The following is a 56376-nucleotide window of genomic DNA, read 5'->3' as shown; positions in this document are numbered from 1 at the left end:
AGCAAGTCGGGTATATATCACTTACTAATCGAGCGGGTTTCTACAAAATCGAGCTCCATTTCGGATCGAGCTAAACCAAGCAGGTTGTCGAATTAATTGATTTATTTACGTCCTTAGTTCTTCCTCTCTTTTTTATCAATGAACTTTGGGGTAATTATTTTTCTCCCCCATTAACTACCGGCCATAGTTAATATGCCGCCATGAACTGATGCCATCACCGGAATAGAGTATTGAACTACCATTTACATACCAAAGCTCCCATTCTGTAAGTCAACTTCGTTAAAATACTTAAATACCCAAACTTTATAATCAAAATTACATATATAATACCTTAAAATTAAACAATTAAAACAAAAATTGTGGGGAAAATAAAGGAGGTGGTTGCTGGTGGCAGCCACCCCCTTAGGGGAGGATGGGTGGCCGAGCCCCATCCTCCGCCTATGGGGTGGCCTACGAGCCATCCTAGATGTATTCCAGGGGTGGCGCGGACCAACCCCAAGTTCGAGGTGGCTCGCAATCAACCCCTTTTCCCTAAGGGGATGACTGCCATCAACAACTACCCCCTCTATTTTCCCATTTTATATATATATATATATATATATATATATATATATATATATATATATATATAAGTTTAATATTTTTTTATTAAATAACCATTTGATATTATTTATGTCTTTAAACAAAAATTAACGTCTAAAAATATAATATTTCGTTCGATTTAATGAGATTCCCTAATAGAATTGAGATTTTGGTATGTAAATGATAGTTAAATGCTATTTTCTAGTGAGAGCGTCAGTTCATAATAGTATATTAACAATGACCGATAGTTCATGAAAAAAATGTAATTACCCCATGAACTTTCTATAAAAGACTATAAAGGTAAGTTGAATAATAGAAATGTGGTGGAAAAAGAAGTTTGATGGGCTTCTTCTTCTTTTTTTCTACGCTTGTTGGGCTATTTTTAATGAGGCACAATATCAATGCCTGAACTTTCCCTCGAGCCTCTGCCATTTCTTATTTCAAACCCAAGATATGTTATTTATACTAAAACCTTATACTCACCTTATAGCATTTACAGTAAATACCTTAGCCATTTCTATTCCATAAATATAAGGAAAATGTCAAAAAAAAAAAATCATAAAAACTCTCCTACAACAGCTTCTTCGTACGTTCCTTAAACATTAGAAACACTTCAATGCTACTCAATGCATTGAGTAACACAATAGCATCCCCATATATTATTATGTCATAAAACTTGATATTCTCTCTCCTATAACCTCTGTTCTTTTTCTTCTACTACTTGCACCATTGCACGCACTTCTTTCCCTACCCTTCTTCTTCTTCTTTGTTCAAACCATTCCCCTTCCCCAGTTCCCCTTCGGTTCCTACGGAGAGAGATTGCACCAGATGAGGCGAGGCCGGAGGCAAAAATCTCATTGTGGAGTCAATGACAGAGATCAGAGAAAGCCCAAAATATATCTGGCTTGTTCTCCATAAATTATTCAACGCGCACAACCCAGTGTTCTCAGCAAACTTCAATCACACAAAATCTCCAAGATACCCTCCATTCCTATCAGCACTAACACATCCCTCTCTCACGCTCTCATCCACTCTTTCATTTCTCTTTCTCTCTCTCTATCGACCATGGCTGGTGAAGGAATGAAACGGAAGGGCTCGAGAAAATAGAAAAGCTTTACTGCATCTTGCTTTGAGTCATGTTCAGAAGGGGGAAATAGAAAGAATCGATAGGGGCCTCTTTTTTTTTTTTTAAGTAATTTGATTTGATTTTAATTAAAGCTTATATGTTGTCACCGAACTAAGTAGTATGAATAACCATTCCATTTTACTATATTTTATTCTCAATAATATTATCATTTTTTCAATAAAATATTCATTCCGCAAATCAAAAGAGGCTTAAAAGCTTAAGATGATACGTGATAAGAAAATGTGAATTTATGGTACGTTTGGGTGTTCAATTTTTTGAAATATAAATTCAACTATAATTTACTGCACCAATTCAAAGACAAAATAAAGTTGAAAAAAATATTTAGATGGTTTGACTTTTTGAAATAAAATTAGAAAAAGTTTGATAAAATATGATTTGTTTTTAAAAAATTACAAATATCAATAAAACTCCTGAACACCGTAGAAAGTAGAATTTATTTTTATTTGCATCCAAACATGCCATAATCATTTAATTAATATTGTAACAAAATGTATACTATAGTTTTCAAGTTGGTAAAATTACACATATATTATGAAGTTTTTATTTTATTTTTAAAAAAACCTACCAATATTTGTTAGTAATTGGCCATAATTTTGTTGTTATTGAATTATTTCAAAAGAAAAATAAATTTATGAATCACTGATAATTTTTTGTTTGGTTTTTATAAGTACAAACATTAAAATTAATTTTATTATTTGCAGATTTCAGAACTATTTGTGGGAGACAATAACGAACAAAATAAATTGTAAATAGTAAAAGAAAAAAAGGGCTTCGCGCGAGCAATAATAAGCAGCAAACAATAAAATTGTAGTCTAGTAGCATTGGAATTATGGGATGGCGATGAGTAATGCTAATTTTTCACGCTTTATATTAGAGTGGGCAGCAATATATGTAATTGAGTTTGCTCACTGGTGTGAGACAGGAGTTCATGACTCCTACTTATTAGTTTAGCCGAAAAAGGGGAAAAAGGAAGCAAAAAGAAAAGAGGAAAACAAGGAGAGTAGAGAGAAATGTTTGTATTGTACAATCTACGGTGGATCTGTGTCCGAGAGAGCCTTCAACCCAAAACATCTCTGTACGAGAGAGCCTTCAACCCATAGCCCTAGCCCTACACCTGAGAGAGGCCCACAACATCTCCTCCCTATGAACTACTTCTCCATCCAATCGTATTCCAAAGCAATTAGTTGATTATTAATTGGTTTGGTTCGCTTAGGGTCGTCCTTAATCAATCGATCAGATAATCCAAGAAGAAGGAAATGGAGAATGGGTACGATGACGGAAGATTGGCTGAGAAATTCTCAGGCTTGGCCGTCGCCGGCGCCACCACCACTACCAACAACAACGACAGCTTGTTTCAGGTGATGAAAGCCGTGGAAGCCGCAGAGGCCACCATCAAACAACAGGTTGAAGAGAATACTCGCTTGAGGAACGAGCTTCACCAGAAAATTCTTGAACTCGACAGACAAGTATGCGCCACACATCTACCCTTGTAGTATTACCATTTTTCTTTTCTTTTCTGCAAATTTTTCCTAGTGTACTATTAAGAAAATAATCAGGTAGTGTCTAGTATTCCTAACATCACCTTCATCAAGAAAGAAAGAAAGGAAGGGAGAAATCAACTTCGAAAGACACATAAGATGATAAAGGTTCCTATATATATATATATAATTTGGCAGAATAAGCAAGTTTGTGGCCTATGATTAATTTTGACTTGGGGAATGCTTCTGGTCTTCCTGCATCAACTACTACTTGTTTCAAATTAATTTGGAACTCCTACTGGTTTACAATGTTTCACAAATTTCTTATGATTGTAGTGGGAAGCTCATTGACAGTCCCATTTCTGTGATTATCAGCTTGTGCTTTCTATTGTGTCCTGTGGATTACGTGCATGTTCTTTTAGTCCCCAGTGAGCGTATGGTTTGAATCGTTATTTTGTGGTTGTGTGATATTTGGCAAATACGGGCTTTTTGGCAGAAAGCAGAGGAGTCGGTGGCTCAAAGACCTCGTTCTTTTGATACATGGAATGAGCGCATTCATGGATCCTATGAAGCCCATCAATCAGTTCCCTCTATAGGCAATCAAGGAGATAGGCTTAAGAGCACAGGGAACACATCTGTAGCTGTTCCACCAGGTCCGCTAGTTCTCCATCTAGATTTGAAGCCAAACAGTGATGCTGCTATACAAAGTCCTGCAGAAAGCCACTCTGAGAGTGGCAAGATCAATGGGACATTGAAGGTGTTTCCTGGTGGCATGCCGCCTGCAGATAACACTGGCTTCTCTCAAATCCCTTCTCCATCTACAACATCCTTCTCTCCGGTCAGGTATTTCACCTCAAATAGAGATGATTATTGCCTCTTCATGCAGCTAATTTTATCTTCCAAAGCCATCTTGTAACTTATCAAATCAGGAAAGAATTGATGAAACAAATCAGAGCATATTTCACTTTATTTTATTTATGAAAAAAGTTACTTTGTATCGTTAATAAGAATTTACCCGATGTTATAAAAATATAATTTCAGAAAACATCACGTGTTTGTCTTAGGTATCAAATGGAAGGAGAATATGATCCACGGTTCAATATATCTGGTCAGGGGTTGATGCCAATGACTGAAGTAAATAATAGTAGCAGCCTTTGGAAGCAGGTATAATCATATACCTCTAAAATATGTGACTTTTTAAAGATAAATGTTTAATGGAACATTTGCTATATTTTTATAGGATCTCCTTGTTAAGATTCGGGAACATGAAGAAGAGATTATGCAATTACGGAAGCATCTTTCAGATTATTCTGTCAAGGTAAAATGGCAAGCTTGATTTTCTCACATTGCTTAGATGAATATTTCTTGTTTCTTTCTTCTTCTTCTTTTTTTTTTTTTTTAGACTATTATATGTTAATTGTAGTGACTAATATTAAATGTAATGATAGGAGGCGCATATACGCAACGAAAAATACGTCCTGGAAAAGCGCATTGCATATATGCGCCTGGTACGCAGTATATTGTTTACAGTTCATGTTACAATTCCGTTCTCTTATTTCTTAATGTAAAGACCTTTTTCGTTGTTTTGCCACCAGGCCTTTGATCAGCAGCAACAAGACCTTGTGGATGCTGCATCAAAAGCTCTCTCATACAGACAAGACATAATTGAGGAAAACATACGTCTCACATACGCGTTGCAGGTGGTTTTATGTTTTTCTTTTCTCTGTCTAAATCCCTGGTGTATATTGATTCTGAAATGTGTGTATTAGCTATATTGAAAACAAACCTTAAGTTTGCTCTCTTTACCCAAGTTTTACCCAAAAAAAAACCTTAAGTTATCTTTCTTAATTATGCCTTTTTTAATTAATGCGGAGTGTAGATAAATTATCTTAAATGGTTGTGAAATTTTGATTCCCCAATTGGTGTTATCAAAACATATTTAAGTTGTTAGTCATATTTCCTTCCTGATTTTCATAATTTAAACTTAGTATTATGGTTCTTCTATATCTGTCAGGACGCGCAGCAAGAAAGATCAACATTTGTTACATCCTTGCTGCCTCTTCTAGAAGAGTACTCACTGCAACCACCAGTTCCTGATGCACAGTCCATTGTTAGCAATGTCAAGGTCAGGCATAAATAACTCTGTTTTACCATTTCTGAAGTAGGCACGGCTGCTGTCCTATTCTAAATTCATTGAAGTAGACCATAAAATATTAGTATCTAGCATCTATAAGCTCTGACTAACTTTTAACTTGCAAATAAAGATTGGTATCTGGCATTCTACTACATATATGCAAATGGAAGGTTTTGGATGTTAATGGGTACCACTTATAAGCTATCATGTTGGCTAGATAATGAAAATGATGCAACACAATTGGGCTCTAAATCCTAGTTTTTTTTTTTTTTTTTTTTTTTTTTTTATAAGTAATAAACCAATCTCATTTGAAGCGTGAGGCGCCAATAAATACACAAGAAATATACAAAAGGAACAACCTAACTAGAAAGGTCAAAACAAAAAAGAAAGTCACTAAAACTACTCGACAGGGGAGAACATACACTGTCGTCTCAAATACAAAGTTTCAAAGAACATAGAAATAATATCTCCTAGACCTCGCCTTATCCTCAAAATTTCTATCATTCATTTTCTTCCATAAACACCAAAAGTGGCACGCACACACCATTTCCACATCGCAGTGCTCCTTGGCCTACTAGAGGACCACCAACAATCCTACAGATCAATGACACGTCTAGGCATAACCCAAGACATCCCAAAGCAATTGAAAAGAACACTCCAAATAGTGGAAGCCACATTACAATGAAGAAGAAGGTGGTCTACGGATTTTCCATTCCTATTGCACATGCAACATTTGTCCATCACGATGACGTGCCGCCTCTTTAGATTATCCAGTGTGAGGATCTTGCCTAGATCCGAATAAATCCTAGAAAATTCTAAGAATTATAGGGAATAGGGGAAAAAATCTCTCAAGATTGTTTCTTATTGATCTGAAGAATAACATCAACTAGACGGCTAAGCCATCCTTAGTAAATAGAAGTTAGGTACGTAGCACTAAAAGTAGAATTACAAAACTAACTTTAACTAAAATAATGGCAAACTTGTTCAAGCGAATGTCGAGCGAAATTTCTGTCCCACAATTAGTCGCAATCTTGATCAAGCCAAAATTGAGCGAAAATCCTACCGCAATCTCACTCGAGTGAAAGTCAAGCAAATTTGCGTAAGATTTTTAGACTTCTATTGATAGTCTGTTTTGACCTCATAAACATTGAAATTGAATTTTTTTTTTACGATATACAAAATTGTAGCCCTTTGAATCGGTTTTTCAACGTCACCAAGCCTGCCTTCATCTGATCTCATAATCAAAAGATATGACAATTTTTTTCCGACCGGTATGCTTGATTTCATTTTTAACCTGGACCTGAGTGGAACTTACCTGTTTGAAGCCAAATTCTAGTTTGTCATCATTAGGGGTGCACAGAATGTCACAGACCAAAGTACATTAGTTCCTTGGAGATTGGATAAGTGGATAATTGTTCTGTTCTTGAACTGATCCCAATCTTAAGAAAGGGCAGTTGTGAAGGCATCGAGTTATGATTATGGGCTTTTCGAGTAGTTGGTCGGTGGAATCCAAGGAGTTTGAATTGCGGGTGGTGAGAGGCGAAACAGGGGTTCGAATTCGTGAGTACTGCAAATGGAAGAAGAGGTCCATTCTTTTAGATAGGGATGAGTTAGCTTGGTTGGTGAGAATCTTTGAGGATCTGGTTAGAGTTGAAGACTCTCGGGTCTTTTGGAACCAATCTCTACAAGGGTTCCCTCTGGTTCTTGCGCAACGATGCTTCAACAGACATGGCGGTTTTCTGGTGGTTGAGGAATTCAATGGTGATAGAAGAAGTGATTCGATTATCGTCCTGGAAGGTAAAACTGGTAAAGGTTAGGAGCTTTTTGGCTCAGAGTTAAGGTGTGTTTTTGAATACTTAAGAGTTTGGTCGAGACCAGTGCCAGTAGACATTAAGGCCCAGGTGGGGAAGGAGAAGAGGAGAAGTTATGCAGAGGTGCTGGCGAGGACGGCACCACCGTTGGAAAAGCCTTTTGGTGTTGTTTCAGAGCCGGTAGCCAAGGTACCGAGGTGGGTCAAGGAACTTTCGGAGGGGAGGCACTGTGAGGGGATGCCCACGGCCAATTCTGGACAAGTTTCAGTGTTGAGCAAACGGCGGTTCATAGCTCCAGCTGCATTTTCGGCTCCGGTTAATTTTTCGGTGAAGCATACTTTTTCATACGGTGCTGGTCAGGATGCTGGAAAGGGGTGTGGGGTTTCTGACATTACTTTCCATCTTGGTGATAGAATCGATTTTCTCAGCCTAAGAGATACGTTACTGTAGCTAAAAGTAGACGTTGGCGCATGCTTGGAGAGGGTAGATGGGTTGCTGGGCAGTGTGGAAAATCAAGCAAGGTTGTCTTTGAAATCTTGTCCCACATGTCTGATGGATAATGCTTTGGGATCTCAGCATAAAAGTGTAGAAGCTTCCTTGGGTGGGAATGGTATAGGGGTTGGTGAGTTTTCTAGATTCATTGGGAGATCTAAGCCGAAGACCAAGCCCAAGCTCAAGGCAGTTTACAGGCAAAAAACGAAGTTGGACAGGGGCGTGGATCCTAAGGGCGTAGCACCAGCCCAGCCAAGTTCACTAGCCCATTCTAGCTCGGACCGGCCGTGGGTGAGGATGAACGTGGGCCAGTCCAGCGACCTAGGGGGTGTGGATCAGCAGGAGTAGGAATGTATTAAGCCCGATCCTAAAGGCAAAGCTATTGCCCAACCAAGTATTCTAGCCCTATCAAGCTCGGACCGGTTGCCGGTGAGGAGGGACGCAGGTCAGTCCAGCGATTTAGAGGCGGCGTCGTCTCCCGGTGTTCCTCCAGCTGTGCTGTGATCGTTGTTGCTCTCAGGTAATTCACTTTCGATGGGTGGATCAGTGGGTCCTGCGGATTCTCCGGATCCGGTGGATTTGATGTCTGTTGTGGCTATTGACGAGTCGATGGTAGTCATGTCATCGGCGAGGGTCCAACCGGAGCAGAACCGGGCGGTGAGCAAGAGCAGGGTCGTCGGTCATGCAAATCTTTTTCAAGTGCCAATAGAAATGCTGCGTGCGGTGACTGATCAGGAAGTGTCAGTGGAGGATCATTTGCTTGGCAAGGAAACTTTTCAAGGGAGCTGGTTGTCTCTAGGTTGAACGGGTGGGGGTTGCCGTTGAATCCCCTTCAGGATTATCTATTTTTGCAGGCAAAAGATGGTGTGGGGAACTCCAATAGCTAGCCAACTGGGTGCTCATATTTGGTTGTGTTTCAAGAGGGTGATCAGCCTATTGCAGTGGCAGAAAGTGGGAAGTTTCTCTGGGATGTGGATGTGATGGAAAGAGAAGCTAGGTTGGGAATGGTGTCTCCTCTTAATACCTATTATAATTCAGAGGGGGATCTCTCAGGTTACTTTGATTGGGTCATTTAGCGTGCGAATGCGATTTATCCCATTTTAGGGATATCGTTTGAGGGTCATAAGCTACAATTGTTGGATTTCTTGTCTTTTTTTGAAGAGGAACATCGTATTGAAGAGGAGGGAGCTCTGCCATGTGGGGGTAAGAAGGGAAAAAGGGAGGTAAAGAATTTGGAGTGCTCCATTAACTACGAAGCTAGAGGCTCATGCTCAAGCCGTGGGAAAAGGAAAACGAGGGGTCATCCAGTTGTGTTATGAAGCCAAGAATTCTATCTTGGAATGTGAGGGGGCTGAATAAGAGGAACAAACGCCTAAGGATTAGTAACTTGCTCAGAGATTATAAGGCAGATATTATTTGCTTCCAAGAAACAAAGGTTCATGGTATTTCAAGTAGCTTTGTGCGCAGTCTCTGGGGCTGCAATCATGTGGATTGGTGCTGTCTAGACTCCAATGGGGCCTCAGGGGGCATATTGATCATGTGGGATAAAAGGGTGGTGGAGAAAGTTGATGTTTGTTTGGGGGTTTTCACTCTCGCAGTTTCCTTTAGGAATGTAGTGGATCGATTCGTCTGGGCTTTTGCAGGTGTTTACGGTCTGAATTCTGATATTGATAAGAGTCTGCTCTAGGATGAGTTGGCTGGGATTCTTAGTTGGTGGAGCTTGCCGTGGTGTATATGAGGCGATTTCAATGTTGCTCGTTTCCTTAGTGAAAGGTCTGGTGAGGGTTGTAGGTCTGCTTTGAGAGATTTCTCTGATTTTATCTCTGAGTAGGGTCTCATGGACTTTCCTCTCGCTGGGGGTGCTTTTACCTGGTCATGCACTTTTGATCCCCCTGTTTGGTCTAGGATTGATCGTTTTCTAGTCTCCCCAGTTTGGGAAGCTCGGTTTCCTATGTCGTCTTAGGAGAGGCTTCCCTGCCTTTATTCAAACCATTTTTCGATTCTTCTTGATTGTTGTGACATCTCTAGGGGGAGCAAGCCTTTCAAATTTGAGAACATGTGGCTTAAAGCGGAAGGCTTTGTGGGGAAGGTGAAACAATGGTGGGATTCTTACTCGTTTCAAGGTACTCCTAGTTTTGCCTTAGCTTGTAAACTAAAGGCCTTGAAAAAGGATTTGAAGATTTGGAATGAAGAGGTTTTTGGTAAGGTAGAGAGGAAGTAGGGCTTTAGTTGAGGAGGAGCTTCGGAAGAAGACAGAGATAGTCAGAGGGATAGAGAGGTGTTCTCTTTTAGAGGAGGTGAGTTGGCGGCAGAAATCTAGGGTCTTGTACTAAAGAAGGGGACAAGTGTACGAAATTCTTCCACTCCATAGCAAATTCAAACAGAAAGTACAACTCTATTGACTCTTTATTGATTGGAGATACTCTTTCTTCTAATAAGATAGAAATTGGCGAACATGCGGTTGAGTTCTATCAAAAGCTCTTTCATGAGCCGAGTAGGTGGAGGCCTAGGGTGGATGGTATTTCTTTTGATTCTATTTTAGATTCTGATGCTAGCTGGCTGGAGAGAGCGTTCGAAGAGGAGGAGGTCAAGAAGGTAGTGTCAGATATGAATGGTGATAAGGCACCTGGTCCTGATGGCTTTTCTATGGCTTTCTTCTAAGCGTGCTGGGATGTCGTGAGAGTGGACATTATGAAGGTTTTTTTTTATGAATTTCAATCCAAAGGTTTGTTTGAGAAGAGCCTGAATGCTTCGTTTATTTCTCGTATTCCGAAGGTTCCAGCGGCTAACTCCATCAAATATTTTTGGCCTATTAGTCTGGTGGGAGGCATCTACAAGATTTTTTTTTTTTTTTTTGTTGATAAGAAATTGCAATTTATAAAAAAAACGCGCAAAGGGGCGCAACCCTTATACACGGGAAGTATACAAGAGAACCCCTAAAAGGGACGAACAGAGAATAAATTTAAAAAGTCTACATAAGTAAAAACACTCAAACTATGATGGGGCGCTATCCAAATATATAACGTATTGAGCAACCGCTTCCGTAGCTCCACCATAGGTGTCTCTACATCTTCAAACAGCTGCGCATTCCGCTCCCTCCAAATACACTACATCAAGCACAGATGAGCTAACCGTCAAGCCTCTTTAGCATGACCACACCCAATCGTCGCCCCCCAACTTTTCAACAATTCCAACACCGTTCGTGGCATCTACAAGATTATTGCTAAAGTTCTAGCAAACAGATTGAAGTCAGTCTTGGAGAAGGTCATATCCAAATCTCAGAGCGCCTTCATCAAAGGGAGGCAGATTCTTGATTCGATACTTATTGCTAATGAATGCATTGATAGTAGGCTTAGATCGGGGGTGCCAGGCGTCATTTGTAAAATGGACTTGGAGAAAGCATACGATCATGTTAACTGAGATTTTCTTTTGTATATGTTGAGGTGGTGTGGCTTTGGGGAAAAGTGGTGTACGTGGGTAGCTCATTGTGTTTCGTCTGTGCGGTTTTCGGTGTTAATCAATGGCTCCCCTTATAGTTTTTTCAGTAGCTCTCGAGGTCTGAGACAAGGGGATCCTTTGTCACCCCTTTTGTTTGTATTTGTGATGGAAGCCTTGAGCCGCATGATCTCAGCTGCAGTTTGTGGGGGTTTGTTGGAAGGTTTTAAAGTAGGTGACGCAGATTTTTCGCATCTTCTGTTTGCAGATGATGCTCTGATTTTTTGTAGTGCTCATTCTTCTCAGTTGCGTAATTTGCAGAGTCTCTTCCTCCTGTTTGAAGCAGCTTCGGGTTTGAAGGTTAATTTGGCAAGGGCAAATATAATTCCTATGGGGCATGTTGATCAAGTGGAAAGGCTAGCCGACATTTTAGGGTGTGGGTTTGCCACTTTGCCGGTGAAGTATCTTGATCTTGCTTTGGGGGCTTCCTATAAGTCCACTCATATTTGGGACGGGGTTGTTGAGAAGACTGAGCATCGTTTGGCTAGTTGGAAAAGGATGTATCTCTCTAAGGGTGGTAGAGTAGCCCTTGTTAAGAGTACCCTTGCCAATGTGCTTACTTACTTTTTGTCTTTGTTCCATCTCCCGAGGAGTGTTGCTGCTCGCTTAGAGAAGCTACAACGGGATTTTCTTTGGGGTGGATTAGGTGAAGAGTCTAAATTTCACTTGGTGAGGTGGTCGAAGGTCTGTTCCCCAATTTCAGAAGGGGGGTTGGGTATTCGGAATTTGTTGATGTTCAACCATACGTTGTTAGGTAAATGGTTGTGGCGGTACGGAGTAGAGAGAGAAGCTTGGTGGAGAGTTGCGGTGAAGTCCAAGTATGGTAGTTTGTGGGGTGGGTGGTGCTCCCGCAAGTCTGTAGGTGCCTATGGGGTGGGGCTGTGGAAGAATAGTTGGGGGGCGGCGCTTGGGGGTGGTCATGCTATAGAGGCTTGACGGTTAGCTCCTGTATGCTTGCTATGGTGTATTTGGAGGGAGCGGAATGCTAGGCTGTTTGAAGATGTAGAGACATCCATGGTGGAGCTACGGAAGCGGTTGCTCAATACTTTATATTTTTGGATAGCGCCCCATAATTGTTTGAGCTCTTTTACTTATGTTGAATTTTTAAATTTATTCTCTGTTCGTCCCTGTTAGGGGTTCTCTTGTATACTTTCCATGTATAAGGGTTGCGCCCCTTTGCGCTTTTTTATATTATTGCAATTACTTATCAAAAAAAAAAAATGTATTGCCCTTCAAAAAAAAAAGAAAAAAGAGAATATTAGGAAAATGTGGGGAATTTTCTATGGTTTTTCTAGATTGGAGGTGGGGGATGGGGTTAGGACAAAATTTTGGCATGATCTGTGGTGCGGGGATATGGTGTTGAAGGAAGCCTTTCTTGTTCTTTTTGGTATTCCTCAGATGAAGGATGCTTCCGTTGCGGATAATATGGAGGTTTTGGGCAGCTCTATTCAGTGGAATGTGAGTTTTGTTAGAGAGGCGCATGACTGGGAAGTGGGTGTCTTTGCCTCCTTATTTCATGTGTTACATTTAGCCATGGTGAGTAGAGATCATGCAGATAGGCTTAGGTGAGTCCCTTCCAAGAAAGGTGTGTTCAAGGTTAGTTCATATTTCAGCTCCTTGGTGGGCTGTGAGGGTAGTAGTTTCTCTTGGAAGAGTGTGTGGCGGACTCAGACTCCTTCGAGGGTGGCTTTCTTTGCGTGGTCGGCAGCCCTAGGAAAAATTCTTATAGTGGATAATCTCAGGAAGTGAAAGATCATCATTGTGGATAGATGCTACTTGTGCAAAAGAGACGGGGAATCTGTGGACCACCTTCTTCTTCACTGTGATGTGGCTTCTACTTTGTAGAATCATGTCTTTTCTCGGTTTGGTATGTCTTGGGTTATGCCTAGAAAGTTGTCGATTTATTTGCATGTTGGTGGAAGGCGGGTAGGTCAAGGAGTGCTGCAGTTTGGAAGATGGTGCCTATTTGTATTCTTTGGTGTGTTTGGAAGGAGAGAAATCTTAGGTGTTTCGAAGACTTTGAGAATTCCATAGAGGATTTTGTAGCCTTGTTTTTTCATATGTTGTATCTTTGGACGGAGGCCTTTTTGTCACCCGTGTCAATTAGCTATTTTGATTTTCTTGTTCGTTTTTCTATGTCTTTTTAGGCGTTTCCTTGTGTATACTTCCAGTGTACTTAGAGGAGCGCCTTACGCTTTTTATAAAATTTCATTTACTTATCAAAAAAAAAATGAAGCCATGTGTATTTTTTTTTTTTTATAAAATTAATCAAATATGTTAAAGACATATCTACCCCTCAGCTAGATATGTCTTCTCAAGATACAGTTCCTAATTTTATGCGCTCTCAAGATGAAGATAAAACCTAGATTGTAGGAACTAGTGATAAGATAATATTTTGAATTCAAATACTTAGATCAGATTGTAGTGTTTCATTCCTATCAGAACTGTAGTCTCCTAAACTCATGTAACTATGTTCTAGTTTCTCTATATATACAAACAGCATCTACCAACATTTGGTAAGGCAGCACAAAGCATAAACACAAGATCCTCATATTTTATATGGTATCAGAGCATAAATCACCTTCAAAAGCCGAGAGGTGAGTGGAAGATGCCATTGGACAGTTGATTGGTTTGGCCTCAATCATTTTGGTCCTTTTGAGAATGTCCAAAATGTACTGATGCTGAGACAGGATAAAACCAGTGGAGCTTGGAAGAACTTCAATTCTTAGGAAAAAAATGGAGTTTCCCGAGGTCTTTGACAGCAAATTCCTGTTTCAATGTCTGTAAAAGTGTAGAAACTGTAGATGGTTTAGATGATGTGATTAGAATGTCATCTACATAAATGAGCACTAGAGTAGTGTAAGCAGCCGACTTATAGATGAAGAGAGATGTGTCTGATTTGGATCCATGAAAACCAAGCTCCAATAGTTTACCACTAAGTCTGGAGAACCAAGCTCTTGGGGCTTGTTTGAGGCCATATAAAGCTTTTTTGAGTTTACAAATATGATCTGGAAACTGAGGATGAGGAAAACCGGGAGGCTGAGACATGTATACCACTTCAGAAATATTTCCATGAAGGAAGGCATTTTGTATGTCAATTTGATGAATCGGCCAGCCATTGGACAGAGCAATTGATAGAACAATGCGCACCGTAGTAGGTTTGATCACAGGGCTGTAGGTTTCACCATAGTCAATGCCCGGTTGTTGATGAAATCCCTTAGCAACTAGCCTTGCTTTGTACCTTTCAATCGAGCCATTAGCCTTCCGTTTGATCCGAAAAACCCATTTGCAGCCAATTATATTAGAAGCTGATTTAGGAGGAACCGGGGTCCAAGTCTGGTTCTGTAGTAAAGCATCAAATTCGGTGTTCATGGCAGCTCTCCAATGTTTATCCTTCACGGTTGTAGAGTGACAAGTAGGCTCTATCTCAACAGCTGAGGACTTAGCAAGCAGGGCTCTCGGGAGGGGGTACCGAACTCAACCATCTGTAAACTCTCTAGGCTTGGAGATGTTATTTCTAGCACGAGTAACCATGGGATGTGAAGAAGCAGGTGGAACTAAAGGAGGAGTTGAAGAAGCTGAAAAATTAGCTGGAAGTGGGGACTCGGCAGAGCTGGAAGATGCTGAAGAGAGGGACTGCAGTGATGGAGAGTGCAGAGAGTGAGAGGAATTTGGAGAGGAGGGCTTTAGGACAGGTTGTGGGAGCTGTGCTGCTGACTGTGGTAGGAGAATGGGCAGGGAGAGCTGTTGCCGAGTATTGCAAGAGTTAGACTCAAGGGAGGATGAGGGAGGAGTATATGGAAAAGTAGATTCATTGAAAATAACATCTCGTGAGATGTAGAGGCGATTTGTGGGCAAGTGGAGGCATTTGTAGCCTTTGTGAAGAGGACTATAGCCGAGAAATAAACAAGGGACAGAACGTGGCTGAAACTTGTTTGAATTATATGGACGTAAGTTGGGCCAACATAGACAACCAAAAGTGCGTAAGAAGGTATAATTCGGAGAACATTTGAAAAGTGTTTCAAATGGAGAATGATTTTGTAGAACTGTGGTAGGCATGCGATTGATTAGATAGCATGCAGTGGAAAAAGCATCATCCCAAAATTTTAAGGGTAAATGAGCATGAGAGAGTAGTGCTAGACCGGTTTCGACAATGTGTCGATGTTTCCGTTCGATAGCACCATTTTGTTGGTGAGTATGTGGGCAAGACGCACGATGCTGAATGCCAAGATGCTTGAGGAGGTTGTTGACAAGGCAGTATTCACCACTCCAATCGGATTGAATTGCTTTAATTGTGGTATTAAAAAACCGTTCAACATAAGATTTAAAGGTGCAGAAAACTGAAAGAACATCACTCTTTAAGGAAATTGGATAAAGCCAAGTGCATTTGCTATAAGCATCAAGAAAAGAAACATAATACTTAGCACCAGACCTAGAGCTAACAGGGGCTGGTCCCCATACATCAGTATAGATTAAATCAAGAGGACAATTGGCAGATCCGGAAGCTGAAGAAAAAGTGAGTTGCTTGCTCTTTGCACTAAGGTAGGCAGTGCAAACACTGGAGTCTTTTGGAGAAACAACTGGAAGCTGAAAACGAGAAAGCACACGGCGGACAATCTTCAAGGTGGGACGGCCCAACTGTGAGTGCCATTGAAAAGTAGAAACACGTTCACCCACCATGGCATGACGTGGATGTTTATTTGCGGAAGGAAAAAATTGATAGAATCCATGTTTATTCGGCCAGTGGAGGAGGAGTTTCCCCGTGCGACGGTCCTTTAAGAAAAAATGGGATGGATGGAATTCAAAAAACGTATTAGTATCTTTGGTGAATTTCTAAACAGAGATGAGATTCTTGGATATTTGAGGAACATGCAGAATATCAAGGAGATCAAAATGAGAATTAGGAGTAGAGAGTCAAGTTTTTTTTTGATAAGTAATAGGAATTTCATTAAAAAAGCGTAAGGCGCCCCTTAGTACATAGGGAGTATACAAAGGAAGAACCCAGCTAGCCCATAAAGCAGGACCCAACAAGACCCTCATAAACCCCAAAACCCAACAACACCCAAAACCCTCAAGAGCCCCAAAACCCAAATCAGTAAAAGACCCCATTAAACACCCAAATAACAACAAAACCCTAATGAAACCCAAAACCCAGCTACATAAAAAGCCCCCAAAAAACACCCAAGCCACAAAAAAAAAAAAAAAACCCGCAGACACGGTGGCGCGTGGAGCAACGCGCGCCGCCGCCGATGTGAAATTTGCCGGAAAACCCACAGAAGTCGCGGAAAGCGCCGTTGGAGCCGCCGGAGGTGCGCGTGCACGGTGAAGAAGACCCAAACTCCGCAAATCTAACACTCAAGCTTCAGAAAACGCCCACGGCCACGCACTCCGGCACTGGCGCGTGGCAGTCACCCACAGCTGCTATGGCGGTGGGGAAAAGCTGGACCACGACGGAGAACCCTCCAGAGAAGCACGTGCACGTGGGTGAGGACCCAACCACTATAGATCTACTACCCAAGGAGCAAAAGAACCCATCAACCATACACAACGGCGCGACGACCATCTACAAAACAATGTATAAGACTGGAGCAGGCCGGCAGTTCTCTGGCGGGACGCGAGAGCACCGGAAAAACCCAACTACCGTCGAACTACACCCAAGAAGAAGAGAAACCCCAAGCTAAAAGACTAAAAAAAGAAAAGCACTAGGAGGAAGGGACCAGAAGAGGAGGAGGGAGGGAGGGTACCCTCCCTCCCTCAAGACGGTTTTCACTGGGAGGGAGACCTAAGGGTTTTTTCTGAGAGAGAGAGAGAGAGAGAGGGGATTTGGTGTTGGTCATTTTTGGGGAGTAGAGAGTCAAGTTGTACCAATGTGTTTGATTAAGAGCCCCCTACCGTTGCCAATACGGATTTGATTCGAGCCCAAGTAGTCTTCAGCCTTGATATTTAAATTGGCCAGATCAGATGTCAGATGGTGTGTAGCTCCAGAATCCGGGTACCAGTTTTGATCAGTGCTGCTGGATGGGGTAGAGAGATGGGCCTGAGCCTGAGAAGGCTGTTCTCGAGTGTAGGCCTCATTGAACCTATTGTAACAATCCAGGGCAATGTGACCATAGCGGTTGCATACCTGGCATAATGGGCGGTTGGAGGAGGATCCACGACCAGATGAGGGTCCTCGGCCTCTGCCACAAAATGGCCTGGAAGTGCCAGAGAAGCCACGGCCAGTAGAGTGATTACCGCGGGAACCACGCATGCCACAGTTTGAGTGTGGAGAAGAGGTGCCTCGGGAGGCAAAGTTTGCACCAGCAACAGAGAGATCAAGAGAGGCTTGATGCTACTCTAAGCGCATCTCGTGAAAGAGGAGATGGCCGTAGATTTCGTCCACAGAGAGTGGTTCGGCTCTGGTTGTAACAGAAGTTACAAATGGATCAAAGTCAGAGCCTAGGCCAGCTAGAAGAAAGGACACCTTCTCAAAGCCATTGAGAGGTTGGCCTACGACAGCAAGGGCATCACACAACGTCTGAAATGTGTGGTAGTAGTTGGCGATGGAGGAGGATCCTTTCTTGAGAGTCGCCAATTGATAATGCACCTGCATGGTGCGCGCCTTTGTCTGAGTCGTGAAAAGAGTCTCCAAGGTTGTCCATGCATCTCGGGAGGTGGCACAGCGAGTGACATGGGTCAGCATCTTTTCGGAAAGAGTTGAGTTAATAGCTCCGAGCAGCAATTGATCTTGCATGCTCCAATGGAGGAAGGCCGGATTGGGAGACGTGGTGGAAACACCATCTTTGGTGGATGTCACAGTGGGAGGAGGGGCAGGGTGTGGAACCATCAACATAACCAAATATGTTGCTGCCTTTGAGGTGTGGAACGATCTGAGGCAGCCAGACCGGGTAGTTAACGTTGGTGAGTTTGGTAGGATTAAAATTGGTGAAGGTCACCAACGGAGGTGTTTGGTAGTGGGTGGAGACAACAACAGGAGGAGAGTTGGTGTCGGGTGGTGGTTGTGAGGCTGTCATTAAAAGCGTAAGGCACCCCAAACATACAGGGATGAGGGAGTACACAAGAGAAGTCACCTAGAAACTAGGGGGCCACATGTAATATGGACTGCATCATTCTCCCTGGGTTGGAGAGAATTCGCCTTCGAATTCGAATCGTCTTTGCCTCAATCTTTCGGATGTTCAATCAACCTCTATCAAAAGATGAACCGCCATGCCACTCATTAACCTCCTTTCGCTCATAATAAACATGGTAGAGTGAACTTGAATGCACAATCTATGTGGCTATGATTGATACCAAAAGAGAAACAACTTGCAATTAAACATAACATGAATTTGAATAGTAGATCTGAAATTCTTCGCATCAACTTGAGATAAATTAATTTCCACGCACCCTTTATTTATTTTCATCAACTCACTCCGTAAAAACTTTCCAATAAGGATCAATTATTTCTCGACCATAGAGAATCAATTTTTCCTCTAACATGCCGAAGCCAACATCAAGATTTTGGTTAGGAAAAGTTGACAAAAAATTTTCAACCCCAAGAAAATTGACATAATTAATTTTGTCAAGACCCCACTGAGGTACTTCACCATTTGGACTTTCGTCAAATACATAGTGGGTATCAATCTCTTGAACAATTTTAATGGTATCAACACTACCCTCCTCCACTAGATCCTCTTCGTTAGGATAGATGTCGTAGATTAGTGGGGAGCTTCAATCTACTAAAGAATCTCCCTCAACAAGCTCATCTTCTACCTCCATACGAGATGGGTCCAGTAGATGGGTTTGAGGCTGGCTAGCAATGATCAAGGTGGCGAGTAGCTGGGCCAGCATATCAAGCCTCACCTTCGCCTGCCCGTTGAAATCGCGTCGCTGCTTCATTGCATTCATACACATCACCAATGGTTGCATGTCTTCCTCCACATGCTTGTCTTAGCACTATGGTAGGAAAGTAATTAGGCTCTGATACCAAGTGATGCAGTGCAACTGGGCTATGATTCCAATTGACGTAGTGGGAAGTTGAACTTGTACACACTAGACTTCACAACTCTTCTATATAGAAAATTCTATGAATTATAGGGAATAAGTGAAAAAGTCTTGAGTGTTTCTTATTGATAAAACTAACTACAACGTTAATTGGGTGGGCAAGCCGTCCTTATTGTACTTGAATAGAAGTTAGGGATGCAACCCTAGAAGAAAAATTACAAAGCTAGCCTTAATTCAAATAATCACAAACTTGCTTGAGTGAACGTCGCACGAGTGTTGAGCAAAATTTTTTTCCCACGATTAGTCGCAATCTCACTCGTGCCAATGTCATGCAAAAATCTTACTGCAAGCTCGCTCGAGCGAGAGTCGAGCGAAATTTTTTGCATAAGATTTACTTTTATTGACAACCCATTTTGACCTAGTAAACATTAGAATTGGAATTTTTTTGTGAAATACAAAAATGTATCCATTTGAATCAGTTCTCCAACCCTTCCCAACTTGCCTTTATCTGATACTAGAATCATAAGATATGATAGTTTTACTTTGATTAGCATGCTTGGTTTCATGATTATCAATTTGCTGGACTGCATGAAGCCACATGTGATTTGGACTGCATCAGAAAACCATAGGCATTGGCAAGGTAATCTATGACGTATCATCTCTCTCTCTCTCTCTCTCCACATTCAAAGTCACAAAATGTGTTTATTTAAGGGAGATAGATTTTGGATTCGGTTTTGATTGCTAACGAGCACATTGATAGTCGCCTCAGATCAAATGTACCATGCTTATTATGTAAACTGGATTTAGAAAAGGCTTACGATCATGTGAATTGAGAGTTTTTATTATATGTGTTGCAAAGAAGTGGTTTCAGGAGGAAATGGAGAGCCTAGATAGCCTTTTGTATTTCTACAGTTTGTTATTCTGTTTTGATTAATAGAGCCCCTTCTGGATTCTTTAGTAGCAATCGGGGATTACGACAAGGGGATCCGTTATCTCCTTTGCCTTTTGTGATTGTTATGGAGGCTCTGAGTAGGATGATGGTGGCCACAAAAGACAAGGGTCTTGTTGACTGGTTTTCAATGGGTTCAAAAATTAGGCAGGTATGGTTGTGTCACATTTGTTGTTTGCAGATGATACTTTGATCTTTTGTGGCGCAAATGGTGAACATATTCGTGATCTGCGATGTCTTTTTTTATGCTTTGAAATGGTATTGTCGAGAATATGGAGAGGAGGTTGGGGGGTTAGAAGAGGCTTTATTCATCGTAGGTTGGGAGGTTGACGTTGATTAAAAGTACCTTATCTAATTTACCCACATTATTTATCATTGTTTCCTATTCCTTTGGGTGTGGCGAACAAGATAGAGAAACTTGAAAGAGATTTCTTATGGAGTGGTCTAAGTGAGGAGTTTAAATTCCACTTAGTTAAATGGTTACAAATTTGTTCTCCTATGCAATTTGGTGGTTTGGGTATTCGGAATTTGTGTAAGTTTAATCAAGCACTGTTGGGTAAATGGTTATGGCGATTTGCTACAGAAAGGGAAGAGTTTTGGCATATGGTTGTGGAATCAAAATGTGGTTGTTTAAATGGAGGTTGGTGTACTAAGGAAGTTTAGGGGCCTTTTGGTGTTGGAGTGTGAAAACATCTTAGGAGAGGGGTGGGGAGTTTTCTTGAGATTTATTAGATTTGTAGTAGGAGACGATTCTCAAATTAGCTTCTAGCATGATGTTTGGTGTGGGGATCATTCTTTGAAGGAAGCCTTTCCGTAGTTATTTCGTATTGCACGATGTAAGGAGGCGAGGGTCATGGATAATATGTAGGTTTCGAATGGTGTTATTCAATGGAATTTACCTTTTTTTTTTTTTCGAGTTATACAAGATTGAGAGGTAGAGGTGGTGCTTGCCTTTTTTGTGATGTTGTATTCTCTTAGATTGAGACAAGGTGGGAGGATTGTATTTGGTGGATTCCTTCAGAGAGGAAGTTTGAGGTGCGGTCGTTCTTTTATGAGTTATCTATTTCGGGGGTTTCTTCTTTTCCTTCGAAGAGTATATGGAAAGTTAAAGTACCTCCGAGGGTGAGTTTCTTTGTGTGGACGCAACTCTTGGTATGATTCTGACCTTGGATAATTTGCGAAAGAGAGGAGTAGTAGTGGTGGAATGGCATTGCATGTGTAAGAGGAGTGGAGAATCTATAGATCATCTTCTTCTTCACTGCGAAATGGCACGAGACTTATGGAGTGCGCTCTTTACTCTTTTCGATGTTACTTGAGTTATGCTTGAAAGGGTGATAGCTATTAGTTTGTTGGAGAGGTCAGGTGGGTATTCGTCCAGTTATAGTTGTGTAGAGAACAACCCCATTGTGCTTAATGCGGACCATATGAAGAAGGTGAAATGCAAGATACTTTGAAGATCATGAAAAGTCGAAGGATGAGCTCAAAAACATTTTGGTCAAATCCCTCTTTAATTGGACAGGGGCTTTTAGTATTTCTTCTTTTTCTAACTTCTCTTAATTTGTGGAGTTTTGTTCTTCTTTTTGCCTTTAGTGGAGCCTTATACATCCTATGTAATAGGGTTGCACCCCTATGCGCTTTTCAATGAAATGAATTATTTATCAAAAAAAAAAAAGTTGGAATTCTCCCTCTATCCTTGATTAAGATTTTATGGGTAGCATCCACTTCTAAAGTACTTTACATTGTCACTCCTGTGACTTCTACCTGTCATAGACAAAATAAGTAGTCAAAGGTCCTTCTGTCACTGCAAGAAACAAAGAAACCACATTGAGCCAAGTGGTGGGAGCTTGGGTTGGGGGTGTTGATTAAACTTAGGTCATTAGTCCACCATGCTCAAGTGTCTAATTCTTTTGACTTTGTTACGGATGATTTATCAACCTATGGCTATCTTGTTTGTGCTTCATTGCCACCATGAAATGCAAGCCTATATTTGACTAGATTAAGATTTTTTTTTTCCTCCAGAGTTAGATATGAGTGACCTTTAGGATTGGGTGAGGGTTGATTTATACTTGGAGGAGATTAATTATTCTATTAATAGATTAGTACGCATTGCGAGTTGTAAAGAATATTATTTTTGTGGGGTTCTCCTCTGTTGTTTGTGGTGGTTATGGAGGCTTTGAGTCGGATGTTGACTGCCGCATTGGAGCAGGGTAATTTGACAGGGTTCTCAGTGGGTTCCAGGGATTCCGAGGCCTTAGTTGTAAATCACCTGCTGTTTGCTGATAACACATTGATCTTTTGTGGTGCTCAAGAAGAACAAATTTGACATCTGAGATGTATCTTCTTAGGCTTTGAGGCAGCTTCTGGTTTGAGAATTAATTTAGGAAAATCAGAAATTGTTCCAATTGGTGGAGTAGAGGATGTCGAATGGATGGCTAATCTTCTTGGATGTTGGGTTGCTTCTTTGCCTATGACTTTACTTGGGTTTGCCGTTGGGTGCTTCTTACAAGTCCACCTCTATTTGGAATGGTGTTATTGAAAAAATGGAAAGGAGGTTGGCGGTTTGGAAGCGGATGTATTTGTCGAAGGGTGCCCGGTTGACTCTTATTAATAGTACGCTCTCCAACATCCCCACATATTACTTATCTTTGTTTCCTATTCCAGTGAGGGTGGCTAATCGTCTTGATAAAATTCAAAAGGATTTTCTTTGGGGTGGCATTGGTGACGAGACCAAATTTCATCTAGTAAATTGGAACAAGATTTGTACTCCGTTGCATGCCGGTGGGTTGAGAGTTCACAATTTCATCCAGTTTAATCAAGCACTCTTGGGTAAGTGGTTGTGGAGATATGGTAGGGAGAGAGAGGCTTTATGACGTTTGGTGATTGATGCCAAATTTGAGAGTTTAAAGGGTGGGTGGTGCTCGAAAGAGGTATCGGGTTCTTTTGGAGTGGGTGTATGGAAACATATAAGGAGGGGGTGGGAGAAATTTCACAACTTTGTTCGTTTTGAAGTGGGGAATGGATCAAATATTAGTTTTTGGCAAGATTGGTGGTGTGGGGATAGATCCTTGAAGCAATGCTTTTCAGATCTCTTTAGTATAGTAAGGAACAAAGATGCAATGGTGGCGGATAATTTGGTGGTTCATAATGGTGTAATTCAGTGGAATGTTCTCTTCACGCGACAAATCCAGGATTGGGAGATGGATATGGTATTTTCTTTCTTCGATCGACTATACTCCACTTCGGCTCGACATGGAGAGGGTGACAGGTTAGTGTGGAATCCCTCTAAAAAAGGTGTATTTGAGGTGAGATCCTTCTACGAAGAGCTTATTAGGAAAGATGGTCCATGTGTTCCATATTTTCCTTGGAAGAATATTTGGCGTGTTAAGGCTCCAACAATGGTGGCTTTCTTCGTATGGTCAACTGCTTTGGGCAAAATATTGACGCATGATAACTTGCGTAAGAGGAATGTTATAGTAATTGAGTGGTGTTATTTATGTAAGAAGAGTGGGGAGTCTATTGATCACTTGTTGCTTCATTGCGAGGTCCCCCGGGATCTTTGGAGCTACGTTCTTATTTTATTTGGGGTTGAGTGGGTTATGCCACGAACGGTGTTGGAGTTGTTGAATAGTTGGGGGGCGATGATTGGGTGTGGTCATGCTAAAGAGGCTTGGCGGTTAGCTCCTCTGTGCTTGCTGTGGTGTATTTGGAGGGAGCGGAATGCTCGACTGTTTGATGATGTAGAGATATCTATGGTGGAGCTACGGAAGCGATTGCTCAATACATTATATTTTTGGATAGCACCCCATCATAGTTTGAGTGTTTTTACTTATATTGACTTTTTAAATTTATTCTCTGTTCGTCCCTTTTAGGGGCTCTCTTGTATACTTCCCGTGTATAAGGGTTGCGCCCCTTTGCTCTTTTTAATAAATTGCAATTACTTATCAAAAAAAAAAAAAATTTATTCTATATAAATCATTTTAGAAGCAACATCTGCAAAACATGAAGAAGTTACATGGCAAAAGCATGGACCTGGCATGCGGACTTAAAACAATATATATTTGCACCTTTTTTTTTATTCTTTATATTTGATTTTGGGCTTGGTTTCCTTTGGGCATCCCTCGAAGACATCCGTCAAATCGCTTTTTAGTTGGACTGTGGAGCATAATCTCTCAATTTTCTAACTTTTCTGAATTTGTGGATTGTTGTTTTTCTTTTAGCATGTAAGGGGGACTTTCTTTGTATATATCCTGTGTACTAGGGTTGTGCCCCTCTACCATTTTCAATGAAATGAATTATTTATTAAAAAAAAAAAAAAAAAAAATCTCCTTCGAGTTGTCATCCTTCTCATTGAGAGATTCAATGATTTTTTAGAGGATAATCTGTCTAGTTGCTACACATATATTAGATGGTCAAGAAGGCTTGATCAATTGAAGTTGGCCTTATTTTGAAAAGTGTCTCTAAAGCTTGTTTTGTATTCAAGAATTTGTATGCATGAAGTTTAATGCCTGGAACTTCTGCTTTGTTGCAGGTCCTGTTCAAACATTTGCAGGAGAAACTACTCCTTACTGAGGTATGTTCCCAAGATTTGAGTTTCTTCTTGGCTAATATGCAGATTTGAGTTTTATATTAACTTGTTGCATCTGGTTTAATTTAAGATATCTTGGATTTGTGAAGGTACTACAGGACTGGGAGCTTGAGTTTGTGTTAACTGTCAATGTTTTGTTATTTTTTTTTAGTGTTATGATTGGAGTGTTGACAAGATAGGATGGATTTTGTTGAGGAATATTAAGTTTGAAGTTAGTTCTCACTACCGGGCCTTGAGGTGATGCTTAGATGTTAATTTGTCTTGCAGAGGTATTTGGCTAGCTAAGTCCTGGCAAGAGTGGCTCTTTTTTTCTTTTTTGGTTTGGAAAGCAGCTCAGATAGTAATACAATCAGTGAACAATCTTAGAGAACCTAAGAAAATTATGGTTCCTTTAATAGACACCAAAATAAACTGCTATTAACTGTTGTCCCCTTATCTGCTTCTTGTAAAGAAAGATATTGTGGTATTTGGCCCCCCCCCCCCCCAAAAAAAAAAAAAAAACGTGAGGATATGAAGACACAGAAATTTCAGTGGATACTTTGAAGACAATGTTTTTAGGTCGCTCATTAATTGGGTGACAGCATTGATGGCTTCTCTTCTCTTTCTTATATGGAATTTTTGGATATGTTTACTTTTTTGAGGCCATTCTCTGATTGGATTTGTTCGCTTGTTGGATATGTTTACTTTTTCATAGGAGTCTCTTCTTTTTCTAGTAAAGCCTCTCTCCTCTCTTTCTTTTCTTACTCAACTTTTCTAGACTCTTTCACCCCAGCCATGGTCCGTGTAGGCGCGTCCCGCTAGGGTTCCTTTCTCTCGAGCTCACTAGGGGATGGCTTTGGAGAGGCGATTCTTCGTGGAGGCCAAAACCTTCCTCTTCTTAGTGGAGGAAGGTAAGCATGTGCTGAGATTGGAGGAAAGAAGGAAAGGCTTCTTAGGGGTTGTGCATTTGGGTTTGCAGTGTACTGCTTAGGTTATTGCAGTGGTGAAAGAGGCTTTGCAATCTCAGGGGTTCGAGGATTTTGTCAAATCCTTCCGGGAAGATTTGAAGGCTTGGATTGTTCAGAAAGACTGCAATAAGGATGGTTGTTTCTTGGAGCTGGTGGTTTTTGCAGTGGGTGGCCGGAGTGGGTTCATCTTGTTCCTGGAGGGACGTGGAGGGCGGGGATGGAATAGAGTGGTTGATGAATTGGGCAAGGTGTTGGTTTTCTTGGATTCCATGTCTGGGTCTCCTCCCATTGGTGCGCTATCTCCAGTGAAGAAGGATGGGAAGGAGGTTTTGGGTTTGAAGGCCTCCTTACCAAGCTCGGGTGGGGCTTGGCCCCCTTTGGGTGGGGCTATTCTGTCGTTCGAGGAGGTGGTGAGGTCTCAGGGCCCTGTCATGTTGCAGATTCCGCCGGTTGAGAGGCGTGAGCTTGATCTTCCCCCAGTAGTGAGACTGACAGCTCCGGAGGAGATGAGGTTGGCCATGGACTGCGCTATGTTGGAGAAGGAACCGCTAGGCAAAGGGCTGAATCTGTAGAGCTAGGGTCTTCCAGCACATCTTCCCTCTGCCCAAGGCACAACAGGATCAGCGAGAAAGCTGTTGCCTCGTTTGAAAATGCGGACATGGAGCAACCTTCTAGTGAGGTTGGTGGGTCGGGTCATTGGGTCGTTGATGGGTCGCTTGGTTGGTTTCGGGCTGGGTCTTAAACCCAATCTCAAATTTTGAGGCTTTCGTTTGGGCCGGGTTTTGTTGAAGCCCAAATCTAAGATTTGGATTGAGGGAATGGGTCAAGGGATCCCTTTGGATTCTGAAGCGGGTTTTGAGGTCTCCGTGGGTTGTGGGTCTTCATCGGGTCTTCTACGGTCGGAGGTGACGTCGGCAGTCGACTTGGGTGGCAGGTTGTCTGCTCCGACTATTTCTAAGTTCTCCTTTCCTCTTGTAGGCGTCGGTTCTTACTTGATGGACTCTAATCTTTCTGTTTTCGAGGGATCTGCAAACTTTGGGCTGGTTTCTTCTAATTCGGTGTTTGGATCTGCGTCTCCAGGTGTGTCACTGCCGGCGATCTCTTCCCCTTGTTTGGCGTTTTCTGGGTCCCTTGTGATTGCCTCTTCTTCCAATGTGAGTGCTCCCTTTGAGTGCTCAGTCCTGGATTCAAAGGGTTTCTCTGAGGGGTTTTCTCCGGCTCTTGAGTTCTCTGAAGTTGGGTCAGATTTCAGAGTCTCTTCTTTGGGGGCGACTGCATTGGGAGATTGGTTCCGCTTTTCTCTTTCAGTTATGTCAGAGAGTGGGGCTCCCATCTACTCGTCTGAATCCAAATCGGTTTTGAGATATCATCGAAGATCGAAGGAAAAAATTGCTAAGATGGATGCCTCTCTGTTTGACAAGGCTCATATAGCTCTCAGTGCTCCGGTGACACCGTTTTTGGGTGCTTCTTCTTAGGCCTTAGGTGGGACCGTAGTCCAATCTTGGCTGAAGCTAGGTGGGGGAGCGGGTAAGTCTCCTCCATCTAGCTTTCTTCAGAGAGGCTTCCTTCTTCTGAGTGTTCCCTGCCCTCTGAGTGGTTACGCTTCTCCTATTGCTGAAAAGGAGGTGAACTTCAGGTCGGATGGCTTGATCCAATTTAGCAGTGGCCAGTAGGTTTTGGTTCGTCTGGGGAGATTGTTGTGTGGAATTAGGGAGATGATGTTTGGGTTGGGGAGGAAGGAGACTCCCCTCACCCCTTGGGTATCTATCCTCCCGATGTGCCTTTGGATTGGGCGCCGAATGATGTTGAGGATGAAGATCGGTCCTTCGCGATTTTGGATGCCATTGAAGAGGATTTCATTCTGGTTAAAAAGGGTGTGCGTCTTAAGATTAAAGGGAGGAGAGATGTGCTGAATTTGGAAAGCTCCATTGACTACGGTGATGCAAGCATGCCCTCTAGGAGAAGGAAAGGAAAGGCTTTGGTGCTGTAGCGTTGAGTGCTCCTTGTGGGTTTTAGGTTTTAGGATAGGTCCTTGTGGGTTTGTTTGGGCTTTTCTTTTGTTGCTTTGAGTGCTCTTTGTGGGTTTTGTGCTTAAGGGCTTAGGTCCTTGTGGGTTTGTTTGGGTTTCTTTTTGTGGGCTAGTTCGGGTTTGAGGGCTTTAGGTTTGGTGGGTTTGGTGGGTTTCTTTCTTTTTTGGGGCTGTTTCTTTTTCGCTTTCTAGCAAGATGTTTTTTCTTGTATACTTCCGGTGTACTTAAGGGCGCTTTACGCTTTTAATTAAATCAGTTTATTACTTTTATATATATATATATATATATATATATATGTTTACTTCTATGTTTTTTTTAAGTCACACATTAGTAGGGAAAACTTCACATACCACTCATGATCTTTCATCACTTTTGCAATTATAGCTTTGAACTTTAAAAAGTGTCAATTTAGTATATCCATCTTTCAATTTTTTTCAATTTCAACGCTCCTGTCCAAATTCAACGTTAAATCAAACAGTTGACAAGTAAAATGTCCTACTTCTAATATGTTTATAAAATTACCAAAAATACTTAGATTTAATAATTAATTTTTTTTTTATTATTATTTTTTTAAAAAGTCTGACCCGCCGTGGGTCAAGCGGGTCACGAACCTGACCCACTGGTGGGTCACAAAGCCCACCTTGTGACCCTTGGTGGGTCACTTAGACCCACCGATGGGTCTTTGTGACCCCCAGTGGGTCACAAACATGACCCTTTGGGGGTAACAAATTGGGTCAGATTTTTTTTAATTTTTTTTAGAAATGAGTATTTTGGGAATTTTACCTTTTCTATTAGGATTTAACGTTGAATTTGGACGGAAGTGTTGAAATTGAAAAAAATGAAAGATGGATATACTAAATTGACACTTTTTAAAGTTTGAGGGTATGATTACCAAAGTTATGAAAGATCAGGGGTAGTAAGTAAAGTTTTCCCTATTTAGTATGTACTAGGGTTGCATCCTTTTATTATTTTTTTCTATCAAACTCTATTACTTGTCAAAAAAGATAGTTTGCAGTCTCCTAGAGCATTACTTATTTTTTCCTTTGCAAAAATTTGTTTCTTTTGATGGTCTCCTAGGGCATTACTTACTTTTTGCTTTGCAAAAAGTGGCTTCTTTTGATCATGTTCATTCTTTTGTCACAGTCAAAGCTAAAGGAGTCACAATATCAATTAGCACCTTGGCGATCAGACATGAACCACTCGAATTTTGCTCCACAGTCACCATCTCACCCCATTGGTGCAGCATTGACAACTTCAGTATGCCCATATGCCTTGCTATTCGTCTTTGCATGTTATAAATGTTTTGTTAATTCCTAAATTCTGTCAGAACAAAAATGGGCTTGAACTGGTCCCTCAACCACCATATTCCCATGGAAAGATGCCAGTTTCTTCTTCTGATGCTCAGACAGCCACAGACTGGGAGCTATTGAGTCGCCATCAGAGTGGTTTGGGTGGTGTTGCAGCAAGGAATCTGGAACCCGACAACTTGGGGAGGTATCCACCTCTTGCAAGCAGGTGAGCCTGGTCAAAATGGAGACTGCTACTGTGAACTGAATGTACAAATTACAACCATCTGCATATGTTGGTGGGTTCTGTTATCATTGAATTCTTATGTTGAATGGTCATGTATGCATGAATTGTTGTAAGAAATGCTTGTTAATGTGAGCTTTATTTCTGTACTGATATCTACACACCTACATATTTTTATGGATTCACTGACAATATTTTTTGTTTTGGAAACCAGTCGACTCCACTTACCCAAAAGGTGGGGGGTTTGACTCCACTAATATACATCTTCTCTTAAAACCTTTTTTCTCAACTATGAAGATGTCCCCAATCTGACTTTTATTTTCTAATTTACTAATACTATTATGGTCTTTTTTTTTTTTTTTTTCTATAGGTAATCAACAAATATTATAAAAAAGCGTAAGGCGCCCTTAAGTACATATGAAGTATACAAAATGATCACCAATAAAGAAAAAACAAAAGAACAAAGAAAACCCTGCAAAGGACACCCATAAAAACCCAAAAGAAAGGACTACAAAAATACCCTTAAGACCCACCCGAATTACAACAAGACACCCACAAGCAAACCCCCTCAAGAGCCCTGAACTATTATGATCTAATTTGAAACACACAAAGCTTAATCCCCATGAAATATATAATGATTTGCATTTTATGAATAAGAAGAGGCCTAGGATTCTAAGGTGTATGATTGCTGTTGCATGTTTATAAGATATCAGCTTATAACAAAAGATGGTTCCCCTGTGCCTAATGTGGTGTATTGGAGAAAATGCACTGCTCAAAATTTCAAATATTGTGAGAGAATGGTGATAGAGTTGAAAGCTATCATGTTCAAGTCTCTTTATGTTTGGATGGAAATTTTCTAGAATTTCTGGATTTGTGTTTTTCTTCTTCTACCTAGTTGGGTATATTCCTTGTGTACTTAGGTTATACCCTTCTGCTCTTCTAATAAGATTGAATTACTTATCAAAAATGAGGTATGAGTAGACTTTTATTTATACATTTTTTGCTTAACAATTAAGAGGAGAGGAGTGGACGAAGCTCATTAAGTGTAAGCCATAAGCATACCCCAAAAGAAGTATTTAACTCTAATGGTGGCTTAGGCACTGTGTAAGCCCACATCCTTGCTCTCTCCTTTCTTTTTTCAATAAGTATAAGAAACATAACTTTATAATCAAAATGCGGTGCGAGGAGAATGGAGCTATTTAACTGCTGTTATGTATATGTTTTTGAGAACGATTTCTCTTCTTCCCCTTTTTGTTCTTTTTTTCTTCATTTGTTCTAGTGAATGCTTGTCTTAGTTTTGTTTTAAAGGTTAAATGTTTTTATAGGCTGGAAGCCGTACATCATTAAATTTTTATAGTTTTGTCTAGCCTTTCAGTGACTATGGTGTTGTAATAAGTTGTAGGATGTTACAAGATCTCATAATTTTGGCTCATAGAATCTGGTAGATTTGATATGTTTTTTAAATTGTAGTAGCCTTTAGGGTTTTCGGCTCTCTTGTATACTTTTTGTGTACAAGGGTTTTGTCCTTTTCTTTCAATAAAATTATTAGTGTTTGAACTGTTCTGTTAAACATTGTTTAATTTTAGCGCCTTTGTGTTATGACCAGCATTGTTAGCTGAAGCATTTTGTCACTTGTGATGCAATTGGTGGATCAGTGGATATGCCGTAAAAACCCTAGGATTGGCACTACGCCAAATTGTAACATTCAGATTATAGATATCTAGGCTGGGATTCATGAATAAATAGAAGTGGAAGATTTTCTTGTAAAAACTTGTATTAAGTTGATGGTATTTTATGTATAGAAGTGATTAGACTTTTATTTAAATGTCAATTGGGTTGGATATGCATAATACTTATCTAGTTTTGGAATTTCTTTAGATAAGTTAACTTCTTGGAATTTACTTTCGTTGATTTCTTGTTGCCCTGCCATTATTGGTATGAGTTCAGTTATATTCTTTGGAGTGTAAAGGGCAGGAATTAGTCCTATATAAGGGCTCATGTTAAAGGCCTTATTAGGAGAATAATATGTGGTGAGAGCTTTGTGTGTTTTGACTTATCCCAGTTAAAGAAAAAAAAATAAAAAATAGCAGAGAGAGAGAGAGAGATTTCCCCCAAAAAAATCCTCCCCCCTCACCACCCCTTTTGGTGCTCTAGATCCAGTGTTTATCTTCTCAGCCTCACTGCTTCTCTTCCTGTAATGGTTTCTTTTCTCATTTCTTTAATGATACTAACCTTATCAGGTCTATGTAACGCAATGAATGTGTTTGTTTTTAATCTTCAGACAGCCAAAATATTAGGGTCTGTTGGGTAGAGTTTTGAGAAGTGCTTAGAGTTTTGGGTTTTGACAATTGTAAAAATTGAGAATATTTATGGTGAGGGCCACATTTGAAAAAAGTGTTGTATGTGGGATTGGTGAGGGCCACTTCTCAAATCGTTTTGGTAAAAATTTGAGAAGTAATTTCGAAAAAGAAAAAATTGAATAGTGTTCCCTCAAAATGGAAGATTTTTTTTAATGGGGCTCTTGAGGGTTTTGGGTGTTGTTGGGTTTTGGGGTTTATGAGGGTCTTGTTGGGTTCTGCTTTATGGGCTAGCTGGGTTCTTCCTTTGTATACTCCTTGTGTACTAAGGGGCGCCTTACACTTTTTTAATGAAATTCCTATTACTTATCAAAAAAAAGGATAAACTCCGGACCCGTGTAATGCACCTCCACCACACGGATCAAATAAATCTGGCTTTCGCCAGGGGTGTGGCCCGAAGGAGTTTTTTGCACTCAATGAGATTCAAACCTTAGATCTGATGGTTATGCCACCAAAGTCCAAGGCCTTCACCACTTGAGCCAACCCAAAAACTTTTGCAATTTACAGTCTACGGTGGTGGCTGCTTGGTGGCAACTACCGCGGTGTCCGTTCCAGACGATCTTGGTGGCCACTGTGGAGACACCAAAAGTTCACAGCACCCACCGCGGGGCTGTTGGATGTTCACAGCAGACGCCATGAGGCCACCTGATGTTCTTGGCGGCCACCACGAGATCGCTAGAAGCTCACGACGGCCCCGCGAGGCCGTCAAACATTTACGGCTGCCACCACGGGGCCATCGGAAGTTCACAACAGCCATCACGGGGCCGCTGGACGTACATAGTGGCCACCGCAAGGTTGCGGAATGTTCCTTGTGGCCACCATAGGGCCGCCGAAAGTTCCTGTCGCCCTTTGCGGGACCGCTGGACATTAATGGCGGCCATCGCAGGACTATCGAAAGTTCATGATAATTATTTTTTTAGAAATGTTTTATGAGGTGTTTTGTGTTTTGAGAAGAGTTTTGTGGTTTGTTTTGAAAAGTGTATAGTAGTGGGGCCACATCTAAAAATCGTTTTGGATAAGTAATATTTGAGAAGAGTCTTCAGCATTTGAGAAGTGAAAAGAGTTTTGCAAGACTCTACCAAATAGACCCTTAGTTTCTAGGACAGTGTTAGGAGTGACATTCCCCCCATACATTTTAGGAGATAAAATAATAATGCCTAAGGTTGCATTAGGTTTGTGACTGGGGAACATGGAACAAATTTTTGGAATGGGCTTTGAAAACTTTGTGCTAGACATAGTTGTATGTATGTGTTTTATTTGATTTTGTTTTCATTTTACTGGTAGGTTGTAACCCCAAGGGGTTGGTTCGAGTGTTAAGGGCCTTGATTTTGGTGGCATTTCCATCAGGTCTAAGGTTCGAATCCCTTTAGGTGTAAACAATGAATTGGTGCTAGCTCGCCGGCGAAGCCGGAGTTTTACCCCATCCGTATGGAGGAAGCGCTTTGCACGGGTCCAAGGTTTACCCATTAGAGGTGGGAACACGAAGTGGCCCCCCGCCTTGAAAGTAGGGAGTGGTTTGAAAGGTGACTGGTGGTAGTAGGGAGGGGAGATAAGTGCCAATCTGTTACCCAGGTTGTTCTCATTATCTAGGCATCATCCAAGGTATGCTGCAATTTAAAATTCTTTCCTGGGAGGACTTAGGTTGGTAAGATGTTTAAGAAGTGTATTCTTAGTTTGGGTGATGTCTTTGATTGATTGTACATGACCTAGTAAAGAGGGTTTAGATCTTTCTCTACAGACACCTGTGCTTAAAGATCTAATATCCAATTTATCATTTGCTTTTCTACTTCTGATTTGGCCGGAGACATTTGGTGCTCAAATATGGAGTTTTTGGAATTGCTGGGGTTTTCGCATAAGAAGATGATAGTTTCTCTTGTTTTGATATTGTGCAGTTCCTTTAGCCAGTGGTGGTTCGCTTGAGCCTGTGGTTTATTGCTACTTCTTTAAAACTTATTCACCATGATTGCGAGATAAAGTGGAAGGTGAAACGCTAAGGGGTAAAACTTATTGACCATAGGCCCCAAGGGGTTGGCTTAAGTGGTAAGGGCCTTGGTCTTGGTAGCATTTTCATCAATTCTTTGGGGCTAGCCTACCAGCGAATCCGAACTATTACCCGATATATGTGGATAGGGGCGTTTTGCACGGGCCTGAGGTTTACCCTACAGAGGTAGGTATACAAAGTGACCCTACCTTAGAGGGGTTCATTGTGGAAGGTGAAACGCTTTCTTAGCTTATTAGAGGGGGAATTTTTTCAGCACATAAGGACTCTTAGCTTGGGTGCTAGTTTTTTTTTTTTTTTTAATAAATCTCTATCTGGACAAGTAACTTAATTGAAGATGATTTAGATGATGGGTTGTGCTCTCCCTATCTCATTGTCCAGTCCCCTGTCGTGAATCCCTTCCCTTTGCTATCTTCAGCTATCAAAACTGAATTTTTGTTCACCATGGAAACATAAGTCTAAATTTCTTGGATTTGTTGTAAATTATGTTCTGATCATCAGTGCTTGATAATGATTGCATGGCAAGTGCTGCATATGTAGTTTTCTTTATCATATTAACGTGTTGTCCTGCTGAAGTGTCTCTATTGTTTACCAGGGATCCTGCAGCCCATGATATACCTGTGCAGTTTGCTGTCACTAGAAGTGATGTACATGCCCCACGTTATGGGGAAGAAACCACCAGTAAGCAGGTCACATTTCGTGAACCTGTCAGCAATACTGAGATGGATGATCCAGAATCAGAGGGAAACCAGAATGAAGGAGAATCTTCAGCAAATTGGACTTCAGGAAACCCACCTTACACAACCGCAATTGACGATCCCGGCTCCTCATATTCTCCTTTCCTACCACCAGTACTTGAAGAGCCTTCTTCTTCATTTTCTGAGGGTAACATCTATTATCTATTGGTTTTGCTGTTCAGTCTCAGCACTGCAGGTGGCTATTTTAGATTGATTAGATTCCAATATGCAGCTGCAGATGATGATCCATTACCAGCAGTAGAGAACCTTCAAATATCAGGTGAAGCTTTTCCAGGGCGGGAACTCCAGGCAAATGGATATTCTATTAATGGAACAACAAGTTGTAACTTTGAGGTGCATTTTTCAGGATCCATTCTTGAATCTGTCTCATTGTTTGGTGCTTTTAGTGACAGGAATCTCTTGGATCCACCATGAAACACATAATGCTGTGGAATATTTATTTTTGATACCAATACTAATATATAATCTTGTGATGTTTTTTCCACTGCTAGTGGGTACGGCACTTGGAAGATGGATCTGTTAATTACATCGATGGTATTTTTTTCCTTGAGCGCATCTTTTGTGTTTCATTTGTATCTTTATCTGGAAATGTGGGTCTTATGGAGTTTCTGATGACAGGAGCAAAGCAACCAAACTATCTTGTCACAGCCGATGATGTTGATACATACCTGGCTATTGAAGTGCAGCCTCTGGATAACAGGAAGCGCAAGGTATTGTCTCTCATACTGTATAGCCAGTCCAACGTATTTTAAAATACTAGGACTTTAGATGTGGTTATTTAACCTTTCCTTCTCTTTTTCGTGTTGCAAATTCCAAGTATGAGTTGAGGCTTGAAGATATGAGAAACAAGTTATTAAAATATATAATGTCTGAACTGCTTTTTAAATCATCCGTGCCTATAGAGGGTCTCCTAAATTTTTTTTTTTTTTAGACAGTAGGCTTTTTAAATCTGGGCATTTTGAATTGTTGCAAAGTTCTACTGCTTGATTATTTAATAACTTTTTTTCTTTGTGAATGCAGGGAGAGCTTGTAAAGGTTTTTGCCAATGAGCATAAAAAGATCAGTTGTGGTAAGTAATTATGTTCTGATGAATCAAGTTTGAATTTTTTAGATTTGGTCTTACATGTCTTTCATTTAAGTTATGGACGCTATTTCCCTTTTGCACTCATCTACCATGATTCTTTGTGTTGGGGTGATCTCAGTTCTAGTGCTATTTTGCCTGGTGTCCTAAATTTAGTAAGGGGGAAGGTGTTGTTTGGAGTATCGTGTGTTGTGTTATATTTTTTTTCATCAAGCTCTCTCTCTCTCTCTCTCTCTCTCTCTCTCTCTCTCTCTCTCTCTCTCTCTCTCTCTCTCTCTCTCTCTGGAGTATCGTGTGTTGTGTTATATTTTTTTTCATCAAGCTCTCTCTCTCTCTCTCTCTCTCTCTCTATATATATATATATATATATATATATATATATATATATATATATATATATATATAAAATCAAAGGGCGCACCCAAGTAAGTACACATGGAGTATATAAGAGAAACATTTAAATCCAAAAAAGAAAAGAGATAAGTCATGAAAACTATAAATGTGCAAAGAATCATAAGCAGCTATCCATCGAAAAGGGGTATGGAAAAATAAGGTCTTTAGCTTTGCCGCCATCCTCTCATTGTCTTCAAAGCTTCAGTCATTTCTTTCTCTCCACATGCATCACATCAAACTGTAAACTAAATACAAAACTAGGAAAAGGGCCTTAAGCACTTGATGCTTAGGGTTTTGTATTAATCTGTATTTATAAGGATTTACAAGTACATGAATGCCGTGTACACTGTCATTTACATAAGGTAATAATCATTCTATTCTAGGAAGGTAGATATGGTAATATAGCCGTTGAGGTACAATAGGAAAGTTGCAAGAGAATAATGCTAGCTGTAGGTTTTATATGGAGAGAGTATCCGAGTGTGTGATTGTTGGGGAAGATTGCCTTGATTCACGGCTGATTGATCTAGGATTTGTGTGGCGGCTGCTAGGGTTTGTGTGCTGTCCATGAGTGAACTTGAGATGGTAGATGCGGCTGTTGGCATGGGATGTGAGTTGACCATTATATCCTTAACACCCCCCCGCAAACTGAGGGGAGGGACGACCGGAAGTTTGTCACGCAAGAAGCAGAAGCGATCGGCCGGGAGGCCTTTAGTGAAGATGTCGGCAAGCTGGTCGATGGTGGAGAGGTAGCGGAGCTGAATGTCTTTGTTGAGAACCTTGTCCCGGATAAAGTGGACATCAACTTCGATGTGCTTGGTGCGGGCATGAGAGACTGGATTGGAGGCAATGGCAAGAGCGCCGGAGTTATCACACCAAATTGTGGGAGGAGATGGCAAGGGAAGCTGTAATTCTTTGAAGAGCATGCGGAGCCAATAGAGGTCAGCAGTAGTGATAGCCATGGCACGGTACTCGGCTTCGGTGCTGGATCTGGAGACGACAGTTTGTTTCTTAGCGGACCAGGAGATGAGGTTGGAACCAAAGAAGATGCCATAGCCAGTGGTGGAGCGGCGATCGTCAGGGTTGCCAGCCCAATTGGATTCACAGAAGCCGTGGAGGGTGAAGGAGCCTTTGGTATAATGGAGGCCAAAATCGAGGGTGCCTTTGAGGTAACGAAGAACTCTTTTAGCTGCTGTCCAGTGCACGGAGGTGGGAGCTTGCATGTGCTGGCAGAGTTGATTCACTGAATAGGCAATGTCCGGGCGCGTGAGAGTGGCATATTGGAGGGCCCCAACGAGTTGTCGATAATCAGAAGGGTTGGGAAGGGGTTCACCATCATTCTTGGACATCTTGGAACCAGAGAGGCAGGGGCTGCGGTATGGCTTGGAGTCAATCATGCCAGCACGGTGGAGAAGGTCCTGAATGTATTTGGATTGCCGGAGGTGTATGCCAGTAGAGTCCCGGGTGGTTTGAATGCCAAGGAAGTAGGAAAGAGAACCAAGGTCCTTCATGGCAAAGTCAAGTTGGAGTTTGCCTATAACTGATTGCATGGAGGCGTTATCGTTACCTGTGATAATAATATCATCGACATACACTAAGAGAAAGATGTGAGATCCGTTAGTGTGGAAAGTAAAAAGAGAAGGATCAACTTGAGAAGTAGAAAATCCAATTTCTAAGAGAGAAGTAAAGAGCCGGGTGAACCAAGCCCGGGGAGCTTGTTTGAGCCCATAGAGAGCTTTATGCAACTTGCACACATAAGTAGGGAACTGAGGGTTTAGGAACCCTTGAGGCTGTTCCATAAAGACATCTTCATCAAGGTAGCCGTGAAGGAAAGCATTGGAGACATCCAGTTGTGTGATGTTCCAATCAAACTGAACGGCTAAGGCAATGAGTAACCGAATGGTGGGAGGTTTTATGACTGGGCTAAAGGTGTCATGGTAGTCAATTCCAGAAAGTTGATCAAAGCCTTTGGCGACGAGACGGGCTTTGTAACGGTCAATGCTGCCATCTTGTTTCTGTTTGAGCTTGTAGACCCATTTGTTGCGGACAACATGTTGGTGGGAAGGGCGGGGACAAAGAGACCAAGTGTTGTTGGAGAGGAGTGCTTGGAATTCAGCAGTCATAGCAGCAACCCATTCAGGTTGGGATGCAGCTTGACGGTATGTGGAAGGTTCGGGTGGAAGGACGACAGAGGTATAGGTGAGGAGGGGATGTTTGAGATAGCATGAAAGGTGGTGAAGTTAGGATAAGTTCGAGGTTTGGAGGATCCGGTTTGGGATCGGGTGATAGGACGGTTGCTAGGGGCTACTAGGTGGGTAGGGAGAGGAGGAGGGAAGATAGGGGAGGGGAGAGGGGCGGGGGTGGGGGTGGGGGAGGAGAGGAGAGGAGAGGAGCAAGGGTGGGGGACGATGGTAGAGGTAGAGATGTATGGGATGCTGGGGATGGAGATGCGGAGGGAGACAGGGGAGTGGAAGTGTAGTTTGTAGGGGCAGGAGGTGAGGATGTAGGTGAAGGGAGAGACGGAAGTGGGGAAGAGGGTAGGGGGAAAAGAGCAGCAGGTTGGAAGAAGACGGGAGTATTGGGGGCTGTAGTGATTTTACAGGACCCGTGAGAGAGAGATGGTGTTTTGGCTGGAAATTTGGTTTCATCGAAGACAACATTGCGGGAAAGGTATATTTTGTGAGAGTGAGGATCAAGACACCGGTAGCCACGTTGGTTGGCACCATAGCCGATAAATATGCAGGGCTTGCTTCTGAAGGATAGCTTATGAGCAGCATAGGGACGAAGCAGGGGATAACAGAGGCAACCAAAGGCACGGAGCAGTGTGTAGTCAGGTTCTTTATTGAAAAGTTTGAAGAAAGGGGAAGTGTTGTTTGTGACTGGTGAGGGTAGACGATTGATAAGAAAAATGGAGGTAAGGAAGGAGTCTACCCAGTATTTAGAGGGTAAACCGGATTGAGCAAGGAGGGTCAAGCCGGTTTCAACTATGTGTCTATGTTTTTTCTCAGCAATACCATTTTGCTGAGAGGTGTGTGGACATGTGAGTCGGTGAAAAATGCCATTTTGGTCCAAGAATTGTTTGAAGGTGGTGGAGGTATATTCTCCACCATTATCAGTTTGAAAATATTTAATAGTAGTGGAGAATAGATTTTCAACAAGTAATTTAAATTTAATAAAGCACTGAAAAACTTCACTTTTATTCATAATAGGATACAACCAAGTAAACCAGCTGTATTCATCAATAAACAAAACATAAAATTTGCACCCACTCAGTGATGGAACTGGAGAGGTCCATACATCGGAGTGGATTACTTCTAAAGGACTCGAGGAACTTCTAATGGACTCTGAAAACGGAAGTTGTTTGGACTTGCCAAGTTGACAACATTCACACACAGTGGACTGATTGACTGAACCGAGAAGAGGAAGGTGCTGATGACGAAACAGATGCTGTAAAATAGAGAGAGAGGGGTGTCCCAATCGTTGATGCCAATCCATGTCAGTGGTTTTGACACCAAGGAGGGTAGTGAACCCGGATGCTTTATTCAAGGAGTGAGGGTGCAACCGGATGGGGTACAACCCATTTTCACTGGGTCCGTGGAGCAGAATTTTCCCTGTCAAATTGTCCTTCACAGTAAAATCAATATCAGTTAGAGCAAACCAGCATTTGTTGTCTTTACAGAATTTGTTAATAGAAAGTAAGTTGGCAGAAGCAGCCGGGCAATGTAAAATTTGTGAGAGAAGAAGTTTAGAGGATGCAGAATTAGGGGATTGAACAATAGAAGAACCGGTGTTGTGAATAAGCAAACCTGTGCCATTACCGACGCCAACAGTTTCGGAGCCATCAAACGGTTGAGATTCTGTGAGGAGAGATGAGTCGGCTGTGATATGTGTGTTGGCACCGGAGTCGGCAAGCCATTCTTGATTAGTGAACTCTTCATTAGTCTGAGCAGTCATGGCAGCAAGTTGCATTGGTGGGTGACGGCCTTGGTAGGCGTAGTCCATGCGATGATAATAGTCTAGGGCACGGTGGCTGGTTTTACCACAGATTTGGCAAGGAGAGTACTGACGCGGGGGCTGAGCAGCACCATTGGTGGGGTGATTGCCAAAAGAAGTATTGGGTGAGGGTGGAGTTGGATGTCTTAGGGAGTAGTGATTAGGAGGGGTTGACTGGCGGAATTGACCAGGGGGACGGGGGAAGGGTTTTGGTTTCCTGAAGTTGTTGGGGCTGGGACGAAAGTTGGGATATGAAAATTGTTGGGTTGCTGAGGTGGTCGAAAGCGGTTGACATGAAGGGCAAAGGATCCTGCTTCAGGGTTAAGGGTTTGCTGCTGATTTTGAAGGAGAATTTCATGGCTCAACAATTCAGATTGGAAGTCATGAAAGGTGGTTTCACGATCACGTAAAGTAAAGGCAGTAACAAAAGAGTTGTAGATAGGATTAATACCATTGATAACATAGGAGATGAGACATCATCTTCAACGGGTTTTCCCACTGCTGAGAGTTCGTCAGACCAAGTTTTGGCTTGGCTGAGGTATTCAGTGCAAGTTTTGTTCCCCTGCTGCAAGCGTTGTAACTGGCGCTTGAGATGGGAAATTCTGGACTTTGATTGTGCTGCAAACCGTGTTGCCAAACTGCTCCAGGCAAGCTGCGATGTTTTTAAACCGTACATCGAAGGTACCAATGGAGGAGCAAGAGAGCAGATAATAAGATTCAGCAGTTGCTGATCTCTTCGCAGCCATGAAACATAGGCTGGATTCGGAATTTCACCATTACCATCTGTATTGGCAATGAGTTTCGGGGGGCATGGATCTGATCCATCCAGTAGGCCTTGGAGTTCATAACCACACAAGATAGGTTGAAATTGAGCAACCCATCCGAGATAGTTAGGACCTTCTAATTTGATGCTTCCAAGTTGGGTGACATTGGGCATGAGATCTGAAGTAGTAGGAGCGGCGGCGGTAGGAGTGGCCATGGATGAGCGTTGGCTGTTGGTAGGCTATGATACCATGTAAACTAAATACAAAACTAGGAAAAGGGCCTTAAGCACTTGATGCTTAGGGTTTTGTATTAATCTGTATTTATAAGGATTTACAAGTACATGAATGCCGTGTACACTGTCATTTACATAAGGTAAGAATCATTCTATTCTAGGAAGGTAGATATGGTAATATAGCCGTTGAGGTACAATAGGAAAGTTGCAAGAGAATAATGCTAGCTGTAGGTTTTATATGGAGAGAGTATCCGAGTGTGTGATTGTTGTGGAAGATTGCCTTGATTCACGGCTGATTGATCTAGGATTTGTGTGGCGGCTGCTAGGGTTTGTGTGCTGTCCATGAGTGAACTTGAGATGGTAGATGCGGCTGTTGGCATGGGATGTGAGTTGACCATTATATCCTTAACACAAACAAAGCAGGATCATCTTCCACAAAGCTTCACTATAAGAATTACCAGTCTTTCTTCTCCAACAAGCGAGGAGATCTCTCACCAAACGAGGCATGACCCATGCTAAGCCAAATATAGTACCATAAGCCACTAACTATATTGCAATGGAGCAAGAGGTGGTTAACGGTTTTCCTACTCTTACACGTATAACACCAATCTACTACAATGATTTTTTGCTTTTTTAAGTTGTCCATTGTAAGGATCTTACCTAAAGTAGCTGGCCGAGCAACGAAAGCCACTCTTAAAGGGGTCCTTTTGTGCCAAATACACCTCCAAGGGAAGGGATTGCTGTCATGGGGGATAAGATATTATAGAACAATTTTACATCAAACAACCCTTTGTTGGAGGGGTTCCAACAAAGTTTGTCAACACCATCTTGTTCAAGCCTAATGGAATATAACTGATCGAAGAACGAGGAAAAGAATTCTAACTCCCAATCATGCGCCACTCTAACAAAATTAGCATTCCACTGAGAAGAGCCAGTAGAGAACTGAGGATGATTAGCCACGGAAGCATCCCTAAGGGAGGCAATGCTATACAACCCTGAAAAAGTTGTCTTAAAGGGACGTTCCCCACACCACACTTTGTGCCAAAAACTAATTTTGGAGCCATCACCCACCTTGAATCTAGTACTTTTGGAAAATTCTTCCCACCCCCTCCTAATGAATTTCCAGAGACCCACCCCATAAGACCCAAGGATTTCATTAGAGCACCACCCACCCCACCCCACTGACTGCCATATTTAACAGCCACTACCTTTCTCCAGAGAGCATCTCTCTCTCTCTCGTATGCATAGTGCTGTATGCCATAACCACTTCCCTAGAAGGGCTCGATTGAACATGATTAAATTTCGAACTCCAAAACCCCCCTTAGAGCTTGGAGAACATACCTTGGGGCAGTTGTTTTCCTTATGCATTGACTTAGGCTTTCTATTCCTCTCTTGCTTGTTTGGCATACTTAATGAAATTTGTCTCACTGCACCACAGCCAAACTTTCCATGAGAACTTTTTTATGAATCAAAGTGGAGAAGTTTTGGAGAATTGCTTCTCTAGAACATGCAGGAAATCTAATAATATTTTTTATTGTGAAATGAAAAGGAAAAGAGAAAAAAAAACTACAAAATACATTGTCAAGATTTTTGGTTTGCTTTTCCATTCCTCATACTTTTGTTAACATTTTCTGGCTGGATTCTCTTTAGGTTTTTCATGTTACAGTAAAACCGCATTCCAATTAATAGTCAAACTTTGGAATGTGTATGGGATACCATTACGGTTCAATATCTCAATAGCACCTCAGTCTAGAGCTTCAAATGAGATTTCCTATTATTATATGTATTTGGCATCTCTTCATTCTTTTCTGCTTTGCATCATATCCTGTTTCTGCTTCTCAAATAGGTGACCTAGCCATACACGATGAAAAGACAAAGTAATAAGTTATCTTGTTTCGCAAGTTGGGACTCATTTTTTCCTCCCCTTTTTTAGGCCCAGCTCTTCTCAGGCAACTGGCAAAATTGGAATACGTAACATGGTTGGACAAATTTGACTTTGCAAGACATTTCTGTACAAAAGTAGCATACAAAATGATGAACTTTTTTTTGTTTTGTTTTCAATTGCATTGAGGTGTTAAAGTATGGATGTCTTCTTTTGTTGTGGGTAGCCTACATTATATTTCTCTTTGACTTAAATTCCCTTTTCTTTTCCATTTAATATGATAGAGGAGGTGTTAGAGTTGTTTCTCCATACGCTGTATCTCTGGTCGATGGCTTTTTTGTACCCTTTATCCATCAGCTTTGCTGATTTTCTTGCTTCTTTTTCCTTTTCTAGTTAGGTGTTTCCTGTTGTATACTTCCATTGTACGTAGGGGCGCCTTACGCTTTTAATAAAACTAAACTTACTTATCAAAAAAAAATATGATAGCCATTGTATCTGTTTTGATACCTTATCTTTTCTATTGACTATAAGTAAACTCTATTTCGGTGCTTGCACATTTTTCATGGCATATAATTGTTCTTGAGAACCTCGGGGTATTATATTGCTAAGTTTTTCAGTTATATACCGCAAAACCTGAAAGAATTACAATTATTTTCAACTTTTTTACAGATTCTGAAATGCAAAACCACATAGAGAAGACTTTTTATGGTGGTCAAGCTTCATATAAAGTATTCCTGTCGGTATGGCTTCAATGGAAATCCCCAAGTTACTATTCTGTGTTTCCAACGTGTTTATTGTTTTGCTGAGGGAGCAACCCCCACCCCCCATTTAACTTCCATTGTGTGTAAAGGCTTTGCAAATTTTTTTATACAATTTTTTACAGACTAGGTTTCTTGATATATGGGAACCGGCTTCATTGGCAATTAAGAAGGAAGGTTACAGTATCAAGTGTGCTGGACCAAATGGCGTTGTAGTCACTGAAAAGTTTTCACCAACCACTAGTGTATGATTTCTTCCTTGTTTAATGTTTTAGATATTTGGTATTAAGAGCTTGGCCATCTTAAATTGTATAAGAATTTTCGGTTTAGATGGTTTGCATATTGAAAAGTTTATGGCTTATGATATCGATTATTGTAAGATTTTGGGAGAACTAAGAGTGAACTGAAGATCTAGGTACTTATCTCTTCCCCATTAGATTTTGAATAAATTCATTTTTTGTAGTTCCTTTGCATTTAGGGTGAGGCAAGATGTGTCCTGTTCTATCTGTGAGCCTTATCTGAAGTGTAATCAAGCCTGCTCAGTACCATGAGCCTAGGCTATCAGGACCTGGTTTAAATCGATAGACTAATTTCCTCAGATTGTAAAGGAAATTAATGTATTAAATTCCAATTAGCTATTTGATGTTAATTGGTGCAGATGAGCGTACAAAAAACTCAAGAAAGAAGGAATAAGAATTATTAGTTCACAGCCTGTTTTTGTAAACCTTAGAAACAATTAGTTATCCTCCATATTTTTCTAAGAATAATTTAGCATGTAATTGCATTGGTTAACAATATAATGCCTGTCTGCTAAACTAAGTTTTATTAAAATTAGCAATACATCTTGCAATATGTCAAGGGCCAAAGGATGACGTCATGGGTTAAATCCATTAGGACGTGGAGCTGTATTTAGCTGTCGAAGAAAATATATCTGTTCATGATCAAGCTTTAGGTAGTCCTTGATTTTATTTTCATTCTTTTTCCTTTGTTTAGGTTGCAATTCAATTTGGAAATCCTACAGAATTTTCGATAACTGGTTCTGGAGGTGCTGAGCATCTCTTACGAGCAGATAACAACTTGATTGACTTTAGCTGGTATGTAACTAGTGTTTCCCATACAGTTTTTTTCTTTTTTTTAAGTAATTTCAATATCATTAAATAATCGCAAAGGAGCACAACCTTAGTACACAAAGAGTATACAAGAGAACCCCAAATATGTAGAAAAATAACAAAAGTTCAAAAAATCTACAAAACTAGAGACAAGCAAGCGATGATGAGCAAATATCCAAGTGTCGAACGCGTTGAACATAATCTTCCGCAACTCTATTACCAAAGTCTCTACATCTTCGAAACTCCGAGCATTCTGTTCTCACTAAAGGCATCATATTAAATACAATGCAGCCTACTGTATTTGAAGATTTCCATGAAATGCACGAAATTTTTATATACTGGTTAATATGGATAGAACCTAGGAAGTACCAATACCGAAATTTTTATATACTGGTTATTTAATAGCATCATAAACTGTACCATAAACTATGTTCCAAGAAGAGATTTTATCATGGTTATTTATGTTCCTGATCCTTTGAAATGTGCTATGTTAAAGCAAGCAAAAATGGAAAATGAGTTGAAGTTATGTTCTGTAAAATTTGAATTAATAAAACTTGTTCAACTTCTTTCAATGTTAAATATATATATATATTTTTTATTTTATTTTTTTATTTTTTATTTAAAAGTTTGTTATATTTTCCATCAACAATTGGTTGTTGATGGAGCAAGAAACTTTCACTGTCAGTGGCAGTTGTATCTATTCAAGGCTGATATTTAAACTATTAAACAAGTACCTAGTATAATGTATGCAATTGGCCTTAGCTAATAGCGTATGAGATACTAGAAATGAAAGAGGATAAGAGGTGATGTAGGACTGCAGTGAAGCAATTATAGACAGTCAGCTAAGCAGTGTTTTTCCTGGGTCTAATTTGGGAAAAAATGTGGGTTTAGGTTTTGCAAGAGTTGCAAAGGTAGAGGCATGTTAAAGGAAGAAAAATAAACTTTGGGCTGTTATGGGGACGTGAATTGTACCTGAGAAGAGTGTCAGGTCTGTTTCTAGGAATCTGTATGTAACACCTCATAACTCATATTGAAAATATGATTAGCCCACATAAAGTAGGTGGATTATTTTTTTTTTGATAAGTAATAATTCATAAAAAAGCGCAAAGGGGCGCAACCCTAGTACACAGGAAGTATACAAAAGAGCCCTTAGTCAGAGGAAATAAACGAACATGAAAGTAAGAAATCAGCAAACGACATACGACCCGGGCTATGCGCCGACACCCACAGATATAACATATTAAGCACATTTCTACAAATAGCCCCAACTGTAACCTCTACATCCTCAAAAAGCCTAGAATTTCTCTCACACCACAAACCCCACAAAACACATAAAGGAACCTGTTTCCAACTACGGATAGCAGAACCACGACCCAGCAAGGTGCCCCAACCACTTATTAAAATCCAAAACACTACTAGGCATAACTCACTCCATCCCAAACAAGCTATAAAAGTAACTCCAAACAACCCGCGCCACGTCACAATGAAGAAGGATGTGATCAACGGATTCCCCATGCTTCGTACACATAACACACCACTCTACCACCACAATACCATGCCTACGTAAATTATCATGAGTTAAAATCTTTCCTAAAGCTACTGTCCAAACAAAAAACGCCACCCGCTTTGGAGCTTGAACACGCCATATTCCCTTCCAAGGGAAATAAGCCGCCTCGTGACCAACTAATGCTTTATAAAAAGTCTTCACTTCAAAATTCCTCTTCTTAGAAAGATTCCAAACCACCCTATCAACCTCTCCATGCCAAATCCGAATAGAGTATAATTGTTCATAGAAGGATATCATCATCTCCACCTCCCAATCTTGAGCATAGCGCGTAAAGGGAACATTCCAATGAGCCACACCTCCTACCACAGACAAATTATCCACCACCCAAGCATCCGGAAAACGAGCAATAGAGTACAAAACTGGATAGCAAAGCTTGAGCAGCCTGTTCCCACACCATAAGTCATGCCAAAAGCGAATATGAGACCCCTCACCCACCTCAAAACGCAAGTACTTGGCTAAATTATCCCACCCCCTTCGGATAAACTTCCAAACACTCACACCATAAGACCCCGTCGCCGGTAAAGAACTCCATCCTCCCCTTACACTCCCATACTTCACCTCAATCACCAATCTCCAAAAAGCATCACGTTCCTGTGAAAACCTCCATATCCACTTCCCCAATAAGGCTTGATTAAACTTAATAATATTACGAACTCCCAATCCACCTACCTTGATTGGAGAACAAACCCGATTCCAATTGACTAAATGAAATTTAGTCTCATCCCCCAAACCACTCCATAGAAACTCCCTTTGAAGCCGCTCCAATTTCTTGGCTATAATTACAAGAATGGGAAACAAGGATAAAAAATAAGTAGGAATGCTGGACAGTGTACTATGAATCAACGTCACCCTGCCACCCTTGGATAGATAGATCTTTTTCCAACTAGCCAACCTTCGCTGTACCTTCTCAATAACCCCATTCCAGATAGAAAGAGATTTAAACGACGCCTCCAGCGGCAGACCCAAATATGTCATCGGTAAAGACCCAATTCTACAACCCAGAATATGAGCCAAAGACTCCACCTCATCCACCTCACCAATTGGGACCAATTCAGATTTGCCAAGATTAATCCTCAACCCTGACACCGCTTCGAAGCATAAGAAGGTACACCTCAAATTTCGAACATGTTCAACCTGTGCCCCACAGAAAATTAATGTATCATCAGCAAACAACAAATGATTCACCACTAACGCTTCATTCTCCCTGATACCCACTGAGAAACCAGACAACATGCCTTGGAGCATAGCCTCATTCAACATCCTACTTAGCGCTTCCATAACCACCACAAACAGCAAAGGAGAAAGAGGATCACCTTGTCTAATCCCCCTTGAGCTCTGGAAGAAACCTGTCGGCACACCATTAACCAAAATAGAAAATTTTACAGAAGAAACACAAAAATTAATCCATTTCCTCCACCTCTCCCCAAACCCACACCTCTGAAGCATGAAGAGTAAAAAATCCCAGTTCACGTGATCATATGCTTTCTCCAAATCCAACTTGCATAATAACCCCGCCTCCCCCGACCGCAACTGGCTATCCAGGCATTCATTGGCAATAAGAACTGAGTCCAGGATTTGCCGACCACCAATGAAGGCATTCTGAGAGCTCGGAATCAATTTCCCCAACATCGATTTGAGCCTGTTAGCAAGGACCTTAGAAATCATTTTGTAGACCCCTCCCACCAAGCTGATAGGCCTAAAGTCCTTAATCTCCTCCGCATCTACCTTATTAGGGATAAGGGAGACGAAAGTTGCATTCAAACTCCTCTCGAACTGGCAGCTATTATGAAACTCTGAGAAAACCACCATAATATCTTGTTTGAGAACAGCCCAACATTTCTGAAAGAAAGCCATAGAGAAACCATCTGGGCGCGGAGCCTTATCCCCGTTCATCTCCCGCACCACCTCCCATACCTCCTGCTCCTCAAATACACGTTCCAACCAGAGGCACTCATCCGTATCAATGGAAGAGAAAGAAATCCCGTCCACCCTAGGCCTCCACGAACTCTGCTCGGTGTACAAAGTGTCATAATAATTGACAATGTGCTCCTTAATCTCCACCGAATCTGTAGACATAGCCCCATTAAACCTCAGAGCTCCCACATGGTTGTACCTTCGATGCGAATTTGCCACCCTATGAAAAAATTTAGTGTTATTGTCCCCTTCCTTCAGCCACAAAGCCCGAGATTTTTGCCTCCAATTAACCTCCTCGAACAGGAGTGTTTTTTCCATTTCCATGATCATGTTAGACTTCCGTACCTGCTCCTCCTCCATCAGCCCCCGAGACTCCTCTACACCCTCCAACTCTTTAATACCTTCCAATAACTCCTTCTTCTTCTTCTCCACATCACCGAAAACCTCTTCATTCCACTTCTTCAAGTCTACCTTTAAAGCTTTCTACTTTTTCGCCAACACATAACTTGGCAAGCCTTGAAAATCATAAGACTCCCACCACTGTTGCACTTGTTCCACAAAACCATCGGACTTGAGCCATAAAGTAGGTGGATTATAAAAGAGCTCGTGGGTGTTTAAGTTCTACATTGGTCCCTTACTTGGTGAAACTGAGCTTTATAAGTGATTTTAGAGAGTTTCAATTGCAACTTGACTAGTTCTTTTAGAGTAATAGCACAAATGCGGTTGTTGCTTTCTCTTGGTCGTTAAACTGGATGCTAGTTGATGAGCGTTGAGTTAGGGTTTCAAGGTAAGAATTTTTAAGGCCTCGAGAGTTCTTCTAACAAATTTGCTAGCAAGTTTATATGGATTTTAAGTAGCAAGAAGTTGAAAAAGAAGGGAAGGGGAGGAGGAGATGTTCTAGGCTTCCACCTTGTTGCATCACAAAGTCTTAAAAAATAAGCATAATAACTCATGTTTAAGGAGACCCATTATTAGAACCATGGACCTTTACCACCGCCCATGTTCAGCATATCTGAACTATAAAAATATGTTGATTTCTCTATAAGCCGTATGATTTCTACTGCGGTTTTTTGATAAATAAGAGAAATATCATTAAAAAGCGCAAAGCGCAATCAAGTACACAGGAAGTTTACAAGAAAGGCATCTAAGAGGAAGTAGAAAACAATACAAGGAAATCATTAAAACTAAATGTTAAGGGTGCGAGGAAATGAGATCCTCAATAGTTCTTTCTTTGTCTTCAAACTGCCTATCATTGCGTTCCCTCCATAAGCACCACATAAGGCAACAAGGGACCATCTTCCACACGACTGCACTCCGAGAGCGACCACCCGTCCACCAGCAAGCGAATAAATCTACCACCCGAAGAAGCATAACCCAAGACAGACTGAAGCGACTAAAGATGGCGTTCCACAAAGCGCGAGCTAACTCACAATGGAGAAGAAGATGATCCACTGACTCCCCATTCATTTTGCACATGCAACATCTATCAATCACTATGACCCGCTTCTTCCTGAGATTGTCCAAAGTAAGGATCTTCCCATGCGTTGTCGTCCAAGCAAAGAAAGCTACTTTCAAAGGAACCTTGGTCCACCAGATACTTTTCCAAGGAAAATGAATAGCCTCTTTGCAAGCAAGAGTCTTATAGAAAGATCTAACATCAAATTTTCCTTTGTGAGAAGGAGACCACCATAGCTTATCCTCCCCATCATAATTCACTCTGGAAGAGTACAACAAAGAGAAAAAAGAGGCCAAAACATCCACCTCCCAGTCATGGGCCGCTCGGAAAAAGCTAACATCCCACTGATAAGACCCACTCACCACAACCAAATGGTCCGCTACAAGAGCATCTTTGTCACGCGCAATATCATACAAAACTGGGAAAGCTTCCTTGAGAGGCACCACACCACACCACACATTATCCCAAAAACAGATCCTAGATCCATTTCCCAACATGAGTCTGATATGGTTGCGAAACGAACTCCATCCCTTCCTAATATTCTTCCAAAGCCCCACTCCGTGAGACCCAGGGGGGTCTAAAGAACACCAACCATCCCGAGTAGGTCCAAACTTTGCATCCACAACAGATTTCCACCAAGCATCTCTCTCATGGACATAGCGCCACAGCCACTTCCCTAAAAGAGCCTTATTGAAGAGCCTCAAATTCCTGATGCCCAAGCCACCACTTGAAATAGGGGAACAAACCTTGGGCCAATTAACCAGATGAAATTTAAATTTTTCACCTATGCCACCCCACAAGAAATCTCGATACAACTTCTCTATACGACTAGCTACACTAGAAGGAATAGGGAATAGAGATAGAAAGTACGTCGGAAGATTAGAGAGAGTGCTTTTTATCAGGGTTACTCTGCCACCCTTCGACAAATACAACCGCTTCCAGCTAGCCAGACGTCTCTCGATCTTCCCAACTACCTCATCCCAGCTAGACTTAGCCTTAAAAGGAGCCCCCAATGGAAGACCAAGATATTTTAAAGGAAGAGACGAGACTCCATAACCCAAAATGCCAGCAAGATCATCCATATTATCCACAATACCCACAGCAACCAAAACTGACTTATCCAAATTAATCTTCAAACCTGAAACAGCTTCAAAGGACAGTAATAACATTCGAAGATAGAGAAGATGATCAGAACTAGCCCTGCAGAAAACTAAAGTATCGTCTGCGAATAAAAAGTGAGAAACATTAATCACTCCAGTGCTTCTAGAGCCCACAGAGAAGCCAGAGAGAAAGCCCCTTTGAACAGAAATAAAGAACAGCTTACTAAAAGCCTCCATCACAATGACGAACAAAAGAGGCGACAGAGGATCATCTTGTCTAATACCACAAGAGCTGCCTAAAAAACCACCTTGTTGGAAGGTTTCAAAGTTGGTAATGCCGCTTTTTCGCTTCTGTTTGCCGATGATACTCTAATTTTTTGTAGTGCTCATTCTTCTCAGTTGCGTCATTTGCGGGGGCTCTTCCTTCTGTTTGAAGCTGCTTCAGGTTTGAAGGTTAACTTTGCTAAGCCAAACTTAATTCCAGTGGGGAATGTTGATCAAGTGTCAAGGTTAGCCGACATTCTAGGTGTGCGATTGCTTCTTTGCCGGTAAAGTATCTTGGTCTTCCTTTAGGGGCTTCCTATAGGTCCACTCATATTTGGGACGGGGTTATCGAGAAGATTGAGCATCGACTGGCTAGTTGGAAAAGGTTATATCTATCCAAGAGTGGTAGGGTCCCTTATTAAGAGTACCCTTGCCCGATGTGCCTACTTATTATTTGTCTCTGTTCCCTATCCCAGGAAGTGTTGCTTCTCACATTGAGAAGTTAAAATGGGATTTTCTATAGGGTGGGATGGGTGAAGAGTTTAAATATCACCTGGTGAGTTGGTAGAAGGTTTGTACCCCAATTTCAGAAGGGGGGCTGGGTTTTCGGAATTTGTTGAAGTTCAACCGCGCTTTGTTAGGCAAATGGTTGTGGCGGCTTGGTATAGAGAGATGCTCGGTGGAGAGTTGCGGTGGAATCCAAGTTTGGCAGTTTGTGGGGTGGGTGGTGCTCACGCGAGCCTGTTGGTGCCTTTGGGGTGGGTTTGTGGAAGAATATTAGGAAAAGGTGGGAGACTTTCTCTGGTTTTACTAGATTTGAGGTGGGGGATGGGGTTAGGACAAAATTTTGGCATGATCCGTGGTGCGAGGATATGGTTTTAAAGGAAGCTTTTCCTGTTCTTTTTGGTATTGCTTGGGTACAGGATGCCTCCGTAGCGGATAATATGGAGATTTTGGGCGGTTCTATTCAGTGGAACATGAGCTTTGTTAGAGAGGCACATGATTTGGAAGTGGGTGTCTTTGCCTCCTTTTTTCAGGTGCTACACTCAGCCACAGTGAATAGAGATAGTGCAAATAGGCTTTGGTGGGTCCCTTCCAAGAAAGGTGCGTTCAAGGTCAAGACCTTCAATTCCTTGGTTGGCTTTGAAGGTAGACGCTTTCCTTGGAAGAGTGTGGCGGACTCAAGATCCTTCGAGGTCGGCTTTTTTTTCGTGGTTAGCAGCCCTAGGCAAGATACTTACGGTTGATAATCTTAGGAAGAGGAATGTCATCATTGTGGATAGATACTGCTTGTGTAAGAGAGATGGGGAAACTATGGATCACCTTCTTCTTCACTATGATGTGGCTTCCACCCTGTGGATTCACGTTTTTACTCGGTTTGGTATGTCTTCGGTTATGCCTAAAAGAGTTATCAATTTATTTGCTTGTTGGTGAAGTCTAGAAGGTCAAAGAGTGCTGCGGTTTGGAAGATGGTGCCTATCTGCATTTTCTGGTGTGTTTGGAAGGAATGAAATCTTAGGTGTTTCGAAGATCAAGAGAATTCTATGGAGGATATTTTAGCTTCGTTTTTTCGTACGCTGTATCTTTGGACGGTGGCCTTTTTGTCACCTGTGTCGATTAGCTATTCTGATTTTCTTGTTCGTTTTTCTTTTTCTCGTTAGGTGTTTCCTTTTGTATACTTCCAGTGTGCTAAGGGGCGCCTTACGCTTTCAATAAATCTATGTACTTATCAAAAAAAATATGTTGATTTCTAACATCGAAGAAGACTAAATAAAATAAACCCATGGGCTTTGCCTTGGGTTGTAAAAAGTTGTCGCCCCAAGACCTCGGCCAAGATAATATTTCTTGTGGGGTTGGCCATATGTTAGCTTTATTACTCATCAAACCACCCCCCGGCAAACACCCCTCCCCCTACCCCAAAATCATGGCATCCTCTCACCACACTAATGAAAAATAAGAATGGAAAAAATAAATGAACGAAAATAAAAAGAAAATGGGCATGTTTTTCAATTTATCGTATTTATCTTGCCTCCTGAGAATAGCTTCTAATTAAGTTCTTGAGTGATTATTGATGTCACAAATCTGAATATCAACCTGGTGCATCGTTGTTGTTTTATTACTCGGTTTCAGAAGTTTCTGTTAATAATCATTTGCATTTGTTGTTTGCTGTTTATGGTGATCTCTCTCTCCCTCCCTCCCTCCCTCCCTCCAATTTGACTGACTGCTTGCTTTTGTTTTTTTTTTTTTCTCCTTATGCAGTTCTAGAGATACGATTGTGCTCACCTTGAGATTATTCATCCAAAGGGTATAATTTTTCATTTTCTAGCTGTTCCCTCTTGGTATAATGACATGGAACTCTGCTTTTGTCCATGTAGAACAGTCAATTTTGTCTCTTCTTTCTTTGCATCTACTGCTATATTCCATTTTAAAATGTAGATGCATGTATATTTCATGTTTTTGTAAATACATTTTGTGTGTGTGTACTTTTTAAAATGTAGATGCATGTATGTATGCATCTAAGAAATCAGGTATTACTCAGGTGTGGAACCTGCAGATGTCATTAATTGTTATACTGATCTTACAAGGTATGAAATCAAAGAATATATAGACTTGGAGAGACTCCCTTATTTAGTTGTTGATTTAGGGTTACCTATACTCTTTCCCATAGCCCTGGGATCGTCTTGATCTCCTATGTGCAAAATGAAACGGAGTTGTTCCTAAACACAAGGAGGGGCTGCTGCTGGATATCAACGATTCTGGGTTGCCATGATCCTTCCCTCTCTTTCAATGTTGACTGCAATCAGGGCAAGGATGGATAATAGCTAAACCATATACATTAGCATAAAATTTGTCTCTAGCCAGCTTTACCCGCTTATGTACCTAGGGCTTCTAATTTTCTGTCGGACTCTAAACAGACCATGTACAACTTGGAAAAGAGCAGTTCAGGACACTTATAATTCTGTAAAGAAAAATTTTCATGTCCATATTTAAATCCAAGTCAGTTCCAGCCTGCCCAATATTTGGACAATCTGAACACTGTACCCAAATATATGTTGAAAGATCTATTTAAACATTAATTCCGTAATCTGAAGATTGCTTAAATATTTTTATATAGGTTGAGAAATATGTACATGAGGATTTCATATATTTCACAACTTTCTAGAATCATTAAGTTGGTTATGTATTTAATATGTATTCTTCTTGCCTTGATAGTTTGTCGGACAAGAGATTATGCTAGTTTATTTAAGCATCTTATCTTGAGGGCTAAATTTGATCAAGGGTTGCATTTTGGATATTTGGTATTGCCAGATTTTTGTTCTTTCAAGACTTGGTTCCACTTAAAAATATTTACTTATCCTTCTCATACTGTATTGTGTTTTTCAGTCTCTTGAAAGGAGGAAAGGAAAGAAGAGGGGTATATTCTTTACCAAGTAAGGTCCATTATGTTCTATAGCAAAATCCAACTTCGAAAGAGGACCTGCTTTTGTGGCTGTCCATTTACACAGTTGTGGATCAGGGTTGCCGAGTACGTTTCCAGGGTGGCTTTGTGTGGTATTTTCAGTATTTGTTACAGGGAGGAATGAGCTTGAGTTGAAATTTGTAATTGTATGCAACGATCGATGCTTTATTTTTTGCCCTCCATGCTGTAGTATCCTCTCTCTCTCTCTCTCTCTCTCTGGGCGCACACTCATGCATGTGTATATCCACATATCTGTGCACGCACCAATTTTCCACGCATCTCTTTGCTCTAATCAGAACGTAATTTACTGGAAGAGCAAAGTGTGGTTTTTTTTTTTTAGACTAAAAAAAAGTTGTTTCTACATGTTTCTTAGTTTTCAGGCATCCCTTGTCTAATTTCTTCATCTTCGAAATTGGAACTTGGAAGTAACTTGTCTAAAACTTGGTTCTAGACATCACGATTCATATATGTCTCAGAAAAGTACGTATCTCCTTTCAAACTACTAGTCAATTGATAATGTCTTCCCAAGCTAAAAAATTTGTGTCAATGTCTCCTTAAAAACTACTAAAAATTGACAATATTTCCCTTCTGTTCTGGAAAAAGGTAAAAATGTTTTTTTAATTAATTTTTCAGAAGGATTTAAGAAAAAAAAAATATATCCTAATAAATTATTAAAAAAAAAGAAGAAAAAGAAAAGTGAAGACCAACTGTACACCAAACCCTTGGCACTGAGGCGGGTTGCCATTTTTTTTTTTCTTTTTAGTAGGGGTATTTTTGTAATTGGAAGATATATCGACAATTTTTAATAATTTTAAAGGAATATTGACAATTAAGTGGTAGAATGAGGAATATGTATACTTTTTCTTATATATCTACATTTTGATGTTAGAAGTAATCTGGTTTCAAATAGCGTGGATACAAACATTATCTGAAGACTATTGATTGTGTAGGTTTGTGGGGGCCATGCCTCATGAAGCGGATGACACTAGTTCGAATCTACTATCCCCTTCTTATATGGACATGGAAAAAAAAAAGGTTTGATTTGCATTTACATATAAAATTAATTACATTTTTATAATATTTTTAACTAAGTTAAATATTTATATGGATTAGTTAAAAAAATGTAGACGTGCTATTTTTAAATTACCACCTAATTAGTGCCATTAGGCATAGGAAATGACTAAATGTACGATACTTTCAAAAACGATAATATTAAGTTCAATGATTAATCATGTGTTTGAATATATATATATATATATATATGATTAGTCGTGCGTTTTTTAACGGACATTTCTTTTAATACATATTAAAAGGAATTGCATAAGATTGAATGATATTTTTGTTATTTTTATACTCGTTAGAACTTCGAACAAGCATCAAAGTTTGGGCTTCTTGAGTCACATCCTGGTTCCTCCGCCATCTGTATTGTTGATGATTTATCCTATCTGTGCGTTTTTTTGGGCAAAACCAGTTAGTGTTACCATTGACAAGGTTGCATACATGGCGGAAAATGAATCCCTAACTTAGTCGACTATAGTGTTGTTTTAAGGTCGATCCAGGCTCAAAGCTGACATCAGTATATTGAGCTTAATTTCTGCTCTCTCGGGTTATATAATGTTGGGCTTTACCGGAGTTTTGAGCTCTTATTTTTGTAATATTATAATTTGTAAAAAGAAAAAGAAAAAGAAAAATGAACGAATTTGGGCAAGATTCTTCGACGGTGGTAGTCTCTTTAGCGTCAGAGGCAAGTCCTTCAATAGTTAGTGCCATAATGGTTTATAATTAGAGGAATGTACTCTTTTTGCATCCGTTAATATAATGTATTTTAATTGATTTTTCTATGTCTAATACTAAAAAATTTAAAAATAAAAAGAGAAACAACTTAAAACATTCTACATCAATATATCGGTATGAAATGGGTGTGAATAATATCATTATTCTTATAATTAAGGGTCAAATTCTTAAGAATACATGTAGATATTTGATAAACGTTGTTGGTACTTCTATCCATATTTCATCTAATAATTTATTGGGACATATCACGTCAAACTATTAAGAGCATCTCCAAGTAGTCAGCCATTTTAGCTACTCAAAAAGCTCTCTTTTATATTTTACCTACTCATTTTTC

At 40.9% G+C, this 56376-nt stretch overlaps 1 protein-coding gene across 3 annotated transcripts; it reads left to right on the top strand.

The window, feature by feature from the left end:
• The first annotated feature begins 2593 nt into the window (after window positions 1-2593).
• On the top strand, window positions 2594-54428 carry LOC133865915 (uncharacterized). Of its 3 annotated transcripts, none has more exons than XM_062302437.1 (20): window positions 2594-3195; window positions 3704-4050; window positions 4272-4371; window positions 4448-4525; window positions 4656-4715; window positions 4803-4907; window positions 5222-5332; window positions 24600-24641; window positions 28777-28890; window positions 28961-29148; window positions 34115-34404; window positions 34495-34610; window positions 34769-34811; window positions 34896-34987; window positions 35298-35346; window positions 43290-43360; window positions 43504-43623; window positions 44372-44472; window positions 53048-53093; window positions 54173-54428. In XM_062302437.1, the coding sequence occupies exons 1-20, from the start codon at window positions 2986-2988 to the stop codon at window positions 54221-54223; spliced, it is 2334 nt and encodes a 777-aa protein (XP_062158421.1). In that variant the 5' UTR covers window positions 2594-2985; the 3' UTR covers window positions 54224-54428. The 3 variants fall into 3 exon arrangements, with proteins under 3 accessions (XP_062158421.1, XP_062158422.1, XP_062158420.1); XM_062302438.1 differs by having other exon boundaries at window positions 2595-3195; window positions 29012-29148; window positions 34489-34610; XM_062302436.1 differs by having other exon boundaries at window positions 2596-3195; window positions 34489-34610.
• Window positions 54429-56376: the final 1948 nt, after the last annotated feature.

The sequence above is a fragment of the Alnus glutinosa genome, chromosome 4, assembly GCF_958979055.1.
Source record: "Alnus glutinosa chromosome 4, dhAlnGlut1.1, whole genome shotgun sequence".
Taxonomy (NCBI): Eukaryota; Viridiplantae; Streptophyta; class Magnoliopsida; order Fagales; family Betulaceae; genus Alnus; species Alnus glutinosa.
Note: the sequence above shows the minus strand (reverse complement) of the source record. Positions and strands in the feature narration are given on the sequence as shown.

Excerpts from the sequence above, each read along its gene's own strand:
- LOC133865915 (XM_062302436.1), top strand. The coding sequence starts at position 2,986 with ATGGAGAATGGGTACGATGACGGAAGATTGGCTGAGAAATTCTCAGGC. Across the intron at positions 4,908-5,221 it reads GTCTCACATACGCGTTGCAG|GACGCGCAGCAAGAAAGATC; the intron begins GTGGTTTTATGT and ends TATATCTGTCAG. Across the intron at positions 5,333-24,599 it reads CCATTGTTAGCAATGTCAAG|GTCCTGTTCAAACATTTGCA; the intron begins GTCAGGCATAAA and ends GCTTTGTTGCAG.